At 39.3% G+C, this 60,948-nt stretch overlaps 1 protein-coding gene across 6 annotated transcripts; it reads right to left on the bottom strand.

Annotated features, from left to right (window-relative positions):
• Positions 1 to 14,267: 14,267 nt before the first annotated feature.
• Positions 14,268 to 25,718, bottom strand: b3galt2 (UDP-Gal:betaGlcNAc beta 1,3-galactosyltransferase, polypeptide 2). Of its 6 annotated transcripts, none has more exons than XM_042417892.1 (4): positions 25,620 to 25,718; positions 23,691 to 24,670; positions 20,851 to 20,999; positions 14,268 to 16,670 (listed from the first exon to the last, which is right to left on the bottom strand). In XM_042417892.1, the coding sequence occupies exon 4, from the start codon at positions 16,310 to 16,312 to the stop codon at positions 14,960 to 14,962; it is 1,353 nt and encodes a 450-aa protein (XP_042273826.1). In that variant the 5' UTR covers positions 16,313 to 16,670; positions 20,851 to 20,999; positions 23,691 to 24,670; positions 25,620 to 25,718; the 3' UTR covers positions 14,268 to 14,959. The 6 variants fall into 6 exon arrangements, with proteins under 6 accessions (XP_042273826.1, XP_042273825.1, XP_042273828.1 ...); XM_042417891.1 differs by lacking the exon at positions 20,851 to 20,999 and having other exon boundaries at positions 23,691 to 24,242; positions 24,397 to 24,670; XM_042417894.1 differs by having other exon boundaries at positions 24,397 to 24,670.
• Between the last annotated feature and the right edge of the window lie 35,230 nt (positions 25,719 to 60,948).

Raw genomic sequence — 60,948 nt, 5'->3', positions numbered from 1 at the left:
AAACTATAAAATAAATTAAATTACAATTAAAAAAAAAAAAGAAAATCAAGATGGACAATAAACCGGTACAAAGGAAAGTACAGGTTTAATTATTAAATGCTATTGTTTAAAGTACAACAAAAATTAACAAGACTTGGTTATTGTGGCTACATGATTAATAACAAAACTGTGTATCAACTGCACAATGTTCAGGGTCAAACATTCACACACCTGATTCTACATACTCACAGTTTGTATGGGAACTGATCTGTATGAGGTGTAACATCCGACTCAACCTGATGTTACACCTCATACAGATCAGTACACACAGCATCACAAAATAATAATAAAAAAATCATTTAGAAGCAACATGGCAGTAATGAGGCCCAATGAGGATTAATTAATATGAAAGGGAAATAAAATGTTTATTGCAGCTCTAACACATTAAAGGTTTTTGTTTTAATGTGTTATTATGATTGTTACTTTTTATTATTTCATCACTGACTGATAAGTAGTGATACCACGTTATGAGTGTTGTTGAATGTTACCCATCCTCCAGTATCCACGTGTGCCTGGATGCAGCCAGTAGGGATCAGGACCAAACCTACTCTGGACTCAAGAGACAGCAAACACATGATGATGTTACGATTTGGATCTGGATTTTTGTACTGTGCAGGTTAACACATGCTGCAAGGTTCCAGTGTCTTCCACTTTTTTTTTCTTTCATCAGCAGATATTAACTATAAACTGTTATTTTTCACCTATGCTGATGATACAGAACTGATCATGTTTCTGAAAATGTTCAACAACGTCTTACTCGCTTATTCTGAAATGTTCATTCTGGGCGCTTCCCTCTAACATAAACCAACATTAGAACTAAACCCAACAGATATAAAGCCATGACAAAAGGACTACCAGACCCATCAAAATACAAAGAACCAACAAAAGAAGAAATATAAATTTAAGCCGGTCACAAACTGCTGCTGCTGAGGCCAGAAGGACAGAGTGAGCCAAGGATCCCGCCCTTTCTTCATTAGCTTTCCCTCAAAAGACTGGACCAGACACACCTGAGGGAAGAGCACAGGATGATTGTATGCACAGATTGCTGCAGCAGCTCACACGTTTTTGGCCTGTAATCATTACGTGTCACTATATAATGTGATATTTATGAGAAGCTTTTAGGTTTATCAAAAATAGACCACAGTATTCAGGCAAAGCACTGAAGTTTCAGCTGATTGGTCTCAGTTTTCAATATGCTTCACAATCACTGACTCATCCACAGCTGTGTGGCTGGTAACATCCAATCATAACAAGACTGACCCTAAGCCTTTCATGCAGGTGTAAAGCACGGACGTGATACCCCGACACTATCACAGTTCACTCTACAGATTGTGTTCTTGCCAACGCAGTTTGCTGCCGCAGCTCACATGTTTTCTGGCCTGTAATCATTACGTGTCATTTCATAATGTGATAAGTATGAAAAGCTTTTAATAATATTTGTCAAAACTACTTTACTGAGTCATTATGAATCTCTTTCTAAATTCTCTTAAAATTAGGAAAAACTTTGAATATGTTGTTTGTCTCAAATTGTCCATTTTAGGAATCAAGTGAGAACTGGGAATTATTTCTGCTCCAATTTCAAGGCTGCCACTTTTATTTAGGCCCTCTGTGCTGTTATCTTGATTCCTGCATTTTGTTTTAATGAAACTCTGGATGTTACGAGTTAGTGCACTGCATCAATCACCCCAATTAGGCAAGAGGGAGCTTTGATTTTAGAGCTTTATTTCTCTGTGTTTGTGTGTGCGTGGGGGTCGCAAAGGGACTCCATAAAAAATAAAGTGTACTTAAAAATGCTGTAAATCTTGCTGTCCTATATTCAGTTCTTTTGCATATTTGCTGTCTTAGAGTTCATACACTTCTGCAAATGTTGGGGCTGCTAAAATTGTCTGTGTAGATGCTGTCACTGTAATTTTTGTTGTAATTTTTCTTTCAGCTCTCCTCACATCTCTTCCCTTTCTCTTTTTGCTACTGTTAACCGAGATCGTTCGGCAGATAGGAGGGACGAGCACAATGTGAGATTGTCAGACCTGTCTGCCATCTGCAAAGAGCCTTGTCACAATCTCTTCTCTCAGCCATATATCTGGCGCTCCTGCAAATGGCTGCGGTCTCTCCTGTGTTCCATCCAGCCGCCCGTATCTACCAGCAAGGTCACATGAAGGTCTTGTGAAGGAGACAGTTGCAATCCTACTGTGGGGTTCGTGGGTAAAAAAGTGTGAGAGAAGGGAGGATTAAGGTCTGTCTGTCTGTACGTGTGAATGTGTGTGTGTGTGTGTTGAAAGAGATGAAGGAATCGCTGCCAAGCTGATGTCAGCATTAGGACTTAATCTGGCAGCTATTGGCAGTGTTGGCTGCCAACACTTTTGATCACTGGATCATTTGAAACAAATAAGGTGTATCAGGTGACACATTTTTATTTATTATTTTAATGGCCAATATGCACATGTTGAAACACGGTTACAATCCACATCAACAATTTTCAATTAAAGGAGTACTTTCACTCAAGTGCTTAAGTACAGTGATCTAGTCCCTCCAATATTTCCACTGTGGGAGCCCCTTTTCCAACGTTTAAGAGGGAAATATTGTTTGTTCGTGTATTGCTGTTGTTGTTTTTTACTTCACTTTTACTTAAACAAATATTAATATTAATTAGAATGCTGAAATTTCACTATTACTGTATGTTTTTTTCTGAAATGTGTCTTGTGTTCCAAGGCGTACGCTATTTCACATACATAACACAACACAAAACATTACAACAACACAACATTTGGTCAAAAAAACAACAAAAAACAACAACTACAAACATATTAGTAATTGGGTACTGATATGGACATTAATATAAATGTATCTTCAGTTTTAGGGATTTTTATTTTTTGTTCCTCCAATTTTGATTTTTGTTGCCATTAAATCAGTTGAAGAATTACATGCTTCTGTACAAAACTCTTCCTTAAAACCCATAAAGACCCTGCATATAGTCATAATTACAACGGTTGCTAAAGGACTTCTGTCACTTCAACATAAATGTTATTTTGTGGCACTTGCATAACCGTCCTTTTTTCTTAGGAGGACATTCTCTGGATATACCAACAAGTTACACCTGTTTTTGCTTGTACCATGGTCATTCTTCCTACAGTTTCAAGTTTGGTGACCTAATGTAATTCCCAGCACAGCTCTGCCCAACAGTTGCTACATCAGCCAGAATAACATAAAACACCAGGTAATACTTGTTTAAAACTAACTAAAAGTTGCTACAATCAATATTTTTATAGTAACAATGGTTCAAATGACTACATGTAATGTGAAAGGTGTTGCTCATACTGACAGAATCACACATTTCCTGACACTGTAGTTCCCCTCAGCTCTACAAAGAGCTTTAGCTTTTTTTTTTTTTTAGCTGATTGTTTTCATTTTCTGGCCTGCAGCTTTACTGTTTTGGTTCAGTATCACTGCTCTCATCAGCATTGTTTCCAGTGATAAACCTTAGATAAACTGACTGTGGACTAGTAGCTAAACATTGGTAGAAAGCAAAACAGAGTATCAAAGGGAAGTCAATATTTGACATTATAGATGTGGCCAGAAACACAACTCCAACCGGATGCTAATGTTGCACTGCATTGCAACTGTTAGCTTTATCAACTTTAAGGTGAAATATATCACTATTATATTTACAGCTTGTTTTGCCACTAGCCAAATAACTTATTGTAGGTTTAAGTAAAATTATGAATGCAAGACATTTACTTTCAATCAAGTATTTTGTACATTGTGGTTAAGTTATGTCACCTAAATTGTTAATGTTGCTTTTTCTCTTTCTTTTTTTTTGGCCTCTTGGGGGCAGCAGAAACAAGCTGTGACTCTTCATGCTCTGCCATTTCCCTTAAGTTGATGCATTTGATGTCTATAGATTGTACATTTCGAGGACATCACTAACTTGCCGCACAGTTTTGATCCACCGGGAGAGACTTGTTGGGTAAGCTGACAGTACTGTAAAGTAGAACAAAGGAATTTCTACAATAGTTTGTCAATGTGAGCGGTGAGTAACTGCAAATGATTAATTGACCCACTACGACCCTAATATTTTCTTTTCTTTCATCGGGTCCCATGGTGAATCTCCAACTGTGTCCCAGTTCCACCCTATAAAGTATGCACTGTCTCCTAATCTGCATATGTTTTGGTTGTTAAAGCTTACTTACAGCAAATTGTATGTGTATCATCAGATGTTTGGTTTGGTTGTTTTCTGAAATAATCATGGACTTCTCCCAACATTTGTACAAATGAGATTTTTATCCCAGTTGTGAATATGTTATCTATATATAATATGATATCTATTTTCTATGTGCATTGCATTGTAGGGCAGTTGTGTTCATCAAAGCATATGAAATACTCTGACAAATATAACAAGCATACTGACATCACTGATTATTAATTCTAACCAGATTTTGAGTGGGTAGTACAGAACTGGGACAAAGCTCAGATTTGTCTACCCCAGGTCCCACTCTGAAAACGTTTAGGGATCTACATTGTTAGATTTTCCCTAATTAAAATGGATATCATGCCGCAGTTCCAAAACGTGTATCACCCGAAATTTGCCCGAAGCACTAAGAAGGATTGTTACATAGCAGGAGCTGTTTCCCACTTTGCTGGATGACACCTCTGAGATTCCTCAGGAAAAAAACATTTTGTCAGGCTTATATTTTACTGGTTTATAACCCAATAACCCTACTAATGCACTCCTGGCCTGCGATTTGTTCTCGTTTGTCATCGCAGAAAGTGCAAGGGTAAACAGTGCGCTGAAACATGAGCCTGGGAGAGGTGGTGTGGAGCTGCATTGGCTGCTGCCCTCCACAACATCCCATCAGGGAGAGGGTGGACAGGACTGAGGGGAGATAATTAGTGACCCCCCCCTACCCTCATTGATTCGTGTAAATAAATGTACTTTTAAAAAGAGCGCTGATTCAATTTTTGCTTGCTGGTAATGGCACACGGTTTCGAATTGTTCAAGCATAAATGTCCTGTATTAAATAGCAAGAGAGATAGTCTCCAATGGTCAACAAACAGGATTTTGTCACTCAATTTTTCAGATGCTTTTGTAAGCTAAGATATATAAATGGATCTGTTGACGTCTGTATGGTCTTACTATGGTGATACTTGAGCTCTTTTTTTATGTTGTCACCATCTGTGGTGCGAAACACTCATTGCTGTGATGTTTCTGCTCTGCTCCTGGCAGTAAGAGATCACCTGTCAATCAGTGTGGGTGCTACTGTGGTGTCTCTCTTTCTGTAGCTAGTGCTTTCTGTATTCCCTGGTCTCTTCAGTTTTTCTGCTTATTCTAAACAAGTGGGAGATATAACCCTTCTTTTTTGCCTGAATGAGAGTTACCAGACCTTGAAAACAGTTTTCCTTAAAGGAGCTACGCAGCCACACAAAAACGCCTTGGTTAGGTTTAGGGAAAGATTGTAATTTGGGTTAAAATAAGTACTTAATTAAGGTCAGGATAACATTGTGGTTGGGGTTAAAATTACTACTTTGTGGGGTGTTCGGTGGCCAAGTGGTGTGTATGCCATGTGGCTGCAGCAAGAGAATTCGACTCAGGCTAGGGTTAGGGGACCTTTGTTAAAAAGCAATGTTGGAGGGGAAATAAACAGTGGCCTCCTATGTTTAGAATACAATGTTTTGTTGACCCCTCCTTGCACAGTCATCAATTTTCCCCAGGATGGTCATTTTTCTACAGAAACACATGCAATCAGAACAATTCCCATGATGCTATAATCACATGTCTACACATTGTGGCTTTTAATGCAGTTATATTTAATATTTAGTGTCAAATCCTTTGCTGATTTTCTGAAGTCTCTGACCCACAAACATCAGCATACACTCAATAACTTCTATAGGGATGCTTTGTTAGGTCCGTACTGCAGCCATCTTTACTTCCTGTTTGTTTCTGGGCCTTCTTGCCCTCAATTTGGTCTTTACAAGAGCATGGTCAGTTGGATTGAGATCAGGTCAGTAACTTGGTTAGTCATGAACTTTGCCCACTCACCACACTAGACTAGCTCACCATGCATTTCATGAATTATTCTGCTCCAGGTGACCCTTGCAGCCTGTGTGCACTTTATCCATTATATAACAATGGCCAGCTTCCCTTGAAACTGCTTGGTGTGGCTATTGGCCAGAGTACCATACAAGCAGCGCTGCACGTCTTCAGAGGGCACTATAAAATGCTAACAGGGTTGGATTTGTTTATCTGGGCCCTGGCAGGTTGGATGTCCAGCAGTTCTTCTGCATTGTAGAGTGTCACTGTCAAATTACATTTATAAATAGATTTTGGCTCAATGCTGGCACCACCCCATCATTGAGTCCTTGAGTCCTGGCTGGAATCTGCCATCTGTCTGAAAGCGTTAATGGAGTTCTGCCTAGGCTGGTAGGACACAGAAGATGTTGCCTGCTTCCTGTGCAAATGACTGTAAGATGACTGTAAGATGTTTTTTAAATTGGGGGGATTTCAAAATTACAGCATTACAAGTTAAGTTACAAACTTGTAAAAGCAAATTTAATATTTTATTTTAAATAATGCTGTGTTTTTTTGCCATGGGGGGTTCTGCTTTACAGCATACAGTGGTCTTGAGAAAAAGGCTTTAAAGTTTTAGATGGGCCAAGCAAACAGAGTAACAGATGATTAAGGTTTAGACTGCACATAACAGACTACACATAATACCTTTACTGCTCAGTGCCTTTGGAAAAACAATTAAAAAAAACACAATCTATTGTTTCAGCTTTCCTGTGCATTTTAACGAGATTCAGAAATTCTTTGAGGTTCAGAAAAGCTTTATTTTGATTATCAGCGCTCAGAGAGATTTTTGTAGCTTAAATGTCTGTACTTTTAATATCCGTATTGATTCGTTATATAATTATATAAATTAGTTATACTATGATTAATATATCATTTTAATATTAATATGTGAATTAGAGGTAGCTTACACAAATCATGTTAATTCCTCGATATAAGCTCAAGCTAAACTAGGCTACTAACCTTTTAATAGGACCCATTTAGCAGATGTTCCTTAAATTCGTCAGTCTACCATTTATTATACTGAGGTATAGATCTAATAAAGTGATCTAGGATTTAATAAAGATGTATTCAAAGGTACATAAATCATATTATTTCTTGCTTAGTCAGAGGCTGCAGTTACTATTGTTAGTGTTAAATTAGATTGTAGTTACCTTTTTAGCAGTTTAGCATGCGTTACTTGTACTTTTAGCATGTTTACATTAAATGTGTAAGTCAGTCTTCCATCTGCTAATATTTATATGTAAATATAAACCAATAAATCTAAAATTTAATACAATTACATCTAATTTCGAGGTAGTTGCACAAATCTTTAAAGTCAGCGGCTGAGGTGGCACTGTTACTCTACCTTTAGCAGGACTAGTAGTGGATGTTATTTACTCTCCATGATCGCATGATTTACTACCTTATTTACTGTATGTAGCATATCTAAATGACATCATTTAAGTTGTCATTTCATCAGTGTTTAGTTTGTTTTGATTACATGGAACAGCTAGGGGAAATAAAGTCAATTTAGCTTAAGCCAAGGGAAGACATCGCTATCAAAGCTAGCTTTAACTATAAAGCTCTCTTGTTTTAGCTCCAGGCAACAATAATGCCAGAGGGCAGTAACTGTGGTTAAGCTTAGATTTTAGCTCCGTTTTGTAGTTATTAAAACTTTTATCTTCATGTAAATTATACTTTTCTATAGTATAACAATTTTATAGCTTAAGATAAAAATTAAATTACTGCATTTGGGCATGTAAGGCTGCATTCATTATCATTCAGCCATTTCCTATGCTTTAAAATGTTTATTTCCCTGCTGTGGAAATGAGCTGGTTGTTTAGTTGCAGCAGGTGAAATTTCTCATTTCCTTTGTCAAATTCAGTTAGTCTTCACCTAAAACTTCCATTAGGGTTCATCATTCATGCCCATAGAGAGGTATTAGTCAAGTTCCAGACCTGGCTGTTATGGAAAGGTCAGGAGATTTGTCTCTTCCTCAAGTGTAATTCCTCTTCTCTGGTTTCTGAGGAACAGTGAGCTGTGCTGTTAAAGCCGGGACGCAGCATCCACTCCATCATGGCAGACATCTCAATCCGTTTTCACTGTTAGCCTTTTATTCCACGTTTACAGCAGCACAGGTTTTCAATACTGATCAGTCACTGTTCCTTTCCCCTTCATTCATCACTACCTCCTTCCTGCTATTTTTCTCTCCTCCTCATCCTTTTCTCTTTTACCTGTATAGTCAGCTGCCTGCCTTCACGTCCTGCTTTCCTACACTTCATCCAGTAATGCTTCTTCCTCTCTCCAAAAGCAGACCAGTCTATCTATCTCTGCCTCAGTTTTTCCTCACACCTCTTTGAGCCTTGCCCCTTCTTTCACACTCTCTTTTCCTCCTCTCTTGTTTTCATCATTTGTTGAAGGGCTGAGTGCGGCCGGATGCTGCTAATCTGGCGCTCTGATTGCATAGGACATGCTTGAATGATACTCAACCTTGTTCCCAATATCCTCTCGCTTTGAGTCATGACTTTAATCATTACTAATGGAGGGTGATGAATACCTGGGACCAGTTGAGGATTTCATGAATTGCACTGAGCTGGAATGGCATGGGCTTTGAGAAGGAAATTGGATTTTTATGACGACATATCTCTGCTAAAAACCTGCAAGTGCAATGTAGAGGATCTACAGATGGAGCATGTGACTGTTATCCCCGAGCACACAACTACTATCATTGTTCACCTGCTTACAAAACTTTCACCTGCTCGCTCACAAGTGTTTTTTCTTTTTGGCAGTAAGTGGGAGGACCCCGTCACAGCTGTATTGCTAAATATAATTGGTTGAGCCATTACAAAAGGTATAAAGGCATAATCAGCATCAGTATCATTTGAACATGAGCCAAACATTTTTTGAATTCAATGAACTGAATGTCTTACAATACAATTAGAATGCTGAAAACAGATGGAAAGTTCCATGAGGTAAGCATGTGACTTTTGAAATAATATTTGTTTAATGTATTCAATATCTTTGCCTACACTGACACCAAAATAAACAATATAAATAAATAACTACAGGAACTAAGTTAAAAAAACAAACAAGCAAAAAAAATACCAGTGTTTTATCAAATTAATGTCACAGATGGAAAAAACAAAAGATAGAGCTCAGAGAAAGACATTCAAGTAGATTGCTCTGTGTAAGATTTTGCATACAGTCAAGTCAAGTCAATTATATTTATATGGTGCAAAATCACAACAGAAGTTATCTCTCGTACTGGTCTATGTGTTTTGCCCAAGTGATATTTATGTACCTAGCTGTCCAAGATAACAGACCAGCTAAACCAGTTAGATGTATTTAGCGATACACTGGTAACTGGGTGTGCCCACTTACTGCATTGACTTGACTTAACTGTATGCAAAATCTTACACAGAGCAATGTACTTGAATATCTTTCTCTGAGCTCTATCTTTTGTTTTTTCCATCTGTGACATTAATTTGATAAAACACTGGTATTTTTTTTTGCTTGTTTGTTTTTTTTTTTTAACTTAGTTCCTGTAGTTATTTTTATATTGTTTATTTTGGTGTCAGTGTAGGCAAAGATATTAAATACATTAAACAAATATTATTTCAAAAGTCACAGGCTTACCTCATGGAACTTTCATGGGACTTTCCATCTGTTTTCAGCATTCTAATTGTATTGTAAGACATTCACCATATGAGTCATCACATAAAATGTTTGGCTCATGTTCAAATGATACTGATGCGGATTATGCCTTTATACCTTTTTGTAATGGCTCAACCAATTATATTTAGCAATACAGTGGTGACGGGGTCCGCCCACTTACTGCCAAAAAGAAAAAACACTTGTGAGCGAGCAGATGAAAGTTTTGTAAGCAGGAGAACAATGATAGTAGTTGTGTGCTCGGGGATAACAGTCACATGCTCCTCTGGATTCTGTGTGCGCTCAGTGCATGGTTTTCTCCTCAAAGGCTACAATATTGCTCGTGTGAGCAGAAATATTCTGTGTGCGAGTGCTCTAAAAGCACTTGCAAAAATAATACGCGCACACCTCCTCTACATCCGTGCGTGGATCTCATTTGTGTTCGCAGGTTTTTGGCAGAGAGGCCGCTGAAAAATGGGCTTGAGCTGGATTTTTCCAGTATGATAAATGGATTAATTGTATTAATTTGATCTTTGACAAAATAATTTAATTTATGTTCCACTTCTTACCTTGAGTTAGTTTTTTGTTTTTATTCACAAGGGTTCACTTTTTACACCTGTCAGTCATTTTGTTAATTAATGTGTTTTGTAAAGTAATAATTGGTGAACACCAAGGGTCTCAAGTAGCCACGATTGCATGGTATCTAAATCCAGGGATGGCTTTTGATAGCAAATTTTGAATAGTATCATGTGAATTGGTTCTATAATCTGAAAATTGTCTGAGCAGACATATTTAGTATTTGTTGGACTCCACTGTAGGAAGTCCAGTTAAACAACAGCGTGGTCAAGCTCAGGTTCAAGAGTTATAAAAGATGACCAACTTTGCCCTGATGTTGGTATTATATATATGCACACAGGTACATGGAGGCTACCTGGCAGTGTTGTTCATGATTGGGCAAAGCAAAGCAAGGTTACAGCTAACTATCTGTTTGTGTGTCTTCACCTGCAACTTCATTTGTGCAAAATCGGTGTGAAAAATCAAATTTCAGGAAACTTTCAGATGCTGACACTTCCTTTTTGCATACAGGTATGGGAAAGATTGGATCATCTTTATTTAAAAAGATGTTTTGTGACAATACAAGATGATAGCTGAAATAATGGGATCCAACTGATTTGACTATATGCAATGGACTTCATAGGGGCCAGGAAAAAAAAAAAACAGTTTGTGGACATATGAAAATAATGGAGACCAACAGGGTCAGTATGAACTATATTACTGGACTGACCTCAAAACGAAGTTTGTACAGTTAGTCAATCCATTCTTTGTGTTGACTGGAATATTTCTATTTGGCTACTAAGGGCTATGCAAGTCAATATACTTGAAATGTGCATGGAACATATTCCAAAACCATAAAAAAAAAAAAATGTGGAGTCAAATCTTTATTGACAAAGTAGTAAGTTTAGTCATGTAGCTTTGTTTTACTTCAGTAGCTTACTTATAGAGGGTGCCCATAATTTGAGAGAACAGGAACTTTTGGGTCTTACTACTAGTTTCCCTTCGGTAGGACGTCATGTTTGGGTTGTTGAACTATGACCTCTACAAGGAAACAGATGTTGTGGCATAAAATAAGGCCTGAACAAAGGACTGGAGCGCTCAAAATAGATGACTCTGCAATTCATTCCATTTTCATGTGGCCCTTTCTGGCCTAACGTACTTTGTAACAAGCTCTATTGTTCAGGCCTTATTCAGGCCTCGGGTAACCAAGGCAGTTAAGCCAATTTATTTCTGAAAAGAAGAAAGGTTAGTTGCGTCAGTGTAAAAAAAAAAAAAAAAAAAACTGTATGCACCCAGAAATACTTAATATTTATATACTTCATACTTATAATTTTTCCCAGATTATTTTAAACAACCATATGTAATTGTATCATCTTCTTGCTAGAATTGTACAAATTTGTACTTTTATATATTGTCAGAATGTACTTTGCACAATCATGCTAGATGAAAAGGTGTTAAATATATGCATGTCTGTTAAAGTATATCTGATAACAATGTACTTTTCATGCTTGTCATGTACTTCTGTTTTTGTTTGTGTAACTCACCCATTGCTAAGGAGCCAGAAGAACAAGACGCTCTTCACAAGAACTGAGAGATAATGAAATCATGTCATAAGAAAGAGGCTGCAAACATACACAACATAAACCAGATCTCTTACTCATTTCAAGAGTTATATTTGAAGGAAACACTTTTGTTGTTCGCCTACCTTGCCTGACAATTGCCTATGAATGTGCTACGCAGACTGTAGTGGTAAATATGGAAAATATGAGTTGATAAACTTGCTCTGCTTTGCGATAATGATGTGATGTCTCCCTAAAAATCTTCCCCAATTGCAGATTACTGTCAAACTGAGGGTGTTATGACGGCATAAACTCATACATACATGTGTACAAAGTAACAAATAAAGCCGTTGTGTCTTCGCCTCTGGCTCTGGCAACAAATAATTCCTTGCTGCTGTGCAGTTTATCTGAGATGAACATCTTGATATTCTCCCCCGCTGCTGTCTTCACCTTTCAGCTACCTCCTCCCTTAAGACGCTTCTGCTTAGTGATTAGCGACTTAAAATATACCATTGTACGAACTTTACCCATTTTACAGCTCCCTAAACGGAGTCACTCAAACGTATAGGTGATTAAAACCAGACTGACAGATGTGCAGTGAAGTCTGTGGAAAAAGTGCAAGGCCCCCTGCTCTCTATTAGTTTAATTAGATTACCTTAATCTGATATAGGCTATTTCAAGTCATCACCCAATTATATATGCTCTTTTTGTTGGTGGCCCTGAGCACTGAAGTGTGTATTTATTTATTGCCTCTCTCCACCCCAACACACCCACAAATACACACACACACTTATGCAGGCTGAATGTTCAGTTCCACCTGGAGTAACATTGGCAGCTTTTCAAAATCATATGCATTCATTTTTAATTAAAATCTAAATTTAGGTGTTTTGCTTCAGAATATTTCGTATTCCCCAGGGACACTGAAGGGTTCAATGTTTAATTCATTTCTCATCACTCATCCTTGTGATTGCTTGTCTTCACATTGTTTCTACTTGACCTGAACTTCTCTGAATGTTTTTAGTTTTCTATCTGGAAGTTAATGCTCTCCTTCAGGGTTCACTGAATACAATATTACATTTTATTAACAATCAGAGGTTATGTTTGTAGACAATAGACATAGTTTACCTGGTTTGTTCAGAATTATGTTTTTAGATGGTATGATTGCTGGGTAGCAATGCAACCGACTGTGGTCATACAAAAGGAACAGCGAAAAGAAGTGATAAGTCTGAACTCTCAAAGGGGAGATGATGTGAAGTTCTTCAGATCACACTTTTCCCAATCAAATGGCATGATAAGGATTCTGGACTGGGCTGCACTGGCCATATGTAAATCCATCACAAAGTTTGTGTGTAGTTTATTCTAGTGATTTTCTAAATTTGGTTGCACTATTCAAACTTAAAGCCATTAAAACCATTAGATGTAATAACAATGTATCAAGAGACTATGAATAATGTAAGAGGTGGCGCTCATAGTTAAGAACCTACAGAGCATTATCACCTGACTCTGCAGCTCCCCCCGGCTTTACAGAGTTTCAGCGAGTTTCAGCTCATTGTTTAGCTGTCCAGCACACAACTTCACTGTTTTGGTTCACTCTCAATGCTCTCATAGTGTCATTTTCAGGCACAACAAGCAGCTGTTTTCAGCAAATATGCTCTAAAAACCAATTCTACACTACCTGCTCAGCACTAAAAGGTATACAAACACAGTTAGCGACTAGCTGGTAAACATGCTCAAGCATTTTGCAACTAAACAGACAGATATTTCCCTCAGGAGTTGGTGGAGACCAAAAACGAAGCTAAAAGAGAGTGAATATTGGACTTACATTCACCAGGTGGACAAAAATGAGACTCCAAATGAATGATAATGTTGCTCCGTAACTGCTGGATGTAGAAATAACCAACTGTTTGCTAACAAGTTCAACATATCAAATTTAAAGGTTGATTATGTCAATGTTTTGTTCCCAACTTGTTTTGACTGCCTTGAAGTGGAAACAGCTATATTAGAAAGCTAACAATAGTTTTGTCAGTTAGCTAACTACTTTAGCTAGCTATGCAGCAGTTACATCTAGCAGTCACTGGGTAACTATCTAGGAACAACTAATCTCTATGTAACAACTACTTTGGGTGGTGCAAACCATTTTACTTTAGTAATGCACTTCACTTGGTAAACATATTATAAAATGTGTAAGCTGCAGTATGAAGAGCTGGCACAGCCAGCATTTTAAAATATGTTTAAATTGTCAAATATGAATCCATCGAAAGTTGATAAATGTTAATACTGAATTATTTTTCAGCCCTATAATTGATACTCGTGGTTGGTATATACAGTACTGGTCATACTAAAAGCTCAAATTCATAAAAGGGTCCACAATAAATCACACACACAACTACAAACAAAATTAATTCAGTACATTTAATTAATTGATTCATTGCACATTTGCTCAAGTGCAGTTATACTCAATGTAAAGCTTTAAAAAATACAATCTCAGTCATCTCCGACATGATTCTGAGTGCTTTCATGTTGATTTTTTTTTAAATAAAATACAGAATATGATAAACCTTCTCTTGAGTTGTGTTATTTGATAAATCTGTAAAGTAAACATTGACAAACAGGGCAGCATAACTGGTCAACGTCAAAGATACTTTCATTCATATTTAGGTAGTGTAACTTTCAACATACATGTACATTTCCCTTTGTCTGTGTAAACACATTTGTGTCTTAATTTTTTTTTTTTTTTTAGATTTCTAGAGTGCGACATACTGTACTACCCTTTAAAGGAGAACCCTCACTTTAACTGAAGAATGAGTTACCATCTTTCTGTTGGCACCTGAATTATCACAATCACCACTCTTGCACTGCAGCAGCTTTTGTGCATGCTCCATGTTGCAGACATGTCATCTAGTGTCCCTTTTAGAAATAGCTCAACAGGTTTACAATACTTGACATTTTTTCTCAAATTAAAAAAATAGTTTGGATCTTCAACTGTACACAATACCAAAAACAATGTGCTTTTCCTCATATAGTGTATAGTGCTGAGTTCAACATGCCCTCCACCAGCTGTTACAGTGTGCCCATCTCCCTTTTTTGAGGCAGGTGGTAATCACAGGATGCATCATGGAGGCCTCTCTCCATGAAACCTTCGGTGTCTGTACCTGCCGTTCTTTTCCTTAGCCATGTTGATACAGGCATTGTGCTTGTTGCTCTGCAAGTGGTTCCAGAACTTGATGAGTTCATTGGGGTGAAACTGATGGGACGTGATCAGGTGGCTGTATTTGCAACTGGAGTAAGACACCCGCCAATGGTTGAAGAGGAATTCATTGGGTGGCGGCACTGGGTCAATGCGCAACTTCGCCAGGCATATCCCCACATAAACATCCTCCAGGTGCAGCCTGCGTATGCTGAGAGAAGCCTGGTAGATCTGCTCGGCCATGTCTCCTGAGAACACGTACCCTGTGCCAGAACAGAATATCGGGTAGCGCTCGCTTGGGTACAGCTCTGGCGGCATATACCACTTGCTGTCCTTGTTTCGGTTTGGTGCATAGCCTCTCATCAGGTAACCGGTGAAGTACCTCTGCTTGGGAGGCAGCTCAGGCTTCAGCAGCTTCTGGATGAGATACTCAGTATTGACAAACATGTCACTGTCTGTCTTCATCACATAAGAGGCGTGTGGGCAATAGGTAGCCACCCAGTTCATGCCCATTAGGGTTTTAATGGTCAGGTTGTAATAGGTGTCCTGATAGTCCTGTTGGATAATGTCATGGTAAACACGGCTCTCCTCCTCTATGCTGCTCTGGACGTAGGTGTCCGAGCTCTTTCCTGTGCCGAGCAAGAAGAGACGTATGAACCCTAGGCCCATTGCTACACTCTCATTCCCCCATGTCTGCCGGATCGCATTACGGGCATCAGCCTGGCCGGGTTCGGCAGCAATGAGGAGGATTAGGAATGGCGCGCTGTCCCTGCACTTGAAAGGCTCGTTCAGGATGTATCGGTAGGGCTGCGCACTGAGTCTCCCTCCCACACCCATCTCCTTTTGTAAACTGTTGTTGGTGCTCATGGAGTCCCCAAGTCCCATTACACCCATCCTGGCTCCTCCCCCTCCACCCAGTCCTCCACCTCCTCCTCCTCCTCCTCCTCCTCCAGTCTCCCCGACTGCCCCCTCCGCCTGCTGTGAGCTGAGGTTGAGCAGAGGCTTTGGCGCTACATACCCCGTCTCCCTCCACAGGCTCCTCAGGGAGCTGCTCTGGTTTGCTTCTCCCTTGGGGCTACGGAAGCCCCTGACGGTGTAGGCCAGTGGGTTTTCCCGGGGCCCACTGCGTCCAGGCAGCCAGTCCTGGTGGCTGAAAAATAGGAAGAGGGTGAAGAGCAGGGCCAGCGAGAGGAGGCCAGCCACATGGGTCCGGAATAGCGAACGCTTGACGGTCCAGGTCATCTTGATGGGACAGCAGTGCCGCCGTCTCCACTGCATGGTGCAGGTTGGGGTTGCAGGAGGCTGCTGCGGCTGCTGCTCGAGAATGGGCGGCGGCGGTGGTCACATACAGTCACCTCAAACATGTGGTTGCCAACAGTCAGAGGGTTATCTGAGCTGGCAGATGGGTTGGAGTGAGCCTCCTGGTAGAGTCAGGGGTATGTTTGAGCCCCTCAGTGCAGCTTGGAGCAGGGTTAAAAAGGCTCCCGGTGGAGCTAGGAAGGCGACGATTCTCTGGCCATGGAGGCTTCTCCCTGACTATTCTTTGGCACTGTAGACAAACAGAGGGTCATGCTCTATGTCTCGTCTCCTTCAGGATATGATAAGGGTCACCTCCTCTGTGTTTGCTCTCTCTAATCTGAAAAGAGAAAAAAAGAAATAGAGGAAATATTCTTGGCAGCAGTCCAAAAAGCACCTTCTATTCACTGGCACTGAGCCACATGTCAATTGTTTGAGTTGCAGATGTGTTTTTTATTCTACTTGTGGGGAGCTTCTTTCTTAATCACTTTATTTATGGTTTGTTTTGACACTCTGAGAGTAACTGTAAATTAATTTCTTCCAGATGCAAAAGCCCCAATTAGAGTCTTCTGCGTATGCAGTGCCCACCATGGTAAATGGCTCTTTTGGTAAGCTGACTTAACATATTGAAAGGGAGAAGCTGAATCAATATGACAGCGTTGTAGCATCTTTGATTGGACAGGGACGTAGCACACAACAGGCTCAAGGGATGTGGCTTTCTGAGGAAGGAAAATGGGTGATTTAGAGAATACTATTGGAGCATGTCAGAAGGGTGGATTGCAGCTGCAGAAATTACTATGCATAAAGTGCATCTGTATGATTGAGAAAAAGCACATCCAGATGCCTGAGTATTTTCTGAGATACAGCATAACACACATTTTTAGAATAAATCAGTCAAACACAACTGACTAAATGAGCACATTTTCCTAATACTTTAATAGGTGACAGAAAACATTTACTATATCATAACAAACTCATATCACAGTTAAGATCTAAAATCTGAAAATCAGTGACGAACAGGAAATGTTCTAGAGCTCTTCGTGGAAACTATGTGCTGTCTATCTGGTGCTGCAAACGGTGAGATGGTGGTTGCCTCTTGCATGTCATTATTCAGCTTAATGCCTGGGGCAGAAGTATAAATTGCAGGTTTGCTCAATGTGATGCCGACTAACGCTACTCTGAGCCGCTTGGGCGAGCGAGTGTCATCAGCCCCCCACCACGCGTCGACAGCTAGGGAGGAGATGCATCTGTCAAAATGAGTTTTCAGGGTCCAGCAGGCAGTGGTGCCGAAGCCTGAGCCAGCCTCTGGCGATAACAGCCTTCACCCGCCATTCACCTTCCACCTTCGGCTTATCAATGCTGCCTACTGTCTAGCTGAGACCACCCAGGCTGCTTGATCTTCTACCACGAGCAGGCATAAATACAGTACATGCAAGGAGAGATACGCATAAATGTTCACATGCAAACACAAGCACATGCAGCAACACAGACAAAATGTGACGTGAATGATTGCATCTGTTGCCCACAGGGAGTTGTGCACCAAGGGAAGCACAAAAGCGATCACGTATGTGCACATTGATTCACTAACTCGCCAAGGAAAACAATCAGTTTGCACAAGCACAAAATTTACTGTGCATTGCATGTAATCCTATGCACAAAATGAATGAATGCAAAATCTAATGCACACAAGACTTAAATGCCATATACGACATACTGCACACAGTCACTCGTGTGTAGACTCACACAAAAGAAGCACATCACAGATAATTCTATCCACACCCATCCTGGCACATCATCATTTCTGTGCATATTAACACAAACACACACACACACACACATACACACACACACACAAGGAGACACAAATCACCAGAGAAAACAGAATATGCCAGCAGAAACTTGCAGGTTGAACCAGACTCTTGTGAATATTAATGTAGCAGCAGTGTAAAGTCTTATCCATGCTTCCTTCCTGAGTGTATTAATTTACTGAGTGTCTCTATATTGCCTTTTTTTGTTTATTGTTTGCTCACTTTTTTAATAATTCGCAGATACCGAGCAACAGAGGATTGTTTTGTACAAATGCTACACGCTTCCTTGGTGTGAGGCAGATTTTCTAAACTTCCAATTTTCATTTCCTGTTATGTTTGCTCATTCATCATGACAACTTGCAAGGAACACGATAACCTTTTCAGGCGAGTGTGCTTACCCAGCGCAAGCAATTACAGGAGAATGAGAGGGGCCAGGGCCGGCTTTGTTTTAAAGGTTAACATACTTTACATCGAAGCATATCCAGCGCTTGAGAGATTTCTGCTGTCAACTAAATGAACATCTAGTTACGTGAGCTCTGATGAAGTGTGCACACACACAGAGGGACACATACTCACATAAACGCACATGGACGTAGAGATACACACACACACACCCAACGGATGCCCACACACGACCACATCCACCCACTCGCCCACCCACACGCTCAAACACAGACAGACAAACAGGGATGTGATTGTTTGACTTTTTTTGTTTTGTTTTTCGACATGAATGCCAATTTCACTGCGAGATCCCACATCCATTTTTACTTTTTAGCAGTTCCATTTAATCTGCCAGTGCCTCTCCGCATTAATTCATTTTCTTGCTTCCCATCAATGTCACTTCTATGCAAGCCAATTAGTTACACTAGCACTAATTAAAGCCCCAGCGATTCTGCAGCGGTCAATAATCAGAACGAAGGCTGGGGGAGTGACACAGTGGTGACATACTAGGCATACGTTATAGTGTTGTCTCTGTCACCGAATCAGCGTCAAAAGGGCTAAAATCGAATAAAACTTCACTATAGCAAGGTAAGCAAGCAATTCACCACAGTTTGCTTTCTTTGTTTCTACGCCTACATAAACGGCCGTGCCCGCCTTTGCCTCCACAATGCGTGTAACGCATGCAAGACAAGCTTCGCCGATGTCGACGAGGATATGACCTTCATTCAGTAAAACACTGCACTTTATGATAGTGACACATTTTCCTCGGGAAAAATACAAGCTCCCATTTGTGAGGCGTTTAGAGTGGCTGTTCACTGAAGTAAAGAGGTTAAATTCTGCTTTATTGAAACAGGCCTGACTGATTATGTGGCTGTTTCATCGAATGACACTGCCTCGAAGCAACAGTCCTCATTCAACCACTGAAGTAGCATTGTGGCACATGGCCTTCATCAGGGCGAATAAATAAATAAATAAATAAAATCAGCGTTCTTAAAAACATTCCCTGACAAAGGCCATATGACAAAACACTACGGTAACAAAAAAAAAAAAAAAAAAAAAGCATGTGTGTTGTGGCTGAGTGCTATTTTTTCAAAGGGCTGTGACTTACAATTATTTTCATTAGCGATTAATTTTTTTTCTCAAGTAATTATTCTGTCTAAAATGTCAAAAAAAAAAGTGTGAAAAAATATTTATCACAATTATCCCAGAGCCCAAGGTGACATATTCAAATTGCTTGTTTTAACCCCAAAGATATTCAGCATAAGAATAGAAACAGACATTTCAGAAGAAGAAGGGAACCAGCAAATGATTGTCATTTTACCTTGAAAAGTGGCTTGAATGATTAATTAATTATCAAATGAGTTGCCAATTAATTTAAATTGAATGTACTAATCGTTTCAATTGTAATTGTTTAAAGGCAGTTCTGATACACAAAACTGCAGCATTTTAGTGTAGAGTACACTGAACTGGTTAAATAAAACACATAATCCAGTACATCAGTTCGTGTTGCCCAGTTATCTTTCACATCTAGTTTTTTATAAACCAAGCACGTGGTTGACTGCTGAAGTAGCAGCTGTATAATCAGCCTTAGTAGCAATTTAATGTCATATCTGAGAGATATACAGTGAAGTGATTTTACAAAATGATGCAGCGAGAGCGCTACAGATGACTTCTCTGTTTTTAATTCTGCAGGAAGGTTGTAATGTCAATGTTTAGCATCCATATGTTTGCTTGGGAATTAAAATTAAGCTACGTATGTATTGCACTCCAAGGAGGCTTCATCAAACTCAAATCAGTCAGGAAGTTGATGCTTAATTGTAGTCTGGTGAGAGTACAGTTGTTACGCCCAGTAAATAGGGCCAACAGGGAGCAAATAGGACGGCCATTGTTTGGTTTCTGTTTAATATGAGACTGCCCTGGCTCTCAGTCCCCATTGTCATCATTCCAGTTGGAGGAACCAAAGTCTAAAGAGAATATCTTTATCTTTAGAAACAGCTTTATCTTCAATTGCGCCCTCTCTCTGTGTGTTTGAGATCTCGCTTCTCATTGCTTTCTTTACTGTATTGCTTTTGTTGGCAAGAAAACGATTGAATTAGTTTTGCTTCCTTGTGACACGGCCTGCACGGCAATGACTTTTAAGAATTTTATATCTGCTTTTGTTCTCTCCAGGTTCTCTCATCTTAAAAAAAAAAGAATCTTCCAGGGAATTCAGTCCTGGGCTTTGTAAAGAGCAGACACTTGAAATAAAGGAGGCTGTTGGTGAGTCCACACCTCTCCCCCGAGTGCTGCAGGGGTCTCATCTTAATCCCTCCTCATTCTGGTCACTTTCCTCTCTCCCTGTTCAGCTGCACCTCTCCTCAACAACCTGTCATTTTATGGCTGTTGTTTACCATCTGACTGCAGTGAAGAGTTCACAAATACTGCCAAAAAGACAAGTGAAATTGGGGTGAGGGGTGGCATCATCGCTATTCTTCTTCCTGACTTTCACTTTCTCTCCCTCTGCTTCATTTCGAGTTATTAACCAGCTTGCTGTCCCAAAGTGAGGTACCGTATGGGGCTTTGATAATCTTGAGCAAACTGTTTCACCAAACAAAGACATTTTTGTAACATATAAACAGAAGTACAGCGAATTTTATTATATGAGAACTATAAATTGTATAGGATTGCAAAAGTGAATTTGCTGTGCTTTTTAAGAGTGGTAACCAAAGAAAGAGATCATGTACTTTGCTTAATTTGCTTCAGAAATGATATGACAGTGGCAAATATCAGTCAAAAATCAATTTCTAAGGTTAAAACATTCTTGTTAAATGTGTGTTATGCTACTTATAGTATGATGGGGGGAGGCACTAATCCAGAAAACAAATATTAAATTCATTTCAAATGAAGTAATCTCTATTATATGATTTAAAGGCTGTTTAAGACATCTGAGATTTTGTCTTATATGTTAATATGCTTATTGTAAAGAACAAATATGTCTCACTGTAAGTATGATTGTCGAAAATTTCCAGAGGAAATATTTATATAATAATGTTGTTAAGTTGTGTATTTGGTATTTAACAGGTGATAAAGGTGATGAGTATCATTTATATATTGGTTTCTCCTGATGAAGACAGAAATAGGTTCTTTAATAACATGCTACATTCAAGTTGTTATTGAGCATTTGCCAGGGTTTCATCATTTGTTGACTATTTCTAAACAGTAAACATTTGACTATATCTGTCCAGTTTTAAATACTAAGCGACAGGTGACTCTATTTTTTTGCATAAGTTTGCCTATGAGAGGTAATTATGGAACAAAGTCCAAGCAAAACTCTTTATGCTATGTTCAGCCTGGCAGATGCTTTCAGTTTTTTCTCTGAGATTCTTAAAGATCTGAACGACAACCCAAATACAATAGTGGTGAATGGGATTTCAGGTGCTAAAAGGAAATTACACTTCAAATATTTCCTGTCTGGGTAATCCACAGACTGTGTTTTGTGCAGTTTTTACTGGAACAAACTTTCTATTCAAGAAATAGTCCTGATAAAAAAACAACAACAACAACAACAACAACAAAAAAAAACAGTGCGGCAGAGAGAGGAAATGTTTTTTTTTGGGGGGGTGATTTGAGTGAACTGACCCTTTAAACATATTTGGTGTGTATCTGACTCAACTGGGATAGGACCGCTGGGAGGGAGGGTTGCATTCTTGCTAAGTGTTGCAGAGCAGATGACTGACACTGGATGGCCAGCTGTGTTTTTTTTTTTTTTTCCTCCCCCTTTATCACTAGAGGCTGGTCAGATCTGGGCCAGGCCACTGGAGCCCCATCCCATCACACGACATGACCATATCTGATCCTTAAAGGGTCAGTTCACCCAAATTACTGGAAAAAACAAACAAATATTTTCTCACTTACATCTACACCTATCTCTCTAGCTGTATCTAGCATTGCAGACTGTTTTTTTTTTTAAATTTGCTTCCTCGTTGTAATTTTCTCTGAGACAACTGCCTCCACTTCAATATTTTTTGTAAGTTGTGTAGACACAAGTCAAAGTGACATAATGTGGAGGTGCTGTGAAACATTTAGATTCATTTGTCCTTTAAAAAGAGGCCGTAACAAAGGATCGAACAGCCTCTTAAAACTGGACTCAAAAATACAAGAGACCTCAGGGAAATAAAGCTTTGGCAGCTCCGAGCTGCTGTCGATGTAGTAAATATTATATGACAGTGATTCTCTTTCACTCAGTCAGAGTGATATCCACGCCTTCTCACTGAGCTGCTGCCAACTTTCACTTGAATTTAATTCTAGCTTTATTTCCGTTTTACTTCGTTAATAAAGCCCGTACTCTCTTCACTTCAGCTCTTTTCAGGGTTGTCGGTTGAGACGCCACTGCAATAAATTATGGTGGTTTGAAAATTAGACTCTATTAAAGTTTCATAATGTAGTGGGCAGAGTGAACACCCAGATGGCAAGCCTAGCTGTTTTTTTATTTTTTTATTTTATTTTTAATGCCCATCTCAGCAGTTAGCAGATATCCCTAAGCATGCACAGGCTTCAGTGCCAAATAGCTCAGGCAGCTGGACGTGATGAAGTGGATAAAAAGCCCTGTTAATTGAACTGGATCAATGGAAATTCCTTGGCTTTGCCTCTTGGCAGGTCCAAGGAGGGGTTTCCTAATCTTGATTTTATGTAAACGAATACAGAATGGACTACTGACCCCCATTTTATGACACTGATTGTACCTTCAGGAGCTCCCATCAACTTTGATAGCAACGTCTCTGCTCTAGGCAAGGACAAGTGAAAGCTATCATTGTATATTTATCCTTAAGGAGTGTCGTCAGAGTAAAATCAAACTATTCTTCATTTTGCAGTGGTACACCTGCCTTGAACACCTGCCTGAGGCACCCCTGTGTGTCACTGCAACATTTTAGGGAGCCACTGGGGGGTCCAAAAAGTGCACTGCAGGATGTGGGACACAGAGGAAGGGCAGATGGATTGAGGGATGGATGGATACTTGTCAAGGCGGCAGAAAAGGGTGGATGGCTGGATGTAATGGAGGGGAGAGGAGGGCGGGGAAGGCTAAATGAATAATGAGGATGTGGAGGACTGATGAGACGTGCAGTGCTGCGTACCTCCTCCTCCTCCTCATGCTGCTGCTGCTGCTGCTGCTGACAGGGCTGCGGTCGGCTGACGGAGTGTGTGAACCCCGGTGCGTTTACCCGCCATCATCGCCTGCTTGGATTGGACAACAACCTGGGCTTTAATGCGTCTCCTCTTCCAGCTCCCTCTCCTCTAATCACACTGACACCTCGGATGCGTTACGTCCCTCCTCGTCCTCATCCCCACAGGCTCAACAAACCTGCAGGTTTTTTGGTTCTCCTCCTGCTGCGACTCCTCCTCTGCTCTCTCTCCTGCTCCTTGTGTCCGTAATACACCACAGCTCCCCTCTATCTCACTACTTGATTTTTTTTTTTTTTTTTTTTTGCTTCCCCCCTCGCTGTTTCACTGTTATTTCTTGATCTCATCCAAGTTCATCTCCCTTTCTGTAATGTAAAAATGTAAATAGAAAACACCACAGCATCCACACACGTTTATCCAGCACCCGATCCTCTCTGAAAGGAGGTGAGAGAGCAGCGGCGACAGAGCGGCAGGAGTGCGGCTGGTCCTGCACGATGCTCAGCGGGCTGATGTAAACAGTAGAAGCGCAGTGAAAGATGGAGGAAAAACAGAATAAAAAAAAAATATATAAAATCCTCTACCACCTCTGAGTCAATTCACTGCCAAAACAGATTCCCCGAGTCCTGAAGGCAAAACAAAAAAAAACAACAACTCGTTTACCTTCAACTCCCTGCCTCCTTGGTTTGACAGTCCGCTTCTTCTTTTTCTTCTCTACTGAATCTTTCCTCCGCTCCGCCTCAGACCGACCCCTGTCGGATTTCCCAGCCGGGTAAGGCAGCTGCTGGCCCGGGCAGGTTGGCTGTCGGACACCGCTACACTGACGGAACTCTACCACGTCACTGCATTCTTAGCGGAGAAGCTCACGTGACCCAGTTAGACGCTTGTGCTGCATTCATGGGGTGTTGGTGAAAAATCCCCTTCAACACACACCCATCTACACACACACACGCACACACACACACACACACACACACACACACACACACACACACACACACACACACACACAGAGTTAAAAAAAGTGTTCAAATACATACTGTAATAATTAGAACTTGCAAAAGGTGCAGCCCATATAATTACTGATATCATAGTCTTGTTCCAGGATATTATTAATCAACCCATTTAGAGGATCATTTTATTAAAGTTTGAGGAGAGGGATAGAAAGCAGAGACAGATCCTAGGTGAGGTTGAGACAGAGATGCACTTCCTCCTACAATGTAAAACATTCAATAAATGAAGGAGCATTTAAAATTTCAGATTTCAAAGAGCTTAATGACCTCTTAAAATTAAAAATACTCTTTGGAGAAGGAGGGCGGATCTTGCTGCTCAATATGTATTCACATGTCACACCCTGAGGGACAGTGAATGACCAAGACACACACACACACGCACACACACACACACACACACACACACACACACAAATACATTCATAGGATATACTGTATACATAAATACATAGATATACCCTATATGATTAATATATATCAGTCCTAATGTTATTTTAATGTTATTTTGTTCATTGACTTTTGATGCTTTGGCAATATTGTTTGTTGTGACATTCATGACAATAAAGCAAATTTTGAATTTGAATTTGAAATATTACTTTAAATGACAGTTATTATGTCTGACACAGACTTTCAAGCTCTCATTTTGACCAGGACATGAAAATAAATTATGAATCTTATTGTACAAATACACAGGACTATGCTATACATTTAGAAAACACTCATAAACATTTAATACAGAAAACCTGGTTTATTTTCATGATTCTTGGTGCATTGCATTTTGTGACAAAGAAAATCAAAGAAAATGATTTATTTTCTTTTTTGAGTCTCATATTCACAATAAAAGTGTGATATCAATTAATATTCAAAACTTACCTCCATGACGTCATACTTGAAAGGGAACATGTTTTCATAGTAATTTCACAATGTCAAAAAGCTGCCACTAAATCCTTTTGAGGAAATGTGTTTCTTTCAATCCAATTTTTTTTTTTTTTTTTTTTAGATAAAAACAAACAAAAACAAAAAAAAATTGCTATGGACACACAATAAGAAGGCCTCAATCACAGCTTTGGAATCACATCATTTCAGTCACAACCAGTTGCCTTTTGAGTTGAAAATTCTGCTTTCACTTATGGATACCCCAGTCCACATATTTTTGTGTAATTCTGGCAGTTTTTCATGGTTTAGGTCCCTCCGTTCCAATTAAGGGGAATCTTAATGCTGTAAAATACAATGATATTTTAGACAATATTGGGGAAGACTCTTTCCTGTTTCAATATGACAATGCCCCACACACAAAGCTAGGCCCATAAAAAATGGTTTTCCCAGTTAAGAACTTGACTTGACCATCCAACAGCTTTGGGATAAACCTGAACACAGACCGCGAGCCAGGTCTTAATAGTTACTCCCTGCAGCCACGCGGGTTTCACAGTCTTGTGGAAAGCCATCAACAATCACATATGGATGTAATGTGCAGGTGTCCATATACATTTATCTGCTTAGATTACTCAAGTACTTTAATAAAACTGTGTGTTGATTGTTAGCTGTCACATGATACAGCAATTAAAAACAAACAAGCGAGTACATTTAAAGCAAAGACCCTACATTGGACTGAATTGTGGTTCTTCTGTGAATGTCTCTGTTTTTGGTCCACAAAAAAAAAAAGAAAAGAAAATGATGCAGCAAATTCTTTGTGTTTATGTATCATTCCTGACATGTGATTCTAAATGTCTCAGTAAAAAAAAATCAGGGTCCATTCTTAAAAAGAAAAAAAAAAATTGCAAACAGTGTCTCCCATCTGAAAGCTGAAGTGGGTGGTATTTTCGAAGAGAAAGCTCATTCCTCCCACTTTTCCCACATTCACATGAATGCAGCATATCTCTCTCTCTCTCTCTCTCTCTCTCTCTCTCTCTCTCTCTCTCTCTCTCTCTCTCTCTCTCTCTCTCTCTCTCTCTCTCTCTCTCTCTCCTCTCCCTCCTCTTCCCCTCCTCTCTAGCCCACCACCCTGGTCCCCCCTATGTGGGCGGAAAAAAAGGGATTAAGAGCATGGTGGCCAGCGGTTGTCTGGTAACAGCTGGATTTGCCACCATTGTGCTCTTTGTTTAACATTGCTGGCAATGTTTTCCGCTGGATAGTACTAGTTTTAAAACAATTTCAAAAAAAAAAAAAAAAAAAAAATCTTTTGCCCTGTTTGCTACATTAGTAATGCATCATTATGCACACATGATTACCTACTATATTTAGCATGCTTTCACATCTAGACTGACAAAAAAAAATCACATGCCCGTGGTTGTCGACAGTGCTGAGTGTCTCCTTCCACTCCAGCATGATGATGAAACCCTACCTGCCTCATTAATGACTTAAACACAATGCAAACCCTTCATCAGCCTTCAGTCATGTTTACACTCATGCACCTCCAGAGACCGCCGTGTTTCTTGATAAGCAGTGAAAGCAGCTTGTCTCTTTCCCTCTCTCAGTAGAAGTGGAGCAGATGGAATTATTGCTCATGCAAAAGCAGCTTGCCACTTCAGGGACAGTAAGCCGTTGGGAGAGCATCCTCTTGCAGCACTGTAAATATTGTAAGGTATCACCACACAGCATAGGAGCACATGTGACTGAATAATTAATAGGAGCTGTGTCTTTGACAGAAATACTTTGGAGGCCATTAGCTCGGCTACCTGGCCGGTGAGAGCATATTTGTCAAAAGAAAGTAATGCCGGGGTGGTGATTGATTTCCCATGGCTGCCAGGTTAGAAACAGTGCGCCTCTGTACATTAATATCATGTGGCATCTATTAGATAGGTGACTTCCTCAACGTGTCTAGCCTGGCTGCCTCTGCAAAGACTGCCGTATCAAAATTTAAATTGTCATCATTAATTGCTGGTGCTCGGGGAGTATCTCGGAACATCACGTCTGCCTCTCCTGCTGTGTCTTAGAGAAACTCAGTCCCCTGCACACATGCATGCATACACAGATACAGTAGACATAAACGTACATGCACACAAACACACACTTTTTTACTTTTCATAAATTTCTGATTGATGCCTCTGCAGTCTTTTTTTTTTATTTTTTTATAAATGATAATTGCAGCTCCTGTAATGTGATCTTCTTTTATCTCACAAGAGTTTAAACACCCATGTCTTGAAGTGTAAAGTCAATAAAAGTATGTGTGTGCTTTGACAGAAAATGACGTGCTATCCACAAAATATGACTGCAGTGGCAAAACAAATAAAGACAGAGACCACACTTCTGTATTGTTTGTTTGTTTTGTTTGTGTCGTTTCTAACATACTTCTAAGAAGTGAAGAAAATATGAACGTACAGCCACGGTTTCTTTTCTATGCAAAGCAATAAGTTCAAACATAAATGGTCCAACATTTGCATAGCAACTCGGAAACCCTTTCACATTTGAATAATCTCTAATTTCTATGCTTTCAGGCATGGTCAATTCACCATATTGGCAAGTTCTGAAAAGAAATGCCAAATGACATGGCAAATAATGCAGTTTTATATACCTATTCCCTTCATGTGTTTACCTATTTTTTTCCCTCTTTGTTCTAATCCTTTCCAAAGCACATTTTCTCCAGGTTGGTCTGTACTTTACTTTTTCTCTCAGACGTTGCTAGAGGAGGGGAAGGTTGGTTATCTCGACGGTACGCCCTTTAAGAAATGCAGTCTCAGATGAAATGTGAGCTGTTATTGCTTCTCTTAAAGAGTGCAGTCGCAATATCCTGTGGCAGAGCCTCAAGAGCAGGCAGGGACGTCTCTGTGAATATCTTTGCCTTCACTCAGACTCAGGCCCCTGTTCAAAAAAAAAATGGGGGTCAGCTGTATTATAGCCGAGGACATCTTACTAAGAATTAAGCCCGATTTTACTTCACTCAATTTTCTGTTATCTCTGGGGCAAAACATGGTGTAAAAATTACAAAGGAGACTTTTATCATTTAAATCATACCAGGACAGATTGACTGACATGTTTGGGGAAAAAAGTAGCTTTTTCTGACTGCAATTATCCTTGGAAATTATCCTTATTCCTCCAATCAACACATGCTTTAATTATATGTGTTTGCATTTTAATTAAATTTAAATCATTTGCATAAATCTGACATATGATACATACAGGATGGATCAGAAAAACAGCCTCCTAAGTGGTGAGAGATGCATACATCCACATTAATGTGAAAAACATTTTTTCTGAGCAGATCCAATCAGAAAATGCATGCATTTCACACAGTTGGCAGACACTTTGGACAGTAGCATGCCTGTCAAAATGGATTGATTCTCATAGATGAGCAACAAGCAGTGCAGTGTTTCCTGTCAATATATAGAGACAGAATAATAAGAACTAGCATACATGTGTGATTGTCTCTGCTTTTCACAAAAAAAGAGGAATCTGATTTCAGTCTGTATACAGGAAACACATTTTAATTCCATGTGTAAATCCATCTCAATCATATCCAGAAATGTCTAGACACAAGATACTTGTCATAGCACGGGCTAAAGAAAGCCAGAGCTGTCCGATCTTCACTGCCAGATATAGATGTGGTCAGACAGTCTGCAATCCAGCCACAATGTACAAATGAGCAATGTAAACAAGACAAGCTGGAGGTGAAAGCAGGGAGTCATGTTGGCAGTTACGAGGGATGCATTCCATTCCTTTTTTGAGAAAGTACGAGAATACTGTGGTGTGATCTTTTCATTAACAGTCTTTAAAATCAAGTATTAAAAACTCCATTCAACTGACAAACATCTTTAGTGAGCAGTTTACATGTTTAGTAGTTTAAATGTAATTGAAGTATAAGACTAAAAACACTACTTATTTATGAAATGGTCTGATGCGGTATGGCTGCTGTTATTCTGAATTAATGCAGTCCACACACACATACAGATAAATTAAGGAGAAAGAGAGTCGAGAAAACATCATGTAGAGGTATTGTTGTCATTGTCATTGGCATAATCGCAAAATCTCAAAAGTTACATCTTGAGAATCAGATTAAAATTAAACTTTTTAAAAATGAGGGATATTTCTTACGAGTGTAGTGTGCTTTTATTTTGAAAGTCTGATTGACAGGATGAGAATTTTCTGCAGGGTGAGACATGTCTGTCTTGCTCACACCTGTGTCATCAAAATTATCCAAGTTCTGGGCCCATTCACTTGAATTTCAATTAGTAAATTGGAAACTCTTGATGAGTTTGTGTGTGAAACAAATTATTTTCCTAATTTTCATCAAAATTGGGGGCAAAGTCTTATTTTGAAAGGCTAATTGTGGACTTCCTGTTGGATTTAGGTCAGGGGTGTCAGCATATGATCTGTAGGTCTTTGTGAGACAAATAATTCAGTTTTGGTTTGATCTCTCTATGACATTCCTACGGGCTGTGGCAGCCATTTTAGTTACATAGGTGGCGCTAGAGAGCACATTTTTGGCACTATAGGGGTTAATTTTTATATTTTATCAAATTTTTCACCAGACCTGATGTGTGTGCCAAATTTGGTGAGTTTTTGAGCATGTTTAGGGGGTCAAATTAAGGTGTGATGTGCCGGAATAATAAAGAAAGAAAGAGAGAAAAAAAGAAAGAAAGAAAGAAAGAAAGAAAGAAAGAAAGAAAGAAAGAAAGAAAGAAAGAAACACATGAAAAACAAGGCTGTTTTACAGTAGTCCTCTGCCTTTTGGACTCGGTCCCTAAAAATGAAACAAAAATGTGACTCAACCAATGTGTTTACAAGAAGTTATGAAATGTGGAGTTTTGACATACTATGGTGAACTGGGTTGCATTAGCTCAGGAACCAGCAAGGCAAACTTTTTTTTAACTTTATTTGTACAACACAGCACAGTTAGTTTTTCAACACTTTCTGTCTAAGAGGAGGGCATGCCATTATTGGTGTATGGAACAAAACTCATGGTTTGACATCTCTGCTGACTCTTACATTGACTGAGGAACACTAAATGGAAAACAAACTGTTTTGGTATTGGCTGAATTTACAATTTACAATTTCATTTAGCAGATGCTTTTATCCAAAGGGACATAAATCTGAGAGCTGATACAACACCAACAGGGATCAAGTCAGGAAAGAACAACACGAGTGCCATAAAACTAAGTTTGAGTCTGACAGGACGTAGATGCCAACAGCCAGTGCACAGAGGCAATGAATAGAGTGCACAGACTGTATAGAGGTAGATTTTTTTTTTCTTTTTTTTCCCTTCAGTCCATCAAGTGCGGAGGTGTTGGTGAAAGAGCTGGGTCTTAAGTCTTTTTTTAAAGATCGAAAGAGACTCTGCGGATCAAACAGAGCTTGGTAACTGGTTTCACCATCGGGGAACTACAGAAGAGAAGAGTCTGGCTAGTGACTTAGGGCCCTGTTGTGACCTGAATGTGGGAATTCAGGTAGGCAGGAGCTGTTTAAGTTGCTGTTTTGTTGGTGAGTATCAGGGTTTCGATTTTTATGCGGGCGGCAACTGGTGGCCAGTGGGGGGATATGAACAGCGGGGTGACGTGCTGTTTTGGGCTGGTTGAAGACCAGACAGGCTGCCACATTTTGGATCATCTGCAGAGGTTTGAACATACATGGGGGGAGGCCTGCCAGTAAGGATTTGCAGTAGTCTATGTGTGATATAATGCAAGTGTCAAAGTGGGTCCTTTTCTTTTAAGTTTTCTTATTCACTTGATCTCAGTAATTGCATGTTTCTGCTTTTAGTTTGGGTTTTATCAGCATATTTATACATATTTTTATATTACTTATTATTCTTGGATTTGTGTATTGCATGGTTTGACTTTTATATTTTGCATGGTTTTATGGATTTCCTGTTTTGATATTTTGCATGTTTGGGACTGAGAATCAGAGAGTGATAAGAAACAGCTGTATCTAACTGGACCACACCCCCCACACAGCACCAGATTGGCGGACACAGGACAGTGTGAACCACGGTGTGCAACTGAAATGGACAGAATACAGAACGACAGAGTTAGAGCCTGAAACGAGGTACCGCACGGATGTCCGTGGACAAGCCAGACAGAACGTGGAGAGACTTGGATTCAACACCCACTATACAATAAGTAAAGGAACTTGAACCAAGCAAGCTAATCCTGTGTATGAGTGTAAGCTGTTGTTGGTGTGAAACCACAAGTGAAGGTGCTTGTTTCTGCTCAACAGCGACCGCAGCAACGCCTATGAGGAGGGGACGATCAGTGAGGTCACATTTGAATTTTCTGTGTGTGATGAGCAAAGGCCACTACGCCATGTGTATTTGGAGAAATGCGGAAGATACAAAGTACAACTGATACATGTTAGAGAAGTGTGAAGCACCATTGTTTTCTGAGATGAGTCATGTTTGGATTATTATCAAAGTGTTGATCAATTCATTATGAGAGGTATATAAGTTAATGTTTTATGATTTTTCATTTGGTTCTTTATCCCAGGATCAAGGCCTCGGTTTGCTTTGTATTGCTCTTTATGCAGAGTAAACCTATTCAAATTGAACTCTACCAGCTTCCAGTGTATTTCTTTGAGTCTTTCTCTTACAGGTTATGAGTTTAATACTAAATTGTGGGTGACCTGAAGATTTATCGGCCCATCTGAAGATTTCCCACAACAATGTGAACTTTAAAGGTTAGTTGGTCATCAATCATGACACTCGTGTTTCAGGCAGACTTTGTTGGGTTGATTTGAGTTGGATGCTGATGTCTTGTTGTATAGAGGGACTGGCTGGGATGACAAGGAGCTCGGTCTTACAGATTTTAAGCTGAAGGTAGTGTCCTTTCATCCATGCTGATATATCGGCAAGGCATGATGAGATCCAAGCTGAGACTGTGTGGTCTTCTGGCGGGAATGACAGGAAGAGCTGGGTATCATCAGCATAGCAATGGTATGAGAAACCATGGGAGCGGATTATTGCACCAAGTGAAGTCGTGTATACTGAAAAGAGAAGGGGACCAAGCACTGACCCTTGAAGAACCCCTGTGGATAAGCTGTGTGGTTTGGACACTTCTCTCCTCCAAGATACAAATATCTCCCTGAGAGGTAGGACATGAACCAGTAGAGGGCAGATCCTGAGATACCAAACTCAGTGAATATGGAGAGGAGGATTTGGTGGTTAACTGTGTCAAAGGCAGCTGACAGATCTAGAGCTGAAGCAAGAGAGCTGAAGTATGACCAGCATCTCTAGCTGTACGTAGTGATTCCATAACTGAAAGGAGTGCAGTCTTGGTAGAGTGCCCCTGCTTAAAGCTGCATTGATTTGAGTTGTACAGAAGTGAAACCGGTTTCTAATTTTCAAACCTGGGCTGGGTTGAGTGTTGGTTTATACATCTTGTGTGGTAAATTACCAGGAAGTATCAAGGCTGAACAGGCCCTTTCAGGTTTTCACAGCAAGGCAACAGTTGATGGGTGCGACCTGTCAGTTGACTCACCTACTAAAACTCAGAGTGAAACCAGTGTACCACACATTAACATGCAAGAAAGTGCCATGCAGAAAGCAACACTTACAGTAACTTAACTGGTAACACTGAGAGGCATTGCTAATGCCACCCCTCCTTGGAACACTACAATACTATATGGACTGATTGATATAGTGATATGTCCTGCCCTGCTTCTTGAGTTATGTTTTTAATGTTTTATGTAATTTATTAATCATTTCCTGTTTTATTTTTAAATACTTACCTCTCCTCATTCCAGATACTTCACTTCCTGCCCCTGTGTCTTTCCCACCTGTGTGATTGTCTACCCTGCCCTGATTAGTTTCACCAGTCCCTCATCATTATTCCCTTCTAGTGTATTCAGTGTTCCCGTCTCTCAGTGCCAGTTCGTCATATTACCTCTCCGTGTCATTCCAGCCTATTTCTAGTGTGTTACTGTCCTGTTATTTTTGGTCCCTGCTTTGTTTTCTCCTGAACCTAGCCTTTGCCTTCTCCTCTTGCCTGTTACTATACCATTTGTTACATATAGTTGTGTTGTAGATTGCAATATCAGGGCAGGTAAATCCAAAAGCTAACATCTCAAATGGTCCACTACCAATTTGATGTCCTTTTCCATGTCACACTCTCAGATTATAATTTGTACTGTACCATTATACAATTAATTTTGTATTGATATGCTTTAAAACAGATGTAGAGAGTAGGAGGAAGGCAGGGAGGCGGGGTGATTTTGAGAGGCTGTCTATCAACCACACAGCTCAGCTTCAAGGCTCTGTGTGGGCCACCAGACACCTGGATGAAATGTCCTCTGCCAAGAGACTGAGCACATACCAGCTGCTGTAAAATGACCTCTGACCTCTCCGTGGAAGAGTAGATGAAACTATAAAAATATCATCATTATTATCCGCACCCATGAAAATGTTTTTCATTAAAAACATTTTATTTGTGTAAAACCTGTTGATTTTTAGACTGTAGATTGCTGTTACAGAGCAATAGTCAGTTTTTATTATGATCATAACTATCAGCAACATAAATGGCCAAATAGTTTTCCTCTTAGCAATATTACAATAAATTCCTTTATTCTTAAATGTTCTTCATTAATATTAATCAGCCTATGAATACAGCTGTGAGTGCTAAAGAATGGGTATTGAGATACTGTAGCTGTACACTCCAGCACCAACTGACAGACTGACAAAACAACTGGCTGCTAAATGCTCCGTTCACTTGCTAAAGAGTCAGATATGTCCTTCAGGATTTGGTAGGAAACCAAAACAGAGCTAAAAAGGATAAAACATATTGGAGTTACACTGACCAGGCAGCTATTGCCGTAACTACTTCCTGGCGAACAACCTTTGCAGCATTGTTGCTATGTCTACCTGCAGTTTAAAATAAATTGTGTGGATTATTATTGACCAGAACTACATTTGAGGTGTCCTGGAACACAATTTTGATGGATGTAAAAGCCAAAAAGAAACATCCTATTATTTTTTCTGGGGCCATGGTATAAAGACATACAATACATTCCAAATGAAAATAGCGGGATAAAGTAAATTAAGTCTACACATGAGTTGGAGCCTTTGGGGCCCTTTGCAGTGTCAATGTGTCCTGCAGAACCAGTCAGAGAACCAGGAATTGTGCCAAGATGCGGCAAGTTTCTGACCTACAGCAGCAGACACCAGACAGATAAGAGATCAGTCAATGGGAATTCTGGTGGGGTCATTCTCTATTAATGTGATTCTGCTTAAATGTTTGTGTTACCAAATGGTATTCAGCTGACAGAGCATGGCTGGTTAGGAGAGATAGCCTCCTTTTAGATCTTCAGGGATAGTGGAGATAGCATCCAGGAAGATGCACTGAGCACCTGTTTATTTCTGATAATGTAAGCAGCACTGGAACTGGATGTGGTTCAAACACTAACATTTTCAGTCCCAGCTTTTCTTTAACAGTCAAAGTTTCTAAAGAAAACCCAAAACTTTTACCCCTACAATATATGTTCCTGGAATTGTGGAAACTGCAGTTTTTTTAAGGATTCCTGGTGGAATCATTTATAAGCTGAAATTTATACTGGTGAAAATGTGACCCAAAACACCAAAAAAAAAAAAAAAAAAAAAAAATGCTTTCTCACTTCCCCCTCATGGTATCGAGCCTTGCAGATTGCGTTGATTTTATGTGCTGAGCAGTGAGTGTTTTCAGAAACAATTTCTCCATTGCTGGGGACAATCCACAGACCTCACTGCCAACAGTTTTCATGGACTATAGCAAAAACTCCTCCGATGAAAACTGTTCACTGTGAGGTTGGTGGATTATCCAAAGAAACCAGGAAATTGGAAAGACACATTGCTGTTGAATGTTATTCAGTTGTGATCAAGACAGATTATCTCAAAATCAAACTTTCATAGAGCATTTTTACACATGTTCACCTCTAGTTTTGGAACTTTACCTGTGCGTAACATAGACATCTGATATCATAACAGTATAAAATAACAGAAAATCACAAAAAGCATGATATGTCCCCTTTAAAGGCCAGTATACATGATAAGAACAAAGTTGTATAATGGTACTTTTGAAGGACGCAAAAAGGGTGTGTCTATTATCTTCCCGGACATCGATCACAGATATCCTGCCAAAAACTTGAAAATGACAAATTTGTAGCTGTATCTGGCAACAAAAGCCTATATTTGTGCCATTCCTGCTGATTTTCTGGAGAACACAGAGCTGCTGATTGATGCTGAATGCGACTGAGACCAAGATTCTGTCTTTTTCAGCTCCACAGTTGGGGAAGCTTTCAAGTGATTTTATTTTTTTTCTTGCTTGGCCTTGTACAAAGTCCACATCATGATTCATGCTTCCGTGACAATGCGAGATCAAATAAAACTGGATTGGTGCATGCCAGCCTGATTTGCCATGTGGGGTTTTCATTAGCAGGAACTGAAATGAAAGCTAGATAGACTTAATTATGCAAGTGGGAAAGGAGCGGGCACGGCATCTCACATTACCACTGTAACAGTCAATGGTCAACACTGTTATTGTTCAAGCACCTAATTTGTGTGCTGTGGGTGTGATTTTCATGTGTGGTGTGGTGTGAATTGCATGGTGATGGGCTGATGGTATACAGGTGTGCTTGGTGTGACCTCCTTTCTACAGTTACTTAACCAGCCACACACACACACTAGAGTCAATCAGTTTGTTGTGTCCTCTTGTGTGCAGTTACAGACTTTAATGAGTGAATTTAATGTAGTTTCGAATTGTTTTCCTGTGCAAGTGTAAGAATCTGAGTGTTTATGTGGGTTGGTCTCTGTATTCTATTTTGTGCAAAATTTCGGTAGAAATGATGTTTGCAACTCACTGGGTCAGTTTGCTTGTCTCTTGTGGGTAGTGTGGAGGTGTGCTGAACCTGCTGCTGGTTTTCCACTACATGAAATGGCTGGGTCGATGTCTGGAGAGCTGTATGGTGCAGAACAGCAGCTGATTAGCAGAGCCCCAAGAAAATACAGCCTAACATTGATGCAGCCGCCAAACAGCCATAAACCAGTGACCAGCAACAGCACAGTAGTCCTTGGCGTGATAGTTGCAACACGCAGGGAAGAGAAGCTGAGCACACCCAGCCACAGACGTCCTATTCCCCTTATCCAACTGACTCTTAACCCTCCTGGCTTTAGCTTTGTTTTAGCCCTATTTAGTCATTTATTTACTAGAATCTATCTAGTAAAACATTGTGATTTTTTAAAAAAAAAAAAAAAAACAACACAGTCTGTTGCCTTTTGCCCATTTCTTTATACACTGGTTGGTCAATTCTGAACTGGGTGTTTTACACCAGCAGGTTCAGACAATAACAAGACTCTGTCAGTGTCATGTGGTTGGCTGTACGTGGACTTATGCAAGATCAAAGCCGGAATCTTGTTGCCTCAATATAGGTATGTCTCTCGGTGGAAAAAATGTCCTTTTTGATTGCTTCAAAGACAACTGTCTTTGTTTTCTTGCTCCAGATGGTTTGAGGTAGTTTGCTCTCTGAATTAAACATTCCTCCAGTTTGTTCGAAGGACATACATACGGCTCCTTTTTCATCCAGGATGCATGATTACTCATATTCTAGCTTGCGGCCACCAAAGCATTTGTGAGAGTAATCTATGATTAATTCATGTCATAACCCGATACTTTGTTTGTGATATTTTGCCTGGCACTTTAGCTCTCCTTTCCCTTATTTAGTGGAAAGATGATACAGTGTTGACTGAGTTAGTACTTCATTATAACTATCAAAGCAGCAAGAGAAAACTCTCTTTGGTGAGCCCAGTTGGAAGGAGGAAATGGCAGTTTAAATTTGCATTATCTGACAAATTAACTTCGCGTTTTATTGTAAGTAAACTTCACATAACTTCACAAACTTCTGTATAGCAAAGTAAAAAAATATCCTTTTTGTATTTGTTTTATTTTTTTTTAATCCACAGAGAGCCTGCCTCTTGTAATCTACATCAGTGGGAGATTTTCTTTGAGTTTCCTTCCATCACTTACTGCTGAAATGTCCCAGTTGTTACCAAACTGGACACCTGATATTACATTTAGGAAATGCAGTGTGATTTATGCAAGTTTGACTTTGTTGCTCATGGTAGCTTTGGCTTACTCATGAGGTGATACAGTGGAGAATTTGTACTTTATACGTGTGGGTTGTTTCTTTCTTTAAGCACACAAGCACAGATGTGTGTGCTTGCCCGTGTCCATTTTGTGAGTGTTGACGCGCAGAAGCATTTCACACACTGATACTGTGTCAATGTTTCTCTCTCTCTGTCACTATGTTATTTTTGGGTTTTTTTGTACACATGCATGTGTGGGTGTGAGACTTAGCGTACCCGTGTTTGCCCCCCCCCCCCCCCCCCCGTGTGTAAGTGAGTATGTGTGTTTGACAAACGGAGGCCGCTGTGGACGTGTTGGTGGTAGGATGGGTAAAACGCAGAGGTCAGCTATCACTTTGAAACATGCTGGTCCTTATCTCTGTCACGAGGCCTAATAGAGTAATGAATCAACATAAAGCCTGGGACTCTCCTGAATGGACTGCTGCCTCCTCCACCAACACTGGCGCTTTACTTCGTCTACACTTACTGCCTCTGTAAGCATCTTTTGCCCTCCACCGTTGTTTATGGGTGGTTTTCAAAAATGCCTGAATTGTGACTACTGTCAGAGGTGTATTCACACATGAGCAGCCTTGCCGTCTCATCTTACACTCAGCCACTATGAAATAACCCCAGCCACGGACAAATGGGATGGAGGGTCTTGCAGAAGGGAAGGTAATAGGGCACAAAAGGGAAAGCAGCATATTTGTGATCACCTTATGATCTCATCTCATGGCTAGTGCCAAATCACTGACTACATTCATTATGAGCTTTGTGAGTTATTACCAAAAAAAGGGGGGCGGAAGGGCATGTAGCATGGGGGGACTAGCAGAAGATTTTTTAAAATCAGCTGCTGTGTGGCTGCAAAGGGCAGATGAAGTTTGGTCAACGCTTTGAATTGACAGAGAGAAAAAGACTAGTATGACACTTATTAGGTGTTCAAAGCCTCTAACAGCTGCTATTTAGCCTGTAGTGCGAAGAAAATGAAATTTTTCCTTTCAGTGAGAGTGAATATGTGTCTCACAGTATCATTCATTAGTCCATTTATTATGATTGTTGACTCAGTGTGGGCGACACCATTTCAATCAATTTTGTCCATTATTTAGAGTTGCAAGTCCAGTCTTGAATATTCACAAAGCATCTAAAGCTTTGTAAAGAACTGTATCAGCTGTATAAGTAACAGCTTGTTCCACCCATATTGCATTACACAGTTCTCTAATACCAGTATTGAAGATGAAGAGACTTTTTTCAAACTAGTTAACTTGAGAAGTTACTGTGCTGGCACATCAAGTTTCACTACTCAAAACAAATGGCATACTTGCAACCTATGCAGGAGCATGCAAGAGCCCTGTAGGACTTGCACATTTGCCTGCAATTGAACCCCTCCCCAAACAGTGATTGTCCAATCATAACTTAGCAACAGTAACTAGACAAGGCAAGATTGCCAAACTTTCTCTGAGTTTTTTCCATATTCTGTAGTGGTGTGCATGGGACTGTAGTTACAGTGATGAGTTTCAGAAAGGACTGCACGATGTGGAAGTTTACAGACAGCAGAGACTACAGCTAAAAAAGTTGAAAAAAAGGATGTTTGGATATAGATGAAACCACGTTACGATGATGCCAGTACCCACGCTGTCATGTTGGTAAGTTTTCATGGCAGCTGTAATTTTTTTGTATGCTCACAAAGTGACCGTTGTTTAACGTTGTTAAAATCACAAAGACTTCTGGTAGCAAATGCTGTAGTGGATGCTGATTTGTCTTAGAATAGGGAAGGTTAAGCCCATGGACATGATGACTTGATGAAAGAAATGCTGAATGAGAGATCACATTGAGTTACAGAAGCTAGTGGAACCAAGCGGCAACCTCCGGGGATGAAAGGTAATGCAGAAATGCCAAAAACTGCAGTTCCTCAAATGGCCACTTGAGGCTGGCTCCGAAAACGAGTCAGTCCCCCTAGACTCCCATGTTAAAATGCCCAACTTTGCAGCAGAAATAAACATGTTTCCAGCCTGGTACAAAAAACTGTTTTGGTCCCTATAGCTACTTTCCCCTTTCAAGACAACTGTACAGGGGGTGAATTTTTTATAACTCACCCATTTAAATTTTATTAAGCCATAAATTTATGCATAATTAAGGATATGGCCACTTTGAGTGACAAGTTGCTAGCTGCTAGGTGGCTTGTTCCAGCAACCAGGCTTCATTTTGCCTGCCTCAGCTCCACCTCTTTTGCCCATTTTGGATTAGCTGGGAGTTAGACGGAGTGTGGCAATGCCAAGATGGCAATGGCTGGAGCCGCCCACGTTGAGCTTCAAAATCGCTCTTCAGAAACCAACTGGTGATGTCACAGTGGCTACGTCCATATTTTTTACAGTCTATGAGTGGAACAGTGGCTAACCCGGATGTGACATCATGACTTAGGCTCTCTATTAGATTGGGGTTACGGGTTATGTCAAAAGAGTCCCATTCACGAGCATCACATCTTCTGTGTAGTATTTCCCCACTGTGTGGAACCAGGTCCCAGATGCTATCAGAGTGGGTAATGTTGGCAGGTTTGTCCTGCAAATCTTAGATTAACAAATTTGAACATTTTTTATCTTCAATAAAACATGTATATGGCTGATGTCCACACTAAGGATGCATTCGGATCGATAAATGGCCCCAGACCAGTCACCCTTAACCTCCATACAGCAATGCCTCCCATACAGCCTATGACATTTGATTTATAAGATGTTTGTAAAACAAATCCCCCAAATTACTGCATAATATGATGAAAATGGAAAAGTAGAAGATTAGTTTTGAAATGTGCTAATCAGTCAGTTGTTGCCAAAAATAAACAAATAAATACATTTTATTTTGATTGTGATTATGCTGAAATATAGTATAGTAAATTTTAAATAAAACTCTTCAAAGCATAACACGTGATGCTGTTCTTTGGCACAGTATTGTTTTTAGCTAAATGTTAACATCAGCATGCTGACACACTTAAAAGACAATGCTAACGTGCTTGCATTAAGCAGTTATAATGTTTACCATGGTCACCAGCGTCTTAGCATGCTTACAGTCACTAGCATTAAACACAAGTACAGCTGAGGCTGATGGAAATGTCATTAGTATTGCAATTTGGTCATAAACCAAAGTATTTGAAAAATTGAAATTTTGGTCTGATGATAGTGATAGATGGAAAGGGGTCACCAAAGTTAATACAAGTCACCCTGAGGGGGACATGAATGTCTGTTCCAAATATCATAGCAATCCATCCAACAGTTGTCTAGACGTTTCACTAAAAACCAAAAATGTCAGCCTCATATAGGTGCAAGAGGAAAGGTCATTAGGATTAATTTTCTAAGGACCATGACTGTCTGAACAAAATTTCATGGCAATCCCTTCAATACTTCCTGAATTATTTCAGTCTGGAGCCAAAGTGGTGGACTGACTGACAGACCAACCTTCTTTAGAGTCATGTTTTTAATGTGACCAACAATTATGGTAACGCAGGTGAATCATGATTATACACTACAGTCTATGATCATGTGGTATTATGTGACCACATTGTTCTCTGTAGCTGAAATGAATCACCCTGAACTGGCAAACGCTCAAGAGTTAGTTAAAATCGTAGCAAGCAGGTCAGACGTGAAACTCAGTCACATATGATATGTGTTATTTTTTTCCTAAAGGCCGGCTTCCTCATATAGATCTGAAGTCTGATCATTCTTATCTTTCATATTAACCCTAAGGGGTTTTGTAGATCTAATTTATATGCAAGAAATACACCATCTGCTTTCCATATATTACGCCTCTCATTCCATTACTTTACCTGCACTACTGAGCTTTTTATGAACATATTTTTAGCTCATATAAGGCACATGCACATATGCTTCATTTTTGCCCTCCAGTCATATCTGATGACATCACATGTGCTGAGCAAGTCATTTCTTATTCCATCTGCATGATGATGCTTTCATGATACAGGCCTGTATCTGTAAGTAAACCCTGGCAAAAACTGGCCATGTTACCAGCCTTCAAAGAGAATACATTAATCAATTTCCATTGGCTTTGAAATGCAGGTTTTCTGTTTGAATTCTGTGGGTGCTCATAGGCTGAATTTCTTTTTTTTTTTTTAAATATCAAAAGAAAATGGTTGCCCTCAGAAAGAACATGTACTCTAATCCCTCTCCCTTTTTTCTTTTTCTTTCATTCTCAGCCTCTCTCTCTCTCTCTCTCTATCTCGCTCATATGTCTTATTGAAGTTGAACAACAGTCAGCATTTCTCTCCAGTTTTGTACTGTACAGAACATAGCATGAGCAATGTTCATAGTATTTGAACAAAATATATCCTCTGCTAATGCTGCTTATCACATGGAGGTAATGAATACATATGAGCACATATCTGGAGATGGGTAGAGTATGGTGCCATGGTAGATCTTGGGTTGACTCAGTGGCTTAAAATAACGCGTAACAGAAAGAGGAAATGATGGCTCATTGCTGTTAGCTGCTTCCCATTTTTTGATTTTATAAGCTGCATCAACATTTCTTTCTTTAGCATTGGCTCAGATAAAATGATGGTATCATGAGTGGGTTACATTGTCAAACACCCCAACACACATCAAAAACATGAAATGGAGACATTACAATCTGCGCCATTCCCCTTAGTATGTTTTTAGTCATGCTAGCAGCATGGTTCTAGGCATGGCAATGTCAGTCAGTCTGTAACTTTTGGTCAAGACTGAAATATGGTACCAGTCAAAAGTTTGGACACATTTTGGGATGGGAAGGTGTGGCAATACTTTTGACTGGTACTGTATATCAAAATTTATTGGATGGATTGTCATGAAATTTGGCAAAGACATTTATGTTTCTCAGGTGATGAATCCTAATGATGTTGGTGATCCCCTGACTTTTCCTCTTGCACCACCATGAGGTTAACATTTGTGTATGTAAGTGAAGTTACTTGACAACTACTGGATTTATTTCTATAAAATTTTACATACACATTCATGTACCCTTCAGGATGAAAAATTCATTTTGTCTTATACTTTAGTTTAAGCCTCAGCGGCATATATGTTTAGTACTAATTAGCAAATTTTAGCATGCAAACTTACTAGGCTGTCATGGTGAACATGGTAATATGGTAATATACCTTCTTAACATCAGCATGTTAGCATTGTAATTTTGATCATATTAGCATGGTGGCATTTGCATTTAGGTCAAAGTATCACTGTGCATAGAGCCACTGGCATGGATGCAGCCTAGACTCTTATCAGACAAACAGACAGTCATTTGGAGAGTCTCACAGTTTGGTCTTCACTTCTTGGCTATGAAGTCTCTAAGAAGAATTACGGAGATTCCTTAATGTGAAGTTGATGCTTACAGCAGCACCACTTAGCCCTTATCAAACTCAGCAATGCCTTTGAGAGGAGGACATAATGCTTGATTGTTCGGTTTTGCCTCTCTGTCTAACTCAGAAGAGGCATGCAGTTTGGCATGCACACGTGTTGGCTTCTCTCTGTGGAGCAGACACGTATAAATCCTTTTATACGCAATCCTGCCAAACTACCCTGTAGGCAGGCTTTGCATTTGAAATGTACAATTAGTTATCCCTGTTTGGTTTGAATGCAACATTTTTGAAACATCAAGCCTGGGGGCAACACACGGAGAATGGCAGCAGCGACCCCATACATTGTACCTCCTTGTTGTTTATTCTCTGTCTTGGTCCTTGTCTGTCTCGCTCATTCCTTTCCATTCTTATTTTCTCTCCTTTTTTCTTTCTTTCTGGATATTATCCTGAAATGAACTGGAAAGTGTAAGTCGTCGCCTGCAGGGAGGATGAGGTGCGTCTGCAGCCGTGTCTTTATGGAGGCTTCATTCACTGTCGTATGTGTTTTGGCAGGAGCATAAACATGCTCCCTGAGCCTCCCAGTATGGGTTTAGGGAGTAGATGGGATAAACTGAGGCACTTCATCTAATCAGCAGGGCCAGCGGCACGCTGTAAAGCCAGCTGTTGGCCAGTAGCATGTGGGGGCAAAAATCTGCTTGTACTACCTGCTTCTAGCGCTGACCCCTAGCGTGCCCCCTCACTGTGCCTAATCTACAAAGACATTAATACAGGCAGAGCTGGCTCACAACAAGGCTGTTAGGGGAGGCTTTTTAATCTTACCAAGTGTTCTGCTGGCAAATGGAAAGCTTTTTTTTTTGTGAACTTCCCATGAAGGATTAAAATCTAGTTCAACATGGTAAATGGTTATGTTAAAGGAATGCATTTTTAGCCCTGTGTTTGTGGTCTATTTTTTCAGGGACTTTTCCATTTTCTACCTCCTCCTACATGGCCTGAATGATTTTTGGAACAGTTTAATAGAGGGAAAAGCTGAATAAAGAGAATAATTTTGGGTAACATATTTTCTGCCAGTAGCCGGTCTTTTACATCAAGGCCAGAAGGGGCTTGGTGAGGTCAGGCGTAGCCACCTACACATCTCTGACAAGCACAGATTTGAAAACACATTTGTTTTCTGTGATGCCATAGCCAAGCTGGTGTATTAAGGTTAATTGTGTGAATAGTATTGCGATGTCTGTGGTGTCATCCCTTGTCACCTTGCACTGAAATATAAGGCTTAGAAAATAACTGCAAACAAGAGTGGCCTCACTTCCTTCCAGACACAAAAAATTGTGAATAGAAATTGTATATATTGCTTCATTTTCTGCATTCAATTAGTTTATATTCCTCATACTAAAATGCATAAACGTACCTGCCCTCAAAATATAATTTATAACGTAATATTTTAATCATGCATAAATTAATCACAAAATAAAGCGAGATTTGCATTTGAACCCCACCTTTAAAAAATAAAATGGTAAGTCTAACAAAGCTTTTATTTAGACTCAGTAACTATTAATGTTCTACATGAAGACGAATATTGGAAATACAGTAGAGTAGGTCTTAACAGTAGGAAAATACAAATCAGAATTGCTCTTAGCCACATTGCATAATTTGAAGAAGAAAAAAAAAAACTGTGTGTGGACTGTGTTTGTTTGTGAATAAAGTGGGAGGATGTCCAGATGTAAATAAAGCTTGAAGTGTCAATGATAAAAAAAAAATTAAAAAGATAAAACTAATGTCAAAAGATAAAGTCCCTAAATTCAGCTCATGTGCTCTCATGCAAAGTGAGCTCAATATCAAATCATCAGTTTAAAATAACATGTGCAAATGTTAGTGCAAAAAATTTGGATGCCGTTCATATCTGTTCAGAGCGTATTATCTGCTCATATTCAAATGAAGAATTTTCATTTGTTTACACTCCTGTGGTGGAGAGTGGCTGCCGTCTGGAAGCCTGAATGGCACCCACTAAAGATTATTCTGCAATTTTGTTACCTATTTACATCCTAGAAATGTCTGATACCAAGCATTCTCTCGTCTTAAGTGCTTGTGATGACTGACCTCAAGTAGGTATAAAGTTTTATTTTCTCTTTCATTCTCAGTTCTCCAATAAAACCTACAGTACCGTTGTTCCATGCCTCATTTTCCACACCGCTCAGACACACAGTAAAGCAGCAAAAGTAACCACTCATGCTTAACCGGATCGACTCCATGCTTTCTGCTCACATTTCCTCAAGGATACTTAGCGTATTCATGGCTTCTTATCCTCATGGAGAAACACATCAAGAAGGAAATGAAGCTGACTGAGGAAAAAAAAACAAGGAATATTTCCCTTATTTCTTATCAACAAGCGACAATGGGCAGAGTCAATGAACAAATCCTAAACTGTTTCACTTTGAGCAGCAGTGGAGCTCTTCAGCTCAGATTCCAGTGTGTATGACTGACTGAGCAGCAGATATTAAACATTATTGAATCTTTCCAAAGACCTGGACTGCAGGGTTTTGAAATTTGATACAGCTGATGAAAGCTGTGCTAAAAATTGGGAGGGTAGTGCTTCAAATGTTTCAGATCTCTGAGCTGAAATGAATCTGGTTTTATCAGGTCACCAAAGCATTTCCATGGCAATCAGAGAAACTGGCCTTGAACTGAAATCAAAGCATCAAAGAGGATCACAGAGCCTTACTAAGAGCAGAACTTTAAAATACATTTCATAAAGCTGATATCCATTTATAAAATAATCTTCTTGACAAAATAGAACTTACAATCAACCTATAGCATAGCCTTTTCCTATCGAGAAAATACCATCCCTTTTATTTATATGAGTTGAAAAAATTGGGGAGAAAAAGAGAGAGAGAGCCAGTGAGAGAAATCCTGTATAATTGGTCTGAGGTTGAAAGGAAGCAAGTCCAGAAACGAGCACATACGTCGTTTTAATGAATCAGGGGTGATGAAAGGCAAGCACATATTTTCAAAGACATACATATTTTAATTGGAGTTCTCAGAAGTAGCTTTCATCTCCCTCTCTCCTTATTCATGCTCTTTCAGTAGGGTGGCATAAAGATCTCCCACAAGGTGTGCAGTGTTGACAGTCATCCTAAATCCGTTTGATATCCCAAATGATAAAACGGGTCATTTTGGTCATCAGCTTAATTGGCTGATAGTCTTGGACGTACTTTTCTTTCTGTATATCTAATAGAAGAATAAGGACTGAAAAGTTGAGCTTTGAACATCACCGATGATGTGAATGTATTCCACATCAGTAGTCCATAGATTGCATGTGATCGTGGAGCACCATTAGGCTTCTATGCAATTTCTGTCAAAAAAAAATTGTTCTTTGAGAACATGTCGTCTGGCCTCAATTATTGTCTTCTTAAGCAGCCTTTCAGTATAGTAACTGCCATTTCTCCATTCATTCAAACGCCGCAACTGATAAAAGGTGCTCAGTGGAGTAGCAGTAATGGCAGAAAATGATTCATTTTCTTTGGTAAGTGTGGGCTCTTTCTAAAAGAGCTTGAGGAACACATTCAGCCCATTGCTTGTGAAGTGATTCTGTAATGTCACAGTTCAAAATAAATGAAATCAGTCATGCTAAAATCTACTTTAAACACTGATCTGTGTGTCACTGTAAAAAAAAAAAAAAAAAAAAAAAAAGCTCTAATTCTACCATGAGGCATTAGTTTGCAATTACTGTAGCTTGTACGAGTGGGAGACATATTGACTAGTCTCCAACATTTTGTGGAGAATTCCTTTAAAAAAAAAAAAATCTCATTTAGCCGAAGGAGGCTGATTCCTCTTCAGGTCCAAAAGGTGTGAGCTGCTTCTGTCCTGCTCAGCCCTAAACGTACAAGGATTTAGTTGCAGAGGCATTTGCACACACTCGAGTGCACACTGTAAATTAAATTACCACACATAGAATTGCATAATTGATCACTTATTTTTAATTAGAAAAGGAATTTATATGTCCAATAGTTGTCTTTATATCATTATTGGTCCATACCAAGTCAGTAGTTTTTAAGATTAAAAAAGCATGTTCTCAGATATTCCTGAAGCCAGCGATTAAAAATGCATGACGGGACATTATTATAGCCGCATATATAATTTACCTAAAGTGCTACAACATCCTCACTTATTATTATTATTTTTTTTAAATATAATTTAGATGTTAGAATTAACTCACTTGTATTGCATTTGCAAGCAATACATTAACAAATTACATTTCTGTGTGCACAGATTATATAATTAATTATAATTAAATATAATTGAATGTGAAATGTATTATTACACTGATGTCTGTTTTTGACCACCAGTGGTGCTGTAGAGCATGTCCTCAACAGATTTCTTTATTGTTTGTATCTCATGTTGGACCACAATGTGCACAAGGATTAACAAGCACATCACAAGCACGGTTGTGACTGCAGAGGGTTTGTTTGTTAGTGACATTGCACTGTAAGAAGCGTTACGTGCAAAGAAATAAGGTTTGGAAGAAGAACACTGCAAACCCAAGACATTTAGAATAGAAGCAATAGATCACAGATATAAGTAAATAAAAAAATATATAAATGAATGTGTTCATATGTCTGAAACCATTATAAACTTTTGTGTTTTTTTGCAGCTGTTTAAATTCAGATGTAGAGGAAGAGTTAAATTTGTTACTTATCCTGAGTACACAATATGACACAGCAAAAACACACTAACTTGTGGATGCTGTGAACTGTGTGTGAGAATTTTTCCTGATGTAACAACTCATAACGGTTGCATCAACACTAACTGATTTGCAAACATTATACTAACATGATATATGATTTAAATGACAGCTGTATTCAACATATGCTATCCTGTACAGAATTAATGTGGAGAACATTCATCTGTACAGTAATATTTAGACAGGAGAGTAGCTAAAAAGATGTCAAAGTGGTGGGAATTTCACTGCTCGCTCTGTGCAGTGAGGATGATGACACGTACTCAAAGGGTGCAGGCTGAGGTCGCCGTTGCTAGCGCTGCACATTCTCCCCACCTCACCCCATTTGTTTCTGACAGATTGACACAGGGGTGTGTATGTGTGTCAAGCTGTGCCAGGGGGCTGAGGCGGAGGTGTTGATCAGTGAACTGAAGCTCTGTGACTCATCTCTGACTACGACTAGCTTCGCCGAACAGCTTATAGTGACTCTGCCCTAACATCAAGAGATAGATATGGATGAGGGGTGATGGGGGTTAGTCCCTATCTAATCCCCAACACTGCTAGGGTAGTAGTCGAACTGGTTATTTGCATATACGTGACATTTTAATTTGGGGTGAATATTGTGCTATTTAATGTCCTGTATACAGTACATGCTGCTCTTTGATGTGAGCTAGTGCAGAGGGAAAATTCCACTTGAATATTTTTAGAAATGTTAATCCTAAACCATAAACCCTTCACCACTCTCCAGTCTTATTTTTTTTATAATCCAGAATTTTATTGTGACTGTCAGAGTTCAGTAATGCACATCATAAAAGTATCTTTGGATAAATAGAAGAAAAGACAGCTAAAGGTGACTTGAATTTATATCATATACTGTTTGGTCTTTGTTGTGATATGCTGATATTCAAATTTGCTGTTCAAATCACCCAGTGACACATTTAGTCAAAAATCTCACACCTTCTTTTTAGAGTTCAATGAGGAAAGATCAACTGGAAGTACATAACAAAATTAATCGACGTTATCGACAAAGATTTTATGACGATTAGACTCTAACCTGTGACGTGTCTTGATAAAGCGTAGCCCGTTATGAAGCTAGGAGATAGGACAGGATCCCTCTGGAGTCTAGACGCTGGTGGTGGTGGTGGTGGTGGTGGTGGAGTGGAGCCAGTAGGTGGTTGACAGAAACCTTTGGACAAGTTTTCCAGGATATCATTGTGCAATAGTAGGTCTGAAAGACAGAATGGTTAACAGCATCTAGAGACTGATTGGCTCGAGGAATGTGGACAGAATGTATCATTGGTCAGCTGATGTCGGAATACTGTGTGAAGGGATTTTTGACAGCGTGGGAAAGTGGATGTGGTGGAAAGAAAAAGAATAGTAGGAAATAGCAGACATTGACCTATAGTGAAAAAAAGGCGGGACACAAGAGAAGAGGTCTTCCTTTTTGAATTTTTGCCAAAGCTTTTATGAACACAGTCAAACCTGAATGTATATACAGCACATCAAACACAAATGCTGGAAACAAAACACTTCCTCTTCCCATTATCTGTTGAGGATAAAAGGGAAGTGACTCTTTTGTCCCTGGACCACCAGTACTCAATGTTTGACATGCCTATGTAGCTAAAACTTTTTTTTATTTTTTTTATTTAACCTTTATTTAACCAGAGATTAAAAATCTCTTTTTCAAGGATGTCCTGGCCAAGATAGGCAGCATCAACGATGAGTACAGACAACACACATAAATCAAATAAAACAAAATATGTCTGAAAGTACATCACAATATCAGAGTGAAACACTGCAGTTATAAATCATGAATAAAATCTCTAATACAATCGCAAGCCCTTGAATAAAGTGAAATGAATAAAGTGAAGCAAAAAAAGTGTTTAAAGGGTTAAGTCCTCAATCATTTATATAAATCTTGCTCTTAATGTCGTGATTATGACATAACTCTACTAAAGCTGGTGTGTGAATAAGGTAAACTGTATTGTGAAAAGCATGTGTTAATTTAACAGGGGAAATAAAACAACAACAACCTTTGAAACACCATAGAGCTGCTTTACCATTATGCACATCTGTTTTATTTAGAAATGCTGCAAGTAAGTAGTAATTTTCCATCATTTATCACTAAGAAAAAATAAATTAGTGTGGAGCGCCATGTGTCCCATTGCCACTGCAAGATAATGACATAAAACCTGACTGTTATAATGAAAGTAGGATTTTTTAAGGGACAATTATGCTATAGCTCCACGCTGTGCTAAGTACAAATTAATTCTTTACAACTCCATTAGTCAGTGTGAGACTAAGCCTCCTGCTAGGCATGCTGCAGACTGAAATTCAGTTTTTTGACAGACAGTCATTTGACAGACTTGGCTATCATGGGACTCAGGAGTGAGAAGTGTAGGTCATTGGACGTGATTTCAAAGAGAATTCAAAGTCATTAAAGTTGTGTTGATTGTTGTATGTGCTTAAATATCCCCTCCACACGTGTTTAAAGACATAAAAAGACTATTGTGTATAAAAATTCAATTACCTTGTTAGATCCAGAATCTAAGTTCATTTCAAAAATATAACTGTTGACATAAGATGTGTACTTGCACTTGTGTATTTGATGTAGCTTGTACAAGTCTGGGAGCCATGATTAGCTTCCTTAGAAGTGGTTATGTGAGCACAGAGAGACTTCCCCCCCCTTCAACATTAATGAACAGCTGTTTAGTATCAAACACTGCACATACATCATTCTGTCCAGTGAAGGTCAAACATCCAACTGAAGCAACAATAAGGAGAACACATTTTAAGTAGAGGGAGACTTCAAGTTTTGCAGACTTGTTTTAGAGTACATTTCCTTTTTCAATGACTCTTTATGTTAAAGGGGACATAACATGCTTTTGGTGATTTTCTGTTATCTTTATACTGTTATGATGTCAGATGTCTGTGTTAAACTTGGTCAAAGTTCCAAAACTTGAGATGAACTTCTGTAAAAATGCTCCCTGAAAGATAAAAGGTCATTGATATCAAATCGTTCCCACGTAACCACAAACGTCTGTTCAGTAGTCTTTATGGGCAAAGGTTGTTCCATGGGTTGTTCACATTGTTCACTCACATATATTGGATTGAATTTTAGCTTAAACATTTACGGATGTATTTGAGAAGTTTCCATTTCGAGTAAAGTATGAGAAAAAAAAAGCAAAATCCAACTACTATTGTTTGTTTATGTAGCTGGAGCTGTATAGGGGCAGCTTCCCGATGCTGGCCAATAAAAACATAGTGGACTCAGGGGGAGGTGGGCCTTAAAGAGACAGGAGCTAAAAAGGCCTGAATGAGTTTTTAAAAAAACAAAACAAAACTGTAAATCAAAGATATACCAGTAGAGCACCAGATTAAAAATATAGACCTGGAAATGTGCATGTAATGTCCTCTTTAAATCAACTTTGACTGTATGAGGCTGAATGTACAATCATACATACGGTGTTACTACACTATTCTTCTGTAATTTATAGGAAACTAATTATTTTCTTCTTGGTTATCACACACAAAAAGAGTTAACTGTAATTTATGAACAAATATTATTGAGAGGAGTAGTGGATCAGTGGGAATTTTATTCCTGTTTCTGAAATGCAGGCAGAGCTGATTAAGCTGTGAGTCTTGGCATTGCTTGTCCTTCTGGTGTAGGGTGGCTTTAGGCTGTTGATTCTCTGTTTCTGCCTTTTTGCTTGAATGGCTTCTCCTACCTTGTTTACTGTCATCATCTGCTGAGCTGGATAATGAGCCTCAGTGTCCACAAACAGACCCTCTGCACTGCCTTATCAACTGGTAAAGCCTCAGCTCTATGCCCTCTGCTACAAGACCATCCCTGTGTCAGGCTGTCTTCTTTTTTTTTAATATTCTTTACACCACACATCACAAAGGAATTATGTGCAGGTGAGCTGATTACTTACTTTCCATAAAAAAAGACGTTTTCATAAATCTGTATCACAAAAATGCGCTATTACATATGATATATATGATGGTGGAAAACTAAGATAAATATATAATTTATCAAAATATTTGATAAATATGTAAAATCACTTCCTTGCCTGAGTACTCTAAACCCAAGAACCTTTATATTATTTTAATTATTTTATTTCATCCTTCAGTTTCTGCAGTACAGATAATATGCTAGTTGAATTTCACCAGACCAAAAAAGTAGTTTATGGTTGATTCCGATGCAAAAATATACTTTTTTATAATAAATGTATAATAATTTTGATATGTACAGTACAGAACACCTGGGTTCAGATACTGATAATACAGAGGGATAACAGTAATATAATAATAACAACAATAATACAATACAGAGATAATAATAATATATATAAAAACAGAACTTCTCACCACAACTTAGACCAGGCATACATGTGGTTTTCTATTTGAAGTGTACAATAAAGGATGGAAATTAAACGTAATTATTTGGTTGCTAGCCAACTTTTCTGATATTGTTTAATGTTTTTGCAGCCTATACAGTGACCTATAATACGGCAATCATAGATACATATATGAATTGATTTTTAATCACTTTTGTGTGGTCAGTTTTGTTATTCTTCTATCATTAGAGTCAGTATTTTATTTCTCTGTGTTTTCAGTTAATCTTTTCCAAAGTCTGTTGAAATACAATCGCTTTAAACAAAAATATTGATTACCTTTCTGACATTTGATGATGCTGATGGAGATATCACTGCCAATGATTGTTTCATACATTTCTGAAAATACAGGTGCTACAGATAGCAACAGTCAAGCGTAATGGTTGCTTGTAATGATGCACTTTACCAGTACAACAGAGACCATACTGAAAATCGGAGCTTCTTCCTTGCCAGTCTTTTTGTTCAAAGGTCAAAAGTCTGGTGGAGCAGAGAGAAATATTGATGTGCAAAAAGATCATCACAAGAATGTTTATGTCCATTTATGAACCACTGTAAGTGTAGAAATCAGCCTTATGCTTGTGCCTCGAGTTTCACAATGATAAAGCATATACATGCATATGAGTCACTTTATAAATCAGATGAAAAGTCAGCAAATGTTCATTTCAGTGTTTGTGTGTGTGAGTTTAAGTTGAGTTTTATGCACCATGTAATGAGTCTCAGAAGAGTGCGTAGAGGTATCATTTTACACACCCTGTGCACTGTTCAGGTGTCTCTTTAGTATGTGAACAGCATAGAGAAGAGCCGTGTAACCAGACAGCATAACTCCCTGTCACTGACATGACCTAAAGTGATAGTCGTAGGGATTTCCTCTCACCTTCCGTCCTCATACTCCTAAGAGGCAGATTGACTGCTTTGACAGGTGGTACTTTTTCATAGGATTTTGTCTCACGGAGAGCTACAGACTGACAACCGTGAGTATTCGCACTCAGGTCTGTGCTGAAGCTGTCACTCTTCCTCTCAAGAATAAAGACCATGCATGGCTACTTCAACTGAACGGAATAGGCTGTAGAGGCCACTGACAGACAAGATTAAGCAGAAGCCTGAGCTTTGTGCTCTCCGAGAATCTACATATTTACTTTATGTCTTTCAGATCCAACCTGCCACTGCGCTGAAAGGACAATGTCACCCATGCAGCCTAAGTGTGGCACTCAATTTTCTTCAAAGGAGATCGAGAAAGATTCATTGAGAGACATCCATTAAAGTGACATCCCACATGGCCGGGACAATAGGACGATTTAGTACTTTATCTCCAAGTGGGCTCTACAGACAGTGAACCATGGACAATAGCAGCCTCAGGGAACCACGTTTAGAGCAGGTCATAGAAGTCTGATGTACAGTTTTTTCAACAATGCTCTCACACAGTGTATTTGAATATTCCCAGCATACCATGGCAACCATGGTACGCTGCGTACAGCAAGTGTTCTACTAAAATCAGCAAGGGGAATAATCACGGTGATATATCACACATAACCAGCCATCTAAACAAGGTCATTACTGTACTTGAGCTAATTTGTGTCTTTAAAGTAAATGGCTGCTGTGGTGTGGAAACCTTGTAAATCCAGTGTTAATGATTTTCACGTGTTAATTTTAAAGGGTAGCTACACACTAACTCGTTACGCTTTTACACACAATCACATAGGCTGATTTTTTCCCCCGACAATACACACAATGTGTATAAAAACTCAAAATGATCTTATTTGTGTCTGTTTGGATTTGAAAATTCAGTTCAGTGAGTTTTCTGCCCTTCCCTAATTGTGACGTATTAGGCAAGACTCTGAGGTCTATTTCATATATTAGCTGCTGCGCCAAGTATACTTACTCCTTTTCTGAGGCTGTAAACACAACACATTGGGCCCGCTGATAACTGACCGTGCTATATTCAGAGCATTACAAGATATTCAGGGCTGACGACAGTAGCATTAACTATGATAAACGGCAGGGTTACGGCTATGTACTGACTCTCACCCACAGATGCGTACATACATCGGAGAACTTCTCAGCCACTAGCTACAGCAAAGGTATCACACAGAAACATTTACATGAATGTGCTTTTAGTGACTGTCGAACCTCTACCAGACTCTTTGTGCTTCCAGCATGGACACGGACAGTCTGACAGCAGCTGCTCACGGCTGGTTAGCTGCTGACTACCACCTCTACATCGCTATTCATGCTACACTAACCGGTGGTAAGTGTCCCCTGGCTCTACAGCCCATTCTCATTCCCAGGGTGCCACTTTGTCACGTCGCGTAACTATTTAATGTACTGGGTACCCATTAGCATCATTTGCCAACATGCAGAGTAGTCCGCTGGACCTCTAGAGAACTACCACAACGTCTGAAATAGATGATATGAGATCGATGATGTCTATGCAAGGTGACAAACATCCTTATGTGGAGGCAGCGGCTTGGGTGGATGGCTAGATAAATAGATGGCAAAAAGTTGGACTGCTGCAGGAGACCACTGTTCACTTCCTGCTTCCAAACACGTTTCAAGTGATCATTTTAACCCAAACCATGATCTTTCCCTAAACCTAACAAAGTGGTTTTTGTGCCTAAACCTAACCAATGGCATTAAATGACATGCGAAAAGCTTAAAAGACATAGACATGATACACGAAATGTCCTTAAAAGTGGTGTGCTATTCATACCCCATCCCATGAGATCATGTTGCTACTGTAGGAATTACATTCATACTTCAGCTCCATGATTCTGCACCCTATGTTTATGTCCAGTGACAATGTTCAGTATAAAACAGGAACTAACGTGCCCTTTATATAGCAAGGGAGGGCATGGGGTTGGGGTGGTTGATGGATGTGTAGTATGTCTGATTTTCATGCTGGAGACCAGTTTGTTTCGCAGACATGCATTTAAAGTTGGCCTTTTTATCTTTTACTTTACCTAACATTAACCAAGTGTCGTAGTTGCTTAACACTACCATATTTTAATGATTTATTTATTAAGTAAATTGCTGCAATCTCAAAATGTGGAAACATTACAAAGACAAATTTTGACAGAATGCAAACCCACATAAAAAAAAACTTATTTGGAAAAATGAACTAAACTAAAACTAAACTGAACTAAACTGAACTAAATTAAGGCAAAGAGCAAAATTATTACCAAAACTGACCGTTGTCCATCATAGTTTACAGACCATGTTCCTTGTCCAACTGTTACCTAATGTTAGTGTCAATCAATGAGAGATTAGTACCAACATTTCATGTGTGCCCACTTTTGGTTTTACCTCTAAATGAGATGGATTATATAATCAGGCTAAACCATTAAATCGGGCTTGTTTACAACCTGTCTGACCAGCTGCTCACTAATCCTTTTCCCTAACTGACTTTGTTAAAGGGCGATTACGGTATTTTTTAACCTGGACCCTATTTTCCCGTCATTTGGGGTCTAAGTCTAATAGGCACATTGTAGTTATTCATGTAGTTAGCCATAATGCTGCAACAGGTGGCTAGTTCCTGTGTTTACTTTCATTGTCAAACACTCATAATAACAATCTGTCAGTGGCAAAAACAAGCACTTTTAGTGGACATACTTTGATGGGCACCATTGCCCCCAAGGATTACACTACAGCCTGTTTTGCGGTTGCCGGCTGAAGCGATCTTGCTTAAAACTGGACCAATTCCAAAATTTTTGTCCCCATTAGTCACTTAGACCCCAAATGATGGGAAAATAGATTCAAAAATATTGGAATTACCCTTTAAAGTTATGTCATAGTTTGCCATTTTAATGAAAACATTGTGAACATGGTTCTAGTGGATTTCCAATTGCCTTCCTTGTTTAAAAGGTGCTATACAAATAAACTTCACAAGTTGCCTTCATAGAACAGTGATATATGTCAGTATACTTGAATGTTTGAATATTCTTTCTTCAGTTCTTTAATATGCAAATATATGCATCAAATTTCTCTGAAATCGAATCAGGTAATCTACTCTGTAAGGGATGCTTGTGCTTTCTATTATTTATTATTCTTGGGTTATTGTGTTGCACCAGTATAGTACACTGCATGTACCATGGTGGATGGATGTAAACCAAATGAAATACAACTTTTAGTTTAGATTCAGCCTGTTTCTTACTTGAAAACCAAATCCAACCTGAAATATTTCAGGTCTTCTTTTTTCTGTCAGTGTGGTGAAAAGTAATACTCCCATGGTGGCATAGAAAATCCCCCTCATAACTACAGATGCAATTCTTTTTCAGATTTCTGAGGCTTACACAATCCCTGTCAGATTTGTAAACCCGATCCACCCAGCATTTATTCTATCTTTTGCCAGCTCATTTAGCTGTATGAGCCATACAGGCTTCACAGATGCATCTGTCTCCATCTAGTCCACCATATGCAGCTCTCTGTCATCTGAGGGGCGTGTTAGATTTTGGGGATGGCAGCTGAGGGACTGACTGTTTTGGGCAGTGGTGAGTGAAATGTCCTTCAGTACTTGCTCTGGGAACCTGGTGCTGCCTTGGCAGAAAGGCGGAGCTGATGCATCCACATAATGTTACAGGTACAATCTCGTCATCCTCTTCTCTGGGGTACTTTGACTGGTTAATAATGGAGTACAAAACATATGGGGTCGGGGGGTAAATCTACCTATGTATTAAATTATTTTGTTGTTATTTGTACTTTTGCACATTTTGTTGCTTTCTTCTTATTTTTAAAGCATTGTTTCTCTGTTGATAGTGTTTTGGGTATCTAATGCTATACATAAAAAAAAGAGCACATTTGTTTTTAAGAAAAATTGCCTTGCTTTCATAGTGCTTTCACAAAATGATCCAGTGTAATTGAAAGCATAGCACAAATCCAGTTCAAAAGTCAGCAAAAGAAAAGTACAATATGTGACGCTTTTCATAACAAATGATCTTATTTTGCCACTCAGCCAATTCTAATAATAAAGAATAAAATTGAATGAAAATTCATGCCCAAAGGAAACAATAGTTGAAGCAGAGAGTTGTAATAACTTTCTGAATTTTCCACATGTTCTGGCTCAACTGTTAATGGCAGATCTGTTGAGAGCTTTTCTCCAAATAGAAAAAGAGTTCACTTAGTCACAGAGAGGCAGAGGCAGAACTACAGGTGGGCCTGGATGTGTGCAGGCCCACCTAGATTGACAGCTTGCCCATCCTATCAGATTCATGAAAAACACACGCTGTCAGAAAGCTGTTTGGTGTAGCTAGTAGCAAGATGAAAGTTGGAAACTATGGGCAGCTATTTTTGAGCTGCTTTTTAAAAAAAAACACACACATCTAGAAGATGTAGCGTGTTTGGACCATGCCGTGCCTAAAGAGAGTTGTTATGTTATAATTGCATAATCATGTTATGATTGCAGCTTCTGTGAGGAGGTTCTGAATTGTAACATTCATTGTTCAATTTGTGTTTGTAGCTGCTCTCTTAATAAGGGTTATGCAGTGTTGGATTTGTTATTATCGTGTTATTTCCTATATATAGATGGCCATTCATCTAAGTGGCTCATTGATATGCCAGTAGTATTCTGACATGAGCGCTAGGTGTAGTGAATTTTGGTATGCCTATACATATCTATATCTATTATACACATCTAAGCTTAAAAAAACTGAAGCTCATCCAGATTTTTTTAGAGAGATTAGCAACATTCTGCATCTGCCTCAGCAGAGAGGTGAATCCTGGGGCAGAGCAAGTGTTTTCCACACAGAGAGGAGATTAAACTCCCTTCTGTCAATATTAAAGGCTCATCTGAGAGTATTGGAGCGATTGGCACATCAGTCTGCAGGATTTCATCATAGCAGTCTGGAGGAAATAAGGTTACAGAATCCCCATTGTCATTGCTGTGGATATCTTATTGCCGTCTTTGGCTGACATATCAAGTTTCAATCTGCTGAATACCCAGGTGTGTCTGGTCTCTTGATCAAGGCAAAAAAATTCTCTTAGCATACAAGCACTTCAGAATATGTTGTTTCACTTCCAGTGAAAATGCACGTTGTTGTTTTGGAACCAGCAGGAGTGTATTACATTTGTTTGTTTCCTGCTGCTTTTAAACTTGGACGTAATTATGTAATATTTTTATTATGAATGTCCTCTTCTGTCATCATCATCTATGAACCTAGATGAAGTGGATACTAAAATACTTCCCAGTCATGGCACATTGCACATTTAGAGTCATTTTATCTCCCAAACAGCAACACCTACTGAGCCACACTGTAAAAGATTTGATTTAATTTGGTCCAGTCAATCGCAATACATTTGCCAAGTGGTCACAGTCCAAAACCGTAGCTTTAAAGGACAGGTTCACTATTTTTCAAGTCTGTCTTATTAAACAATAATAATTAGACAATATTCCAGTGCCCAAATGAACATTGGAACAGTTTTTTCTTGCTTTAATCATTCCTCCTGTTCATGGCCAATAAAAGATCCCTTTTTAATGCACTGACATTGTAAGTAATGGGGGACAAAATCTACAGCCCTCCTTCCATACAATAATGTATTTAAAAGGTTATCTGAAGCTAATATGAAGCTTCAGTCACCAAAATTAGTCAAATCAAATGGATATCTTCCAAAGTTAGTCTTTTTAGTGCCAAAGTCCCTCTTTTTGTTACTGTCCCACTATAGCTCAACAGCTTTTTTTTTTTACTAAAAAGACTGTAACTGTGGCAGATATCCACTTGAGTTAACTAATTAAGACTGCTAAAGCCCCATATGAACTTCAGATAAACTTTTAAATACATTTTTGCACAAAACTAGGGCTGTGGATTTTGTCTCCCATCACTTACATTTGAAGGGGATCTTTTAATGGCCGGTGTTATAAGATTGTCATTTCCTGTATGTGTGTCACGTGGGTTTCGCCATTGCCTCGCCTCTTTAGGAGACTGAGTGGTTGTAGCCAGCTGGGTGCTGGCAGGTTGAGTATGCGGGACTGAAAACGCAAAGCTAGCCCATTAGCGTGGGCCTTGTCTAGGTGGGTTTGGGGACGGGGGGAAGTGACCACGCCCACTTAGGAGACAGGAAGTGTATACCATTTCTTACCATTGGTGCAACTTGTAATGCGTCATATTTTGTTATAGAGCATCTTTGGATATAAGGACGAATGATTACAGAGAGCAAAACCTCTTTCAGTGTTGATTTGTGCACCTTCCTGTTTTTTTTACGACAGACTTGAACAATTGTGAACCTATCATTTAACAAGAAGAAGAAAATAACAGGAAGCGAAGCCAATTTCCTTTCAGTGCCCATTAACTGATTGGACCGTTCAGACCGGATGCAACACGGCATGGAGCGCCGCTTGCAGTCTGCAGCGATAATTTCAGCGTCTGGTCTATTTTCTCTGTGCGCCGCCAGCAAATCTGACAAGCTGCACAGAGCAGATCGAGATGGATAGGAAGTCAAAGACAGGAACGGCATAGAGCTTTTTTCAAGTTAAAACACCCTGTGCTAATGAGGGACAGAAGTTCATCCATCTGCTCTGCATTCATCCAAAAATACTGATGATGGCGTTGGCTGAATATATATATATATATATATATATATATATATATATATATATATATATACATATATATATACACACACACACCACAGACTGTATATAAAGATGGACATCTTGACCGCCCTCTCCATGTTAGTGGATGGGACATGAGCTAAATTCAAAGTCAATTCAAACAAATCAACAAAATCAAAGTCCTCGTTAAATACATTTTTCCCAAAGATGGTTTCTGTCATTTCAGGTAGTTCTTATCATGCTGACGTTTGTCCAAGTGCTCATTTTTCTTATAAGTTTGTTTTTAATTAGTTATTTGACGATATAAAAAGGGGGTGTGACGTCATCATTGACAGCTGTGACGGCCGCTCTCAAACCTCCATCAGGCCTGCTCACATGAGAATGGATGCTTCGCGGCACTTCTGGTCTTAACATGCCGTAAGAGCAACCATGCCAGTGGCTCTGAGAAACTTTACTTAGGCACTGCAGTGGTTTTAGCTAAATGCTGAAATTACAGTGACAATGCTAACATTTGATGATGTTTAGCAGGCATAATATTTTTCATGTTCGCCATTTTAGTTTAGTGTGCTGGCTACCATTAACTAATTAGCACTAAACACAAAATACAGCTAAGGCTGATGGGAATGTCGTTCATGAACCAAATTATTGGACATATTGAAACTTTGACCTGATGATCAGCAAGCCATTTGGATACATCATGGGAATCATGACTGTCCACCAAGTAAATGTTGAAATATTTCACAGGATAAGTGAAAACCTTGATCTACCAATGGCGCTAGATGAAAAGTCAGAGGATCAGCAAAGTCAGTAGGATTCATCGCCTGGGGACCCTGAATGTCTGTACAAAATTTCATGTCAATCCATCTAATAGTTGTTGAGATATTTCGGTCTTTAGTAGCCTGCTGACATTGCCATCCTTACAGCCATGCTGCTTATATGGCAAATAAAAATGACTGTGGAATCAAATGAACTCTTCTCTGACCCAGTTTTTTCTTTTTTCTTTAAGGAATATTACACTTTATAAAAAGGTTTATTCATTGCAGGGCTGTTGTGGTATCTCAGTAAAGGATTCACTTTACAATTTTTGGGGCTCCACCAAGTCTAAGAATGAGTATTGCCTCCTGGTGAATGAACTATGTGGGTAGAATTGTTTTGTGGTGAGAAATGGGAACACAGACGTATTATTCTGAGCAAAGATCCTGTTACACCAGGG

This window comes from Thunnus maccoyii, chromosome 7 (genome assembly GCF_910596095.1).
Source record: "Thunnus maccoyii chromosome 7, fThuMac1.1, whole genome shotgun sequence".
In the NCBI taxonomy this organism is placed as follows: domain Eukaryota; kingdom Metazoa; phylum Chordata; class Actinopteri; order Scombriformes; family Scombridae; genus Thunnus; species Thunnus maccoyii.
This window is presented reverse-complemented; position numbering and strand designations above follow the sequence as displayed.

What these genes read in the sequence shown, in the direction of transcription:
- b3galt2 (XM_042417892.1), bottom strand. Translation starts at nt 16,312, where the DNA reads ATGCAGTGGAGACGGCGGCACTGCTGTCCCATCAAGATGACCTGGACC.